Source organism: Accipiter gentilis, chromosome 13 (assembly GCF_929443795.1).
Source record: "Accipiter gentilis chromosome 13, bAccGen1.1, whole genome shotgun sequence".
NCBI lineage: Eukaryota > Metazoa > Chordata > Aves > Accipitriformes > Accipitridae > Astur > Astur gentilis.
The window spans coordinates 31468254-31532182 of NC_064892.1; the positions used below are offsets into that span (position 1 = coordinate 31468254).

Consider the following 63929-nt stretch of genomic DNA (forward strand, 5'->3'; position numbering starts at 1 on the left):
CCTTTTTGCATAAAGAAAAAAAAAATTCAGATCACGCAGGAAAAACGCTGCAGTCAGGCTTGTTATCTGTCAGTTTCTCTCTCTCTCACAGTGGTCCCAACCAGACACCTCAAAGGAAAATTCAAAAGCCATCAGAGAGGGTCTCTAATTTCTCCCGGAGTTAGACACAGGCTGACGTAGCCTTCTCAGCAGGTCTTACAGTCTCCAAGAGGCGAGCAGTTTAAGCCCACACATGACACCCTGCAAGATTCGAACGTGCCCAGGACGGTTCCCAAGCACGGGAACGTGATTGTCCGAGTCCAAACGACTGCGTGACCGAACCTGGCCCTTCCCAACAATTCTGCCTTCCAAATCCCGCCCCCCCCCTGCAATTTGGCACCTGGGTCAGGGGCTTTTCCCGACAGGCAGCCATCCCATTTCGGGAGCTAGGACAGCTTGCTCACATGGAAATACACTGCTGGGTATCAGGCGCTCGTAATGCCCGAGAGCCTTCCCCATTGTGTGTAAATTCATATAATATAAGCTGTTAAAGACGCTGTCTTGGTTTACCTCCCAGGAACAACTGTATATACTCGCAGCATGCTCAGTCCTTTTGGAAATCTTGCTAAGTTTTAGCTTCTGCAATGTCCTACAGCTTGAACTTGAAGGCTAATTAGGCTCTGTGAAGACAACAAGAATTTCTGTTTTATTATTCAATTCTGCCACTCTTTAATTTTACTGAATTACAACTGAGCTCTGTTGTAAGGAACAGAAAGAATCTCCCGTCCTCTTCTTTCTGGACCGCTGTTTCATATATTTTAATTGTATCTACTATTACTCCTTTCCTTTCTAAGGACAAGGTCCCAAGAATTTTAATAACTTTGATACAAGATCTTCCGTGCTTTCCCTGGGTTCTCACCTGTTTTGCAATAACCTTTCTTGCATTAGGAGCCTACTCATAGTGCAGTTTCTACCTTTGCATACATCATCTTTTCTGTGTATTCTTCTATTTTTGCCTTTACACGCATCTCTTTACATCAGATTGAAGTTTTCCATGAACTACAGGTTTCCTTCTGGCACTGAACTTGCTAACGCAGGGCACTATAAGGTATAGACATTGATTAAACTTTCCACTTCAGCGATATGTCAGTGTGGTGGGTTGACCCTGGTTGGATGCCAGGTGCCCCCCCAAAGCCGCTCTGTCACTCTCCTCCTCAGCTGGACAGGGGAGAGAAAATAGAACAAAAAGCTCGTGGGTCGAGATAAGGACAGGGAGAGATCACTCACCAATTACTGTCACGGGCAAAACATACTCGACTTGGGAAAATTAGTTTAATTTATTACCAATCATATGAGAGTAGGATAATGAGAAATAAAACCAAATCTTGAGTCACCTTCCCTCCATCGCTCCATTCTTCCCAGGTTTAACTTTACTCCCAAATTCTCCACCTTCTCCCCCTGGCAGCACAGGGGGACAGGGAATGGGGGTTGGGGTCAGTTCCTCACCCCTTGTCTCTGCCGCTCCTTCCTCCTCAGAGGCAGGACCCCACACTCCATGGGGTCCCTCCCACGGGAGACAGTCCTCCATGAACTTCTCCAACATGGGTCCTTCCCACAGGCTGCAGTTCTTCATGGAAGAACTGCTCCGGTGTGGGTCCCTTCCACGGGCTGCGGTCCTTCAGGCACAGCCTGCTCCAGCGTGGGCTTCCCACGGGGTCACAGCCTCCTTCGGGCATCGCCCCGCTCTGGCGTGGGGTCCTCCCCAGGCTGCAGGTGGAGATCTGCTCCACCGTGGACCATCCTGGGCTGCAGGGGGACAGCCTGCCTCACCGTGGTCTTCATCACCATGTGCTGCCGGGGAATCTCTGCTGAGGCGCCTGGAGCATCTCCTCCCTTCTCCTTCACCGACCTGGGGGTCTGCAGGGCTGTTTCTCTCACATGTTCTCACTCCTCTCTCCAGCTGCCGTTTCTGTGCCCACCGCAACAATTTTTCCCTTCTTAAATACCTTATCCCAGAGGTGCTACCACCGTTGCGGATGGGCTCAGTCTTGGTCGGCGCGGGTCCATCTCGGAGCCGGCTGGCATTGCCTCTGTTGGACATGGGGGAAGCTTCTAGCAGCTTCTCACAGAAGCCACCCCTATAATTCCCCCCCCAAACCTTGCCATGCAAACCCAATACAGTCAGCTTGGACATTTTGATGCTGACTGGCAGAAAGACTTGAAATGAGCTAAATGAATGGGCCACATGGCAGCAAATGCATCTGCTTGGGTTTTTCTCCAGTTTTAACTGTGATTTGCAAATTTTCTCATCTCCCTTCTCAGTCAATTCCTTCCCAAATCACAAATGTACAGGGAGGTCACCCACTGTGAGCTGTTTATGATGAGACGTGATCATTTAATTCTCTGTTTTACCTTCTGTTTCCCTGTTAATTTTTAATTCATGTCATTTCTTTATCCTTCACTTGCTACAGCTTAATTTTTTTCTAGTAACCTTGTGCGAGACGTTTCAAAAGTCCTCTGAAATCTCTTGCTAACACGTTTTCCGTGAGCGTGCAAGACACACACAAAGGAATGATGCCTAAGATAGAGGCAACCGGAGGGTTCGTGCTGACACAAAGCACCTCTGCAAGTTGGAAAGAAAGTAAATCTTACGTGCACCTATTCGGGTCCTTAGGGGGCTTCCAGTATCCATCTTAAAGGTACATATGGGCAGCTTAGGCTCTCCTGTTCTTTTGCTGATCTTCAGGTTTTTTCTCCCTATTTCTCACTTTCCCAGTTTGTCAGGAGACAGCATTCATACTCCAATGCTTCTCCTCATTTCCAGGGCTCCCTGTGTCTGTAGATTGAATCCAAGAATAGGGGAGCAGACCAGGTAAGAATTTGCAGGGACTACGGAGAGTATTAAAACTACTCTCGCTGGTGGAAACACCCGTCTGGAATCGTGTTAGGGCAACACTGCGTGTTTCCAGAGCTCCTCCACCATCGCGTGTTCAGTTTGCACACCTAGATCCTTCTGTCTCCGTCGCTCTGATGAGCCAGTTCCTAGCTAGTAGAAGAAATAGTGAAGTCACGCTCCCAGTCCGACAGCTACAACCTGTGCTACTCCATTCTGTCCCATTAACCGATCATCCCAATGACCTCGGCACCAGTGAGGTCGCACCTCGAGTCCTGTGTTCAGTTTTGGGCCCCTCACTCCAAGACAGACATTGAGGTGTTGGAGCGTGTCCAGAGAAGGGCAACGAAGCTGGTGAAGGATTGAGAGCACAAGTCCTATAAGGAGTAGCTGAGGGAGTTGGAGCATTCCCCCTTCCCCACAAAACTGCGAGCTTTCTTAATATCCCCATCCCATACCTGCTACTTCAATCATCCCTCTTGTTTAAGAACTGCACGCTTGCAGCCAACGCAACCCTTTCACACGTGAACATACACTGAAAAACTGGCAGTGCAATGCTTTTTACCACAGCAGTTTGGTCTGGCACGTCTTCTGATGCTTCAGTCTTTACAGATAATACCTTGACTTCATTACTAAGGAAAAAAAGCAAGCCTGTGGTAGGTGCATCCTTAGCAGTGAAAGCCAGGAAAGAAATTAAACTTTCCCAGAATACACTTACCTTCCCTCTTTCATCTCTTGATCCCTACTGATAGGGCAGAGGCAATGATGCTGGCTGTTCATTACAGAAATAGTCTTCCAAAAGGTTTTGCTATTTGGTTTTTGGATGCTGGTTTAGCACTTGCCTCTCGTGCATGTTGGGACTCCTTTGTTGATTTCGATGGGACAGATTCCCAAATTCTTAGGGCAGTTTGGTTTAAGAAACTCCTCGCATCTTGATGCTTGGTCACATTGCTTTACTTCTGAGCTTAGGGCTTCGTTTAGAGCTTTTTATTATTTTAACAGTACACTTGCCATTCTCAAGCTGTCTCCTGAAGTTACACCCAAAACCAGCTTGGATGCCCACAAAACCTTACCTACCGCACAACGCGTGTACCAAGACCAAGCATTCGGTACCATCTCCTTGGGCTTCCCCTTAGCATTAAGGCAAAAGACCTGTACAGCAGAAACAACTGTTTTGTACAAAGACCCTTTGAAAAGAAGACTTTGCTGCTGCAAAACAAAGGAGGTTCCTGAACTCTTTAAGCTGGTAGCAACTGTTTGAATTGAACACGCAACCCGTGCCCTGCCTCGTACCAGGCTGCTCTCTGCTGAAGGGCATCCCTACGGTGGAAAAGGGAGAACACAACTGCGTCAAGGCAATTCAAACAAAAGCCTTAATTTAGTAAAATTGTCTTAAACTCTGTCTTTTGAGTACACCGTGCAGATGGGCCACCGTCAAAATCTGCATCTCCACTAGCTGAAGCAGCAATAGCCTGAAAGTACTATTTGAGATAATATGACAATATCCCAAGACACAGGTCATAGTCCCATTTGCGTCTCGAGGCTCTAAAAATCTGCTCTGCCTGAATCTGTTACGGCTGCAAGAGCCGGGCATAGCGTTTCACCTGGGTGAGAGCCTGCCTCATCTTACCAGCACACGTGGCAGCTTGTTCTTCCGCAGCTCCACGTTCCAGGCTGCACCTCGGGGACGCTGAAAACTCATTTCTCATCCAACTAGGCACAGCGTGGGCTTAGCAGCAGAAAGGGGCGACATCTCTACTTTGGCACAGGGACCGCTTTCAAGTTGCTGCTGCAGCTGAAAAGGAGAAACCCGGTAGGGAGTAGGTGCTTTTCCACATTTTCAGACTTGGAGCTGGGGTATCTGAGGCACACGTTCAGCCCTGACCGCACACCACTGCCCGAAACACTACAGCCTCCTCTGTACCCTGCTGAAGCCTTGCAAAACAAGAACTGGAGTAAAATTCTTCCATCTACTCTTTTTCCACACAAAATCAAGCTAGGAGAGAAACAGGGGGAAAGGAAGAGCTGGAAGAGGCTAAAAGGGCAGGCAGACCCCATCGGAAAAGTGACGACCAACACACGGAAGGGGATGGAAGGTCCTAAAGCAAGTTCTCCGATTCAGACAAGCTTCAAACCTTTTATCTGAAATTGGGATGTGGGCAAATCGCCTTTTCTTAAAGTTATTGTAAAACTACCTGATGACAGTTTTGTAACTTGCATTCCCTGCAAAGGAAAATGCTACCTTTTGTTAATATAATGGAGACCAAAATACTCACACACAGGAACTTCACACTTGCTGGCCTCCACTTGTGCAGTAACTCCTGCCAGGTGAGAGGGGAATTGCTTGAAAAAAAAATAAATAATCTTAGTGCTTCCCACAGGAACAGGCATGTTTTCTGCCAGTACAGTAATATACTTCTGCACTCATAAGTGCTGCAAATGAAATCAGAACAAAAGTGTGTACGAGGCAATTTCGGCACCTTTTTGTCTAATTCCAACAAATGATGGTAAGGGTCAGCACTGGCTTTGACCTTCAATGGGACACTCGCTTCACAAGATACTCACAGTAGCCCATTAAGCCTACTTTATTTTGCATTTTCTAGGGTAATGTGAAATATTCTTCTGCAAACTAAGTGCATATATACACCTTGACTGCTTTACAGGAAGAGTGTTTAAAGTAAGCACAGTGTAATTAAATGCCACGCAGTGAATCTATTTTGTGCACTGCAGTCTTAGACAAGGCTGTTTCTAGCTATCAAACATTTTTATGTCTGTTAGAGACGGAGATTAAAATAGGCTTTAACATAATTGGAAGCAATGATCTAATACTTTCAGCTTAAAGGCAGCATTATTGTAGCTATAAAATAGGTGAGAATGCATTTAAATGCTGAATAGAACAGGTTTGTTAACTCTTGCTCAGGTTAAAGTATTAGTGTGTTTAAAAGACACACTTTTTTATAGGCATATATAAAATCATCAATGACATTAAAAATAACAGTTACTAAGTCCCTTAAAAATGTTCAACACGTGAAAAACTTAGGAAGATTAAGTTTTGCCTGGATCACATAGTTTAATAAGGATCAAACAGATGGTAGAAATTTCTCACGTCATTTATATTTGATACAAGTACATGTACACTAGCGTGTGGGCACTTAGAAAAATATAAATAAAATCCCCTCAGATTTTCTTTAACAACAATTCTTTAAACGTACTATAAGAACATTTTACTGAATGCTTATGTGCTAGGCTTTATAGGAAAGCATTATATTAAGAAAGCTTTATATTTGAACTGAATTGCTGTTCATATTTAGGCCTTTGCTTGAAGCCGGTACAACTGTCAGTAATCACAAGAGACGCGAGACAGGCCTGCTGTTACAACTGCACAGTCAACATCCCACCTCACTGTGCTGGTTCCAAGCCGAGAAAAAGGGTAAGAAACTAATACAAAGCAACTGTCAAAAAATTTAGTGGTTCATAACTCATTTTCAACCTGAATGAGAACAATGAAAACAAGCTGCTTTGCAGCAAGCCAGTATCAAGGTTAAACTATGGATTTCTTTCCCACCCCCTATAAGCAGAATTCAAAGCAACAGTTCAGGTTTAAACCCAAGAAAAATAGACAGGTGTATCCAGAGACTTAGTCTGAAGTTTTAGAAGTCTCAGTTTCACATGGAGGCCTCCACAGACTACCTAACCATACCTGACTGGTATAAACCAAAGATCCCCCACAAGATACCAACTTCTCAAACTGAAAATAATTCTTACAAAATTGAGTCCAGGCTTGACAAGTCTCTAATCAGGCCCCTAAAATCCGTTAACACCCAGCAAAGCACCATTGCTCACTGCCTTTACTGTTAATATCAGAAAACTCCTGAAACTCATCAAGCATGAAATACCCTCAGGTTGCTGCATGGGGTTGATCTGCCCTGATACTTAACAGAATGTAAAATATATGCACTAGTCCTCCTTTGTAAGAAGCAGGCATTTCCAAAATGCTGTTAGTCTCAAATATAGGCACGTAAAGCTGGTCCTAAATCGCTTTCCGGAAGTTTTTTTATTTCCTTTCATCAAGAAGGGGAGCCCTAAGTGACTAGACTAGATTTTCGTGTCCAGAAATTATCAGAGAAAACCTATGCTAAAGATGGAAAAGAGCTAGAGTTTTGTCCAAATCCAGATCCACACCAGAGGCTGCTGTGATAAGAAAGAGATTTGGAAAGCCGAGGTAGACAGACTCCCAGGACGCAAGCTATTTAAGAAATTCCAGATGTGTATTGAGGGACCAGGGTGGTGGTGGAAAAACCCATTCATAATGAAGAAAAAGACACGCAGTTTTCTTCAGTTTAATATCAGGTGGTGTTACAAACTGCTAAAACCAGACGTCTTCACATTATTACACGTGATGCACCATAAAACAGGTTTATGTTACAGTGTAAGATTCAATATTACAAAACTTGCAGAGAACTTCACACAGAAGTCCTTAATTTTTACCCCTTTTATTCACATCCAAACCCAATAACTCTTATCTGTGTACAAACGGAGTATTTTCTTCCATCTTCTACAGCTGCTTTCCAATCAACCAGTTCTAAACATCAATACCAACACTGGTAGCGCAAAATCAACTAGAAAGTGCCACCAACAGTCATTCACTCAAGACACACACACTTCTTGCTGGATAGCTGGTTGTGGAATTTTACTATCCTCTGTCTTTTCCTGCCCAGGAACTTGGCACACAGTCTTTCGTTTGAATAACCGTAGACTTAACCGTAACAAGTCGCTGTCCATTGCTGCAGAATTTGTATAAGTTTGTTTTGTTGCACCCTGTTGAAATTAAAAATGAAAAATAAAAAAGAACGAACTGAAAACAGTGGCTTTTAACATGCAAGCTGAGAAATTAACCTCAAGTACTCTCAATAATTAGAGGTTTAATCATATGTATTCACTAGAAAAGACTTGGAGAATTAACGATTTTTCTATTAGCATGCCAGATCATAAAACCTACTGTAGCGCAAAAAATGGCTAAAGTATTTTTTCTTTCAATTTTAACTTGGAAGAACAGAATCTTATAATTCTTACAAAAGTGCATGTAATCTCATGCAGGAGAATTATTCAACAATTGCCTTTGAAACTGTATTTTAACCCATTATTTATTATGTATTCTCTAAATATAGAAAATGTATCTCCAGAATTTAAACCCCAAAATGAGAAACAGCACCTACCTCTAGACTCAATCTTAAATTAATCTCTCATACTAAGTAAAAAATAAACACCCTACAATCTCTTTAAATAAAAGTCTGTTCTCCATTTAAAAGACTAGGTCTACTCTAGAATAACGAACACAAAAATTATCTTCCTAGAGAAATGTTTTGCACAGTAGAATTTGTATTTCCACATTTGACCAAGCACTGCAAACAAACCACTTGCCTTTTCATTCTTCATTAGCTGCTTACGAATTGCAGAATCCCTTCGAAAGCACAGCGCTTTACAGCAAGGACCCAGATTACTGAGAAGACCTGCTCTCTCTTCTTTTCGTAGAAGTGCAGCCATGTTCAAGGCCCCCAGTTCATGTTCAAAAAGGTTTTCTGCATCTAGAAAGAATTTATATTTGCAGAGATCAATATATACATGGTATTTCTGAAGACCAATATACAGTAATATGAAATTCCTTAAGGTTTTACTATTTGTATTTCTGCCTTCCAAACAGTATCAAGGTTTGGGAAAAAAGGATATTGCAGTTTATAAAAAACCCCAAATAAATCCCTCATCATTTAAAGGGAAGGACGGGTACCCTTGTACACAGGTTCAGCACTGGAAAGCTGTATTGAGACAGCAATCACTGGGAGGCCTAAAAATCAAGTGCCAGCTCTGGGACAGAAGAGGGGATATCATTTATGGTCAGACATGTGTGACGGAAGATGTTTACTACTAGAATTAATCAGAAAGTGGTCTAAGTTTCAAATCTCTGCAAGACATCAGATAACTGTACCACAGTGTCAACACAGGGTTTGTATGGCTATGCAGAAGTGAAACATCACGATGTAGAATAATTCTTTTATCCATGGTGGATGAACCTAGAGAACAAGTCAACAGATGCTAATGAACTACCCCCTCCTACCAGCTCATCTAAAGCATTTGTTAATGCTACTCAAAGTAGCAGGACTAGTCCTTTAATACACTTATCAGAAGAAACAGTGTGCAGCTAGAACACTTTAACCACTTTAATAAAAGACGGATCCTGAGGTGAGTCTTGTTCTGCGACAAGTCTGTTTTTGAAATGCAGACAAAGACAAAAAGAGTGCACATGGCTGGACCGCAGCTCATTGATTTATATCCCTTTTACAATAAATAGGAAGATTATGATATAATTGAAAAAAAAAAAAAAAGGTAAGTTATGTAGCTAAGTCCAATCCAGCTGCGCCTCTATAGTAAACTATTGGGTGTTTAGCAGAGAATCAAACACCTCACTAGAGACACCAGCAAACCTGGGGAAAACATAGAAGCTAAAAGCAAAGACTGCTACAAAGACTGGTACTTTGGCAGTATGCACACAGAAGAGAACTAAGATGCATTTTTAAACCACTTGGAGAATTTGGATGAAGCTGAGTAGGACTAGTTTTTAAACATGGTGAAAAGAAACAAACAAGTTACATGAGATCGAAGGCAGGTTAAAGAGAACTGAAGTCATCAAGACAACCTCAACAGGCAATCAACAACACAAATAAGCGACAAGACACAAAAAGGCCACTTCAAAGGTAACACTGACAGCTTGCAGTCTGCCTAGGCGCCATACGCTAAGCATATTTGGCAAGTAAGCATGTCTAGACCCTTATAGGAAACAATTGCATATAATAGAGAGAGGGCAAGTCAGCTACAAATCTCAATTCCATCATACACTACAGATTTTTGTTTCCAAAGACAAATAACTAAAAGAAAAAACAACCCTGAAACAAGTTATCATTTCCTTTTTTCTGCATTTCAGTGTATTACCAGAAACTTTTCATCCACAATAAGAACAAAGAAGGGAACACCAAACTCGGGAATAAAACAGGGAAACAAATTATACCACCCTGAAGAAGTCCACAGTGAAAACACTACACGTTCACTGTAACGCACACTGAATATCTAGCTCTAATTCATTCACTTTTCAGGGCACCATATCTGTGCCTTTGTTTAGAATACACGTCCTGTGGCTGTGTAATCACTATACAAGGAACCTTCACCTGGTGGATTCCTACCGGCAGTTCCGCACGTAGCAACTTTGATGCGTGAGAGACTGCACACACCAAAGGGAAATCAACGGAGGCACTGCAATCCCCCTTCCTCTCCAGAGCAAAGTTCTGCTCAACCGGAGTTACACTTAGGACAGCCCAGGGGCAGTGCTGGAGAGCCTCCTATTATCACTATGGACTTTTGGTTTATTTCTAGAGAAGCATGCAAGGGCTGCTGAGGTTATTTCGGGTATCGTTTTAAATAGCCAGGTGGAATGACTCTGCACTGCAGTTCCTGTTGCAAGGAATCCCGGTGAGTATACAGCAAAATTAAAGCTTACAGAGAGCGGGACACAGTTCATACCTTTACTGTATCAGACAGTTTGCGGACTCATGAAGACTCAATATTGTATCAATTACACTGGTTATGTGAATTCTTAAGCATAAGAGCTGAGGCTTTTTTTTTTTTTTTTTTTTAACTAGAAGAAAGCTAATACTGCATAGAAAAAGCTGCAAATATTGCAGCGGGACATTTACAGTACTTACTAATGCTAACTACACACCTCAAATTATACTATTTATGATGCATTAAAAATGTTTGCATTTAATTTGACTTTAAAATAAAGTAGAAGCAGTAGCAACAGCACATGATTAATAGTTATATAATTTAAATGGCTCAAGCAAGCAGTGACATTCATGGAGATTAAGAGGGCTGGGAGAAGCTAGTTGTTTCTTTTTTTTTTTCCTCTCCACTTGTCTGAGACTGCGAGGTTAACAGGACAACCGTATAAAGAATAATGTTGCAAAGAATTAAAAAGTACTGTTTCAAATTAAGAACTAGAATTTACAGAGTTAAAAAACCAACCAACCAAACCAAACAACCCCCAAAATCAGAAAAATCTGCTACTCCCTAAACACAGGGGCTCTGCAGATACTATTATTTATAAGCCAGAATTTTCTCACATTTAGATCCTGGAATAATTTCTGTAGAGATCATACAGAAAGCAAATGTTTCATAGTCCTAAAAAACCCATTCTACCATGCAAATTGTTGCAAGCAGCTCAACTGCTTCCGGGGATGCCAAAGAGAAAAATCAGTATTCTCTCTCATGCAAAAGCCCTGCTTACACTACAGAATTGTAGTAAACTGCATTGGTACAGTTCATGCCCATCCCATCTGTCATGCATGTATGCGCCGCACACTTTGTCCAAATGCCAGACCTGTGTATTATTTAATTTCTCACTTCTAGCAGAGACATAATACAAAAATTTCACTTAGCTCCTTCATTCTGACCCCAAAACTTCTATCTATGCATTCTGGAGAGGATCCTCAGAAGGAAAGTAAGAGGACATGCAGAGGACCTTCAGAGAAAATAAGAAATCTTATTTCTTTCTCACAGTATTACTGCTAATTCACTGCAGAAGATACTTAGCACTCCAAAAAACTGCTGACACACTTTAGGCTAGGAAAGCATGAATGGTCTCACAAAAAGAATATTCCACCGGGATGAAAAAATTTTGTTTAGGCTACTATTCAAGACCTCCTCACCACTGCTGGAATTAAAACACTAATTTGATTGACATGCAGCTGTATTACATTCCTGTAATTTTCAAACAATACTCATTATACACTTTCTATGGTCTTGAAACCTAAAATAATGAACTAATGCACATTTCATAAGGACTTTCACTAAGTACAAAAGAGATTAATCACTGCAGAAACAATTACCTTTAGGTTTTTCTAACACTCTCTGGCAAGTCTCTTTAATTTTGGTGAAGAGTTCTGGTCCTGCCAATCGCTTGGAAATACCAACTCTCAACATAACAGCACCTGGTGTGAATTTTAGGAGTGCAGCCCCAGGCTCACGTGGTTCTTTTGGCTGCTTTGGCATAAGACTGGACCAATCTACATCTATAACATCCACAGGATCTGCAACAACATTGACAGAGAATGAGTTATTGCATCATCATCATCCCTTACGACAGTTGATTGATTCACATGCTGTGTACATCCCTGTCTCCTAAAAGCAATATATATTAGATGAATGTTGTTCTGCAGTTCTCAAGACCAGATCCTTGGACACTTCAGGTAGGAACGTCAAAACTCACTTAGATTGGTGGAAAAAAGGAGCATGCAAATACAAAGCTTCTTGGATGAAAAAACCCACCCCTAGTATTCTGCTTCATTTTTATTGCAACCCCGTTGCGGAAGGCTGCTCAGATCCTGCTTAGCCAGCAGATTTGGACACTTATGCATTCACAAAAGTCATAGTACAACTAAATGTGCTATGACAGATCCAAATTAAATGCTTAAAAAGCTAGTATTTCAACTCTGGGTGCTGAGAGATATACTATTTATTAAATAACCATACAACTGTGTTTGTCTAGTATGTTTATCATAGAAAATACAAATGCTGATCATATAGCCCAGATGACTCAACTGAATTTACAACAAGTAGAAGATTCCATGCTTCCCGGTGCATTTGGGAAGCATTCAAGCATGGATAACATCTGTTCATAAAAATATCCGTTCCAAATAATGATCAAAACCAAATGGGATAAATGAAAACATGTTTATAAAACCAAAAAGCTTACCCTTCTAGCTATATAAAACAAGATAAATACCACTTCACAATACAGCTCCTGGTACTCTTTACTTACCTCTACGCTTCTCAGGCTTACCTGACTATTACAGAACAAATGAGAAATACTGAAGAGCACACAAACCGCATTCCTAATTCAGAAATACTGTCAACATCACAACTGATCTAATCTTTATATTCATATAATCATAAAGGGGTTTTGCTATACTTTTACCAGGCATCTTCTCATCCTCCTGTTGATCCTCCCGCTTTTCAGCATCACCTGCCAGAATTTCATCCAGTTCATCATCACTGATCGGCTCGTATTCTCCAGCACCAGACCCCAGTGACTGTACATCATCAATCTTTGCTTCATCTTCTCCTCCTACAGAGACAGATACATACTGTAGCTTTAAAGCAATCATTCCTGTTTTCTAAACATGCTTTAAGCAGCCTGAAAACAAAGAGGTTCAAGCAAACTAAACTGTTAGTTTTGGGGGACAACTATATTCAATGTGAAAACAGGTATTAACTCATGAAAACAGAGAAGCTATTTCTCCCATACACAATGAGGCAGTTTGAATTTTACATATGTTGCTTTTTTTTTTGGGGGGGGGGGGGGGGGGGTACAGTATTAGTCAAACTGCACATAGGCGGCCATATACAGAAGAAACGTATGTTGATGATCTGATATGTAGTTAACAATACAAGTTAGCGCCACAAAGTCTTTCAGATGCTTTTGCATGTGAATCCAAAGTCAGGATTCATTCCAAAGGTTCTACAAGAGAAAGTAGTAACAGAACCCCGAAATACAAGAAGGTGCAAGATATCCTGAATGAAGCAATTACTCCCAGGGTTTTAGACTCTGTGGAAGTCACAAGAAGAGCTTTTAGAAAGCCATGCCAAACTTCTTCACTTGTTGTTACACTCCTATCCATCCATGTACTATATGCACATACAAATACCTGTGCTGTATGCATAAACCTGTGTCCCTTAAAACCTGTAAACACAAGACACTCAAATGTTGCATTTTGCAGTTCATGAAAGGAACATCTGAAGGTATCCTCTCGTGTCCAGGACCGAAAGATCCGATTCAAGCATTCAGAAACCCTACTGCTCAAAACTCAGGCTTTCTTAGGGTTCTCCACCACAGTACTTGCAATGAGTTGTGCCATACAAACTAGACAGAATTTACAGGGGTCCTCCCCTGTGGATGACTATTCTAATATCTTCCAGCTCCCTTAGCCAGAAGTGAAACTGCCTCTGGTTTAAGTTGCCCCCAATCTTTTTTTTTTTTTTTTTTTTTGCTTGTCTTTGTAAAAGCTACAGAAGGGGGGGGGGGAATCACCTCAAGTAACCTAAAAATCAGCACGGAAAAAGCAAGTAAAAGACATGCTAGCAGAGCATAAATTAACTACACAGACCACCTGGCAGTGCTTTGGAGGAAGCATATAGCATCTTGGGCATTATTTAAGCCCACTTCTAGAGCAAACACATTAAGGTTCAAGACATTACAATAATTTAGTAGTTATACCGTCACATATTTTTTTAGACAATATACTACAGTAATTTGTCCAAGTAAATACCAGATACCTGCTTAACATCATCAAGAAACTGTATTAGTTTTCTAAAAAGTTTTTCCTTTTTAAAAGAAAAATAAGGCTATCCATACTAGATTTCATTTTGTGTCTTACGATTTTAAATATTCACTGCCTGTATGATACATCTTCTGCCTCCACACTGATCTACGAGTTATACCAGCTGACCATAATGACGTGCTTGGACAGCACAGATGAACCATTAAAAAACTACTGTATGAAACAAAAATAATAATACATTGTTCTCAATATATGATTAAAAAAAGATTATTTCCTCAGTTTTGAATTTCAAATCAAAGTTTGATAATTTCTAGATTATAGTCCTATCACTACCTTTACACACTAGTCAGCTAAAAGGAGTAATGTAAACAGGAATAATAAAGTAATGAAAGACAATAAAGTACACTAAACCTTAGAAAATCATACACATGCTATATATAGTATGCTTTAATAAAATAGAATGCCACCTAATATTTTACAAAAGACATTTATTTTTTTTTTAAAAAAAAAAAAGAGATCCTAAATATACCATAACTTCCTGTAGATGATAATTTTCAGAGAATTTAGAACAACCTTGGAAAAATACAGAAAAGAATACACATTAAAACACTTACTAGAAGTCTGCTGAAAGGCTAGACCTAAGAACACATTTAACATCCACAGCCTGTTTAGTTACAGGTGCCCTCTTGGAAACAGATAATGTACCTAGGAATAGCCTTTCACCAACTCTTTTTCTGAAGTTACCACATTCTACTCTCAGATTTATTGCACCATTCCTTCCTCTAGCTTAAAAATCGCTGAATTCTGTCCATTACAGCAAGACAGAACAGACTTTCCCATGCTCATTCCAAATACAATCTCAAAACAAGTGCTTCAACTCCACAGATAATCTCCTTAATTGGAATTTTCTCAATTGTACCAGTCAACCCTAATGACCACTTCGTGAGTAATCAGTTAGGAAATAAAATAAGTAATAAATATTCCTCATCATCCTCTCCAGACGACATCTGATTTAACTGCCTAAATCAACAATGAATGCCACATAAAATTCTCAGTAAGAATGCAAATACGATGAGACAATGTCCTGTTATCTTGTGCAAAACTACAAAAAGCTTAATTCATGTTTCTCTTTCTGCTTCTGAGGACTATGGACTTCAGGCCTTACCATCCCAAACATCCCAAAATTCCAATCCTACAATGCCTTTTTTCCTCTCAACAGATTTTAGAGATGAAAACTCCTGCAATCACCAAAAAACCCCAACTTTCTGAACATAACCATAACATACACCAGTTACTCTGGATTTAGACTCTTCCTTCTTTTACGTTGCTGATATAGGTTAAAAGTACTTCCCAAACACCTTATCCATGCAAAGCTCAAGCTGTGTAATCCATGTGACAAACTCTTAAGAGTTTGTCAGTGTTTGCCCCTTACTTACTTTATTTACTAATCCTAAGCACGTTTTCCCCAGTACCATTAGGGCCAGCAAATTGAAGCCGCATTTAGTAAGATTACCTCAGGAAAGCCATTTTTGGACTGTTATGCCAAGCCATACATATGTTTCACCTACTAATCAGACAATCATTTCCATGATAATTGGGCTCTGCAGAAAAAAACCCCAAAGAACAGTTCCAAGTCAACACTCATTTTTTTTCACTCATTACCTGTCACTTCCATACTAAGAAATAGATCTTATAATGATATAACAAGGCAATCAAATGTTGGTGCTATTCTTTAGCAAACTGCCTATTCAGAAATGTTACACCTTGGTGAAATTATACCTCAGATCATTTATGTTTCTTTGCCTCAAGACTTTAGAAATTAACAAATAACACTAACACAATTAACACTAAGGAAGATGCTCATCAGATTTCTCTCTTACTGTGTCTGCTTCCACAGTAGAGAAGCTGGAGCCAATAAGCCTTTTAGTAGAAAACTATTCTAATATAGCTCCATTCAGCATTATGCTAAAAGGAAAAGAATAAAATATTTGTCAGTCGAGGTTCTTTCCAAGAATATCTCACCTTCTAAACTCTCTACCTTTTCGGCCTCATTTCCATCTTCAAAACCTTGTAAAGGTCCTAAATCTTTGTCTGCTCTTTCCTTCTCTGAAGCCACTGAATCCCGACAAACACCATCAAATTCCTTTTCATGATCTCTGTCCAGTTTCGTTTCACTGTGTTTTGTTGATTCTTTTTGAGAGGTGATGTCAAGAGTTCTCTCTCTCTCTCTTTCAGCAGTATCGGGTAGTTGTCTCTCTCGCTCTCTGTCCAGCTCCCGTCTTTTCTCCCTCTCCCTCTCTCGTTCTCGGAGTCTCTCTCGTTCCCTGCTCCTTGGCCAGTCTTTGTCTACATCTCGGTCCCAGTCTCTCTGTCTTCCCTCTCTCCTGTCTCTCTCTCGCTCCCGATCGTGTTCGTGTCGATCTCGCTCCTGAAGCCTTTCCCTGCTATCAAAGGACCCAGATCTGGAATGGACTTGACGATCTGATTCAGGAGAACTTCTTCTTGAACTGTGGCTTCTTGAATCTTGACGATCTGAATAAAATATTTTAAATATATGGGTGACTACAGCATGTAAATGTATTACCATTTTACTAGATCAAAGCATTTTAAAGAGTCAGGTATGAAAATGTAATTCTCAAAAGCATTGTCCTCAAATCAATAATGCCTTCAGATTGCCTATAGATTTAACCTTACTTAAAAACATAAGGTATTTTTCCCACTCCCAAAAGAGATTTTTAGCAGCTACTTTCTACTATGACAGAAGCCAAACTGAAGGTACATCATTTAAACTCAGAAATTTAGGTGGGGGGGGAATTGTCTCAAAATTTTCAAAACATGTCTTCTAAAAGCTAGGAATGCCTTGGCTAGCAAATGATAAATTCAGAAAAATAATTCAGGCATGTAACCATGAGGAGAACAGAGAGCCAAAGTGCTTTAGGAGGAAGATATTTTCCTACTGATGCTGTTTAAATTCTAAAAACATTTTACCCTTTTTTTTTTTTTACAGGAGCTACACAAATAAAACAAGTCAATTGTCATTATTTTGATTTGCAACAAAGATGATTTCCATGTGCATTAAAAGTATGCCTAACAGGAACCATGACAGATTTACCTCAGTGAAAATAGCTCCTGAGATAATTGATCTCTCTTTCCCAGAGAGAAGAGACATTTTCATTTTGCATAGATTTCAGAGTTTTCATATCAAAAATGAATGTTAATAATGAATTTAAGAACATATTTAGATGATAAAACTACCTCAATGTTTTGTTTGCACAAGCATTTTCTATGAGTTTTTTTTGTCCTACAAATTACTTTATTCCCCAGACAACATGAAATGAATCTGACCAAACGTTTTGCTGTAAACAAAGTGGTAATCCTGCCTGCTGAGGATCAGCTTTTCAAATATGGTAAAACTTGGAGGATTCTTAACTCACTCAAGTTTTACAATGAATGGCAGAGAGCACCTCCCCCTCCCTTCACACTAATTACAAATGAAAAGAGTATACAGCCATATAAGAATGATTTGGTATTTGTACCTTTGCACTTTTATACAGACTGATAGGTCAGTCTCACTAAAATGAGATTATTACCTGAAGATGTGCTGCGACTGGGTTCCCCTCGTTTCAACTGATCAATTCTGGACTTCCGTTCCCCGGTGATTTCTAAGCTTTTCTTCTCCCTGTCCCTGTCCCTGTCCCTATCCCTGTCTCTAGAACTACTGTGCAGGATCCTCTTCCGTCCAGTCTGGTCATCTCCACTGCGATGAGCTGACTCATTGGAAGGGGATCTAAGTCTGCTTGAGGCATGGCTCCGATTGCTACCAAGGCTGCTGCTGCGCTTCTGATCCACAGGTTTACGGTGTGGTCCATCCTCTATAGTAACGTGAGGGGCTTCCACCTTTTCTCCCCTTGTCCTGTGACTTTTTCTATGGGATTCCTCAGTACTTCTTTCTGGAACAACGATATCACCACGTTCAGGAACATCTTCATCTGACCAGTCACTAAATGTTGTATCTTCTCTTTTTTGTGGGACTTCTGCCACAGGTTTCTCAGGTGGTGCTTCAACCAATTCTTCTTTTGTTACAGGGGGTGTTCTTGGCCCTTTCTTCTTTTTATGATGTGGAACAATTTCTTCATCAGAAACTTCAGAATCACCCTTGGATCTCTTCCGCTTTTTCTCTACATTTTTCTTTTTTTGACCTTTCTTGGGTGAAAAGACCTGGCTTTCCTCAGTCATTGATTCATTAGCATACCTTTCCACCCCACTGTCATCATCTTTCTTCTTCTTTGTGGCCTTTTTCTGTACCTTGGACTTCTTCTTGCTGTCATCATGCATTCTATCAGAAGCATCTCTTTCTTCAGAGGGACGGTGTCCAAGACTTTCCTGAACCCTGGACCGGGAGCTTTCTGAAGCATCTGGTTGCTCTCTTTGCTTATCTGCTGAAGAAACCCTCTCTTTAAAATCTGGTTCTTCGTAACGCCGGGAGCTTTCCTTTCTGTCCGATTTTCGCTCTTCTTCTTTCCAGCGACTCTGCCGCTCTTCTGTAACATGAGAGGGGCTCAGTGACCGGGATTCCTGTGGCCGCACAACCTGGCTCAGAAGTCTGTGCTTTTCGTCTACAAAATGGGAAAAAGGATGTACTTGTATTGAAGGAAGGACAACATGTGAGCATTTAGTATCTTGTGCATGCCAAAAAGTGTCAATTAAAACATATAATATGTTATTTCAGTTACATTTCTGAAGTTTTTCTACTGCTGCAGCAGCAACATACTATTTCCATGTTTTATGTTTTGGCAAACACGCATCTTAAACAACAGATGTGGAAGTCACTATCATCTGGCAGACGTAACACAGTGACAAAATGAAGACAAAAGACAAACTTATAGATTAAGAAAATAGTGTTACTTCAGTTACATTTCTGAAGTTTTTCTACTGCTGCAGCAGCAACAGTCTATTTCCATGTTTTATGTTTTGGCAAACATGCATCTTAAACAACAGATGTGGAAGTCACTATCATCTGGCAGACGTAACACAGTGACAAAATGAAGACAAAAGACAAACTTATAGATTAAATAGTGTTGTTCATGAAAATAAGGGGAGGAGGACACTCAAAAAGCTTTCCCCATGTTTTTTCTATTTAAGATTGCAAATTATTTTCCAGAGGCAGAGGATAAGCTGGATCCAGCTGCAGATATAGTCCACTCCTACTTACTTTTATCATCGCCACTGTTGTAAGCATCACTATCAGGAGAGTGCTCACGGCGACGTTTGGGTGACTGACGAGGACTTGGACTGCTTTCATTTCTGTGACGCTTCCTGCAGAAGCAACATGTACAGTCAAATTTCTTCAGGATTCTTTAAAGAAAACATTCATTGAGTTTATCATCAATACAACCCCTGAAGTCTAAGCACCTCACACAGAAGACAACCCATCTAAGGATGCCAGGAAGTTTTGCATTTTTCTAAGTTGTTATTCCAAAACTGCAAGTACGATCAGTTTTTTGACTATACTGTAAGATACCTTAAACTAAAACTCAACCACTTATGACAACTATCCTTTTAGCAAAAAGTTATGAAAGACTATTAAGATCAATTTTTCCCTGTGGCAATAACTCTTGCAGTGAGTTGACCCCAGGTGGCAGCTAAGCCCCCACCTATATGCTTGCTTACTTCTCCCCCAAGTAGGATGGGGGACAGCCTGTAGTAGGTGACTTCTAGGAATCTACAGTTCCCTCATGCAAAAGCTACTAATTATTTCCAAGCAAAGCAGCCATTCAGGGCAACAGTGTTTTGCTTAGTATCGATGGAACAACAACAATTTTATTGTACCAAATGAAAAAAACCAAAAAAGGCGAATCAGTGCTACGCATTCAAAGGAAGCGCCACACGTTTACTCAGGATATCATTCACACCTTCACTGGTAGACTTCTGGTATTGAAAATTCAGTAGTGCAAAGGGTAATGCATGTTCCACAGAAATTTAACAAATAAAGTCATGAACCCTGACCTAGTTAGTGGCTATCTGACTTTCCAGGCTTCAAAAGGTACCACAGCCTGCTACTGTGTATCTGAGAATGCCTGCATTATTAAAGGCAAGGCCACACAAGTATACTTAGAAGGGAAAATGACATCATCTGAGTCAATTGTTAGCTCCTGAGTAGTTCCATGATTCTGCACTAACAAAGCATCAGATTAACTTCACCAGCATAATACTGATTTGGGGGCCACCAGCACGTTCCACACAGACTGGGCCTCCGCATAAACAGGATATCTTCTTCCTTATCTTATGATACTGCCTGCTTACTAAGTTACTGAAATCAACAGTAGAAGACTGCCTTTTTTTCTTTTTTTTTTTTTTCCTTTGACTGAAGTAACATTCGGACCCACTCACTTGGATTTTCTTTCCTCATGGACATCTCTTGAACTTCTTTCTTCTCGGATATCTTCTCTCTTATCCCTGCGGTCCTCCCTTCCTTTTTCTTTGTCGTCCCAGTCTCTCTGGCGGTCTCTTTCTTTATCCCTGTCTCGACCTCTTTCCCTTTCTCGTTCCCGCTCTCGATCTCTTTCTCGCTCTCGCTCCCTTTCTCGCTCCTCCCGCTCTCGTTCTCGCTCCTTCTCCCTCTCCCTCTCCCGTTCCCTTTCCCTGTCATGGTCCCTGTCTCGGTCCCGCTCGCGGTCCCTGTCTTTGTCCCGCTCTCTCTCCCTCTCCCGTTCCCGAGCACGATCTCGTTCCAACTCTCTTTCCTTCTCCCTTTCCCTTTCCCGGTCTCGTTCTCTTTCCCTCTCTCGGTCCCTCTCCCTTTCTCGCTCTCTCTCCCGGGCCCTTTCGTCTCTCCTATCATCAGACCGATCTACCCTTCGCTCTTCTCTTCTTTCATCCCGCTCGAGGTCATCACTTCGTCCTTGATGTCGTACCGGTGAGCTTGCTCTCTGATCTGCAAAGACAAGCAGGCTTGATTACCAGGTGCTAAAGCGACATACACTGCTTCCACTACACTACTAAAAACCCAAGAGCTTTTGTTTTGACGATCTAGATGTTGTTTTGCATTAAATAAAAGCAAGTCCCTGCAGAAACTTGGAAATTCTCTTTGGAGAGGGAAAAAGACAAAAAGCAGTACTAATTTTGACAGATTTTTTTCAATATTTAGGGAGTAGGCTTTCCTTATTTTAACCAGAAGTTAATACAGAAATTTTATTTTCTACCAGTTTTTTCTGAATGGCTTCGAAAGATAATTATACACCTCACAGCCTAGCTATTACTATTGCATTACTCAATGATTCAAGATCTGGTATAAGATTGCATGCTGGGCCCATAACCCAGAGGTTGAGAAGCTCTGAATGACATACTTACGAAATGTTAAGACTTCTGTACAAAATTTTTACTTCCTTAACCTGTTAAGAGTCATGGGCTTTACAAGAACTCACACTATTTATAATGCATAGTAAAACTTACTCCAAAATAAGAAATACTGGCCTGTCTCATCACAGAAGAGATCCTTGCACAGAAATACACAACCAAATCCACGAGAAAGGGAAAGCCAAGGATGAGATACAGGAAGCAAAGCTGTTCTAGAAGTTTTCATATGTATTCACTGCCGAGTCTTACAGTTTTAGAAGCTGAGTTTTTCATTGTTCAGACAGTGGATTAGAGTCAGGGAGAAAACTAAACTTACATAGAAAATGACTGATCCAGAAGGACAGTGAAACCTGATTTTTCTAATGGTATTTACTCTCCACAGACTTAGCTGCATTTTGTTAATTATATTTCAGATTTTTTTGAATTCTTCTATAAATTTTGACCACTCCATAACAATTTCTATGCTGATGTTAGTAGTAATTGAACCACAACAAATCAATAAAACTATTTTTCCATAATATATATTAAAAGCACTATACAAAAAAGCAAAAAATGGCATGAACAGAGGTTGGTATTTTTCGGTCCATTACTCTGAGGCTGACAGTGCACTTTGCTGTAAATTGAGACAATGTCCACCAGGGGCGAGCAGGCAGAGTTTGAACAGGACTAAATCAATAAAACGTGCATTTCCATCAGTTTAATCAATTTTAATCTCCGAGTGAATTAACAATGACTTAATGCTCCCCTGTTACCAGGTAAAATTAAAAGCAAACTTGAGCGACATTTCTGCCATAGCTGTAACGCTTCTTTTTTTAAATAGGTAAATCATCAATCCGTGCAATTGGTTCTGTGAAGAGGTTTCACATTCTTTTAATGGTGCTTGTAACATTATAGTATGATTTACTGTGCATACTAATTATTAGATCTTATACAGAAGTTCTGTAATCCCTATTTGTTATGTCAGTTTTGGTGACAAAACATCCACATGAAAGTCTTACATGAATCAAATATACTGGAAATGTTTTAGACAATTAAATGTCAATAGTCAGCACTTCTTACGTGACTTCATATTTGAAGCGCTGTTCCAGCAGTTGTTTGGAACACCTACATATTTGCCTTAGTTGAATAAAGGCAGCCCAAATTTGCAAGCTTGCTTTTAAAAATCATAGTAAAAAAAGATTCCTTACGTATCACAGAACTAGGTACCAACCAAAATCTATCTCAATTTTTCTCTGAATGACAAGTGTTAAGACTGTAGTCTAATTATGGAAACTATGTCTTGAATTGTAACTCTGAGGAGGACTTACTATTACAAAAAGCGATCTACATTTTTAAGGGAGAAAACAACAAATCTTATCTCCATTCAAGGGCTTTATATTTTTCCCCCCAAAGGGAAGCACAACCCATTCAAAGCAACTTCCCTTCTAGAATTTTATTTTGTTGTGATGACATGGTTTTACTTCTAAGGTTTTTTTTTTTTTATGTTGTGGGTTTTTGTGTTTTGGTTTTTTTTTTAAATTCTTAATAAATTAAGACCTTGGTATGATATGAAGAGCACAAGTTACATTATAATACATCTAGGATTTACTGGGTGTGGGGAGGTGGAAGAGATGAAAGCTAGTTTGCAAAAGCCAACCCCCGGGACACATTCAGACTGCAGGATTTTTCAGCTGACAAGAAAAAGGAAGCCTGGAGATTAGGTTTGTTGAAATCCTGCCTTGAAGATGAGACAGAATCTAAAGCAGAACCTTTCACAAGAACAAGCAACAACAGATACATTTCAATGGGCCAAAAATCACCTCTCAAAGTAGCACACAAAACATCCCTTTGAAAAACTGAAGTTAAACAACAGCTAGAACATATCTGTCACTTCCAAATCAAAACTCAAGATAGAAAAAAACCAACCTGTAATTTTATATTTATTCTTCACAGCTCCTCCTTTCATTTCCATTCTGTTTTCATTTCCCTAACTCCTCCTGTTCTCTTAATTGGTGAGCAATACAAATATTTTCCAGAGTGAAAGATGGTACTAAGTTCATTAGAGACAACAGCACTCTTTCAGGTGCAGAAGCGTGCAATCTTGCATACTGTGTCTAAAAGAACAGTCTTGCATACTCTTTCCATGATCACTGGTATCTGTACCAACACTTACTAGCCAATTATTATTGACCACAACAAAGCATTCATCACTATCAAATTCCCCAGGCAATAAATTTTTTAATTAATCATAAATCTAAACTGTCAATTACTTTAGTAGCAAGTAGTCCATAATTAAGTCAGTCTAGTAGTCAGGCCTTCCCCAAAACATACTCAAGTAATTTACAGCGCAGAAGTACAATTTCTATACAAACAGAACCAGTAATGAAATGCACTCATGACTCTTAAGCTTACACACATATGTACATGAAGTGGAGGAAGAGGCAAAGAAGAGAAAAAAACGTTTTAAATTGAAGTTGTACAATGAAATCTCTTGAAGTTTAGTTTGTTTAAACACTACTTGGATGAATAAAACCAGAAGGTGCCAAAATCTAGCCATAGGTAGGAAGAAAGGCCATAGCATTCATGCAGACACTGCCAATAAGAGATCTTACTAAGGAAGTTAACTTAGATCAAGGATAGGACTAGCGTCAATGTGCAGTGTTAAATAAGTTATTTATGAATTAGTGGTGTGGGGGCAGAAGAAGGAAGAAAAAGGAGGGAGAAAGAAACAGACATTCGTACATACACATTTGACTACATATGTATGTGTCAAAACACACATTAAAATACCTCTCTCTCTGTTGTCACGCCTGTCACGTTCACCATGTCTTCTTTCAAAGGAGGAATCCCTTGCTTGTTCTCGGCTGTCATAGCGATCCCGATCAGGGTAGCTACTCCTTGATTCCCAGCTGTCATGGTAGTTTCCACTACTGCTGTGACCATCAACCTGGGATCCTCTAGTCCCCCGACTTCCTAAAAGATTATCAATAGAAAAAGATGAGTTTCCACACATAAGGAAATCCACTGATATTTTATACCAAGTAAAGTAGTAACTTTTAATAAACTTGAATTAACTGTCCATGAAAATAGAAATTGTAGCATCAAACTCTACTTAACCAACAACTCAAATTTCACATGTTTTAATTGTAAAATTATTATTTTCAAACTGCAAACTCAGGACCTTCTAAATCACCATCCCCTACTCATAGCATGAGGTCTCCTGAGCAGAAATATAAGAGTCCAAAAGCCAGTTCACATTTCTTCTGAGTAGGATGTAAGCTTATAGAGAGTGCAGCATGAATAGAGAAAGTAGAGATAATTTTTCCTGTAAAAACTGTATGGCATTTCCCTAATGAAAATGTCACAATAAGCCTGAGAAAGCCAAAATATATTACTATAGATGATTAAAAGGTGGTAAGTGAAGCTGGTCTACAAAGTGCATGAGACTTTCAAAAATACTGCCAAAGGTTAAAATCCCACCTTTTTTTTTTTTTGGCAATCAAGAAGGGGCGGGGTGGAGAGAGGTGGGATTGTGTGAAAGATGGTTTTCAAGTACCTAAGACATGCAGTTGCTTTTGAGAGAACACACAAAACCTACTGCCCAGTATTTTGAGACACACTGTCCCCTACGAATCTTCCAGTACACATCAGCCTCTTACTTGTGTCTGTAGCCCATGGGGAAACCTAGGCTTGCAGAAACATTAAATAGCTTGGTGTAGGGTTCGTTTTAAAGTGGGATGGCAGAATACCAATGTTACACCACTTTAGTGAACAGAGAACACAGAAGTGCCATAGATTTAAGAAACTGTTCTAATTTAACCACCAAGAATTGAACACAGCTTTAAAAGCATGAACTATTTGGCAGCACTTCCATATCAAATATCAAACAAGATAGTATGAATGTTAATATTCAATCCCCAATGATAGGGACATATTAATTTTTTAAATCACGCAATACCCTTGTCAGATAATTCTGGACCTCTGCCTCGACTTCTGCCAGTTCTATCGCTTCTGCTCTCATTTCTGGAGTCACTTCTGGAGTCATTCCTTGTTTCAGCACGAGAGCTCTCCTCTCTGCCATGGGATCTTCCATAGCTGCGTGAGTCCTCCTGATACTGGTCATCCTTTTTATGGGTATCGCGACTCTCTCTGTCTCTGTAGTCATGGGAATCTCGTGTAGAGCGCGAGTCTCTCTGATCACGACTGTCTTTGGTATCTCTGCTATAATCCCTTGTATCTCTGGAGTCTCGAGTGTCTCTGGATTCCCTTGGCTCCCTCCGATCTCTGTTGTCTCTTGTCTCCCTCCGATCTCTTCCATCACGAGACTCTCTGTCATCTCTATGATCCCTGGAGGTACTCTGCTCCTGGTCATAATCACGATCATCTCTTGTTTCTCTTTCTTTTTCCCTTTTCCCTCTAGTGTCTGTAAAACGTTTAAAAGAATGTTATATAAGTGGCTTAATCAGAGCAAGCAAAAATTTAGCACACAAATAACACTAAAATAATACAGTCAAAATATACTTCTGACATACATACTGATTTTGATTTTCTGTGTGTAAGTAGGAGAAGATCGTGTTGGGTATCTACCTATACATTCAGTAAGGTTTAAAGATCTTTTTGCGAATTTGAATCTGTACTTTACAAATATTTACCTGTTCAAAAGACAGTAAGTATAATAAAAATAAATTTTAAACATATTAGAAAGCAATCAAACTTCAGTAATTTTAAGGTAAGGTCATTTCTCCTCCAATCATAAATTCCTTTGTTTCTCCACACACATGTATTTTCAGGAAATTTGTGCTGTATTTAGACCACTTGCTTTTAAAACCTCGATGTCCTGCTAAAGTCTTTTTTTCTTTGGGTAAATTACATTATTTGTAATGTTACTGCTACAGGAAGGTAAGTTCACAGCCAGTCTAAAAAAAGCTGATGTATGTACTCTTTGTAATCTGTCTCTTGAGAGAAACAGCATGTTTGCCCATTACAAAGCTCAACCAGCTTTACAGATTGCCAGAGGGAATGACTGTTTCTTTGCACACACCTCAATGTCAATTAAAAAGACAACAGACAAAGCAATCAGTGAGGACTGGATTAGCATTTGGGCACCTCATAGAAAAGAATAACAGTTACTTACAAGTATCCTGCCATCACTCAGCTGATCCCTAGCATATACCTAATAACCAAGAGAAGATCACTTACCTACTGACACCACCATTGCTCTACACAAGAAACACCTAGACAGATGCCTACAGGATCTTTACAATCAGCTGAGCCTACATAAGCAGTTCTATCCGGAACACTCAATTGCACAGTCCCTGAAAACAACACCACCAGCACAGGAATGATAATACAGCCAGTATTTTCTTCACCCCTACCCATCGGGATAGGTGTAGACAATGCCACAATTTGAAAATCAAGGTTCAAAATGCAATTTGAAAACTATTAAAAATTATTCTTAAGTGCTATTTTTTATTCATACCATCCCGCCTTTCGTGGCGCCTATCATGAGACTGTGAACTCCGATCACGATCATGTCTTCCCTTTTCTCTTGCAGGAGATCGGTGTCTCGAAGGGCTTCGCTTCCTCTGAGGAGAAGAGTGTTGGGGATAGGGAGAAGATGATCGCCTTGCCGGTGGGGAAGCTGTCCTTTGATAGGATGGAGAAGGAGTTCTTTTGCGGTGTGGGGAAGGAGAATGTCTTTGAACAGAGGAGCCTGACTGCGATGAAGAGGAGTGATGTCTGGAGGATATGGGAGAATGATGCTGACCTGATGGGGAAGCAGACCTGCAAGGAAGAGTCAGAACAGCCACACATGTAATAACTTGATTTGAAAGGTTCTTACTGTACCCTACAAAAAAAAAAAGTGATTAAAGTAATTTCTGCATTCTCTACACTCTGACTGCCGAAAATAAGTGCTCTTTCTATAAAACATCAAACTAGTCTTCCCTAGGGGGTACCAAGGATATGCTTTCAAAGTATGCTTATCTATAAATGGTTATAGTTTATTTAATATCCAAGAACATGTTGTCCAATCAAAATTATATTACACAGCTAGCAGAATGCTTTCCTGGGGGGAGGGAGGAGTCAGAAAAAAACATGATCTTCTCCCCCACCCCCAAACCAAGAACAATTGTTTTCTTCAATATAAAATGCTTTTTTTGTAGTTCATGGTAAAATTAGGCAGATAACTTCTACACAGTGTTACCTAAGGGGAATTTTTCTTCTTTTGTTTCCAACAGCATTCATTTTTTTAGAAAGCAACAGTGTCTCCTTCTTGTGCACTTCTAACTTTTTTAGCATTGTTCTTTAAACAGTTTAGGCCTGGATCCTGAAAACCCATATGCATATCCACTTAAAATTTTAGCAAATATGAATATTCACACAAACACAAAAAATTCATATCTAATAGAATAAGGAAAAGTAAAAAAAGTGTCTCTCATCTTTGAAATACCATCACTTAACTAAAGGTTATTTACACAACAGTAAACCAACTTCCTCATAATATGTTATCCCATGTGCAGTCTAACATGAACAAACACACGCTTAAAACCTTTGAGCTCGGTAGTGTTTTTTTCTCCCTTATCAGCATGAAAACAACTTGCAAGTATCTTTTCTCATGAAATATGCATTGCCCTTAACTGCCAACTCCCTGCCACTTCACTGAATTCCAGAGACTCCAAAGAAAAGAGCAGGAGTCAGAAAAAACACACATGGACAATACATCTTCAAAAACCCCACTTAGTTTTCAGTAATTCAGTTCCTGCTTTTGAATGCCCATATATAGTGTTGGTGACTTCAAATAAACATCCAGACCATACAGATAAATATCTCAGTTTCAGGTGACACACAAATGAGGGACTACTTTACCATAGGCAGTAGTACTTCACGGCAATCTTTTGCAATAACCCAGCAGTTGGTAAGGATATGTACGTAACACAGCTTTTGCTGAATTATCTTGCAAATGTCACAAGAAATTCTTCTGAGATAGCTGATGTCAGCTGGGCTCTGAAGAGAATGAGCTCTGGAATCATTCAGGCTAGTAGGCTTACAGCCTGTCATGACACTGTCCAAGAGCCAAATGGACAGTTCCCTAGCCAATGCTGCTCAGCAGTAAATCTCCTGGCTAAGGCTTCTTAAAGACCCAGACTCTGCAGGTAAAAAGATTCTCCTCATGTCAGGAACACAGACCAATGATTCAGCTTCCAAGGAGCAAAGCTTTAGGAATGGAATGCTAAGTGAAATCTCTGGCAACCGGAGGTAGGAACTGCAATCTGTAAGGAAGTCCTTTTTGGGTCAAAGACAACATGGTGGAAGTCATCTATTAATACCAGCGTTTCATCCTTCCTTCTAGTCAATGGCAGTGACTCGAAAAAAACACCTTCAGAGCCCCATGGAGTAGTATGCTGATTACCATAGGACCAATGTCATAAAGATGGTGGTTTCACAGCCAGATTCTACTAAAATACCAGATATATTCACTAAAGGAAACGACTTGACTGTTGAGGCACTTCAGTCTTGTCAATTGAGAGAAGTCAAACAAAATTTTTGCAGGACAGGCTGAAACAATACTTGAACTGAGCCACTTTATCTCTACCAGAAAATATACCCAGGAAAGTGACAGAAAGAAAGGGGTGAGAGAAAAAAAAACACAAAACCAGCCTCTGGAACATGCTTAACTAGGACACCCTGAAGAACAGGCTGCATCTATTTTTTTTCAATTTTTCAATTTAATTCATACTAATTCATACTGTGTCTGTAAGCTTGTATGCTAGGATATTGCCAGGCCTGGAGACTAGCCCACTGAGATGTGTTTATGATGGTCAATACCAGAGAATATTTGGACACCTCAACAATAGACTAAGATTCTGTACCTCCTTGTCTGAAGACCTAAAAGTGCATGAGATCCAGCTGATGCATTCCTGTTGTGGCTTAGAAATGCCTCTAACTTCTACACACAGTCTGACCTCCAGGATGCTTATGCGTAGCTCCTTTTGTCTGGAAAATTAAAAAGCCTCCAGGTCCCCTTGTGCATGCTACCAGTAAACATTCTTCATGAATGTCAGGAAAGAGGAAACTCAGTTTCTCTGTCTCCACGGATATATACCCATGTTGACCGCAACTTTCTATCACAGGAGGGAAGGTCTGACCAATGACTATTCCTGAGGAAACAAGTAGCCCACTTGCCTCCAAGATGACAATTCATACACATTGTCTCATACAAATGAAACAAATGGCCTGGAATGAGTAGTAAAATTTCCAAAGCACTCAAAGTAAAATTCAGTCAGTGTCAGAAATGACTGACAGAATCTAATATAATTTCATGACTTACCATCTTTAACTAAGACTACATTTACTCTTCACCATTAAACCATTAAAATGAAACACAGGGTTACCAAAATTAGTTTGAATGGAAGGCTATCAATGGTTTGGAGACAAACAAAACGCTTCAAATATCCTTCCCGGCTTCTAGCAGAAGGCCCATTTATTTTCCCTGCTTAACATTCCCTTGCACAACACTTGACGCAGGCAGTGACAAGCAAAATAGCGCAGTAGGTTAGAAAAAGTGGGGAAAAGGGTACTGCAAAGGTATTTTTGAGTCTCCTTACTACGCCTTCCTGCAAGAAGGGGGAAGGTGAGAAAGAGAAAAAAAAATTCCCAAAGGATCACAGACTGACTATGTCTCATATCAGACTTCTGAAGTTCTACCTGAAGCCAAAATATTTGGGAGAAACTGAAAAATGGAAGCCTGCACCATGACTTGTGTTCTTGACATGACAGGTACTCTCAATGTAGTAACTTGGCAAAAAATAAAAAGTCTCAGAGCTCAACTGTTTGAGGCACACACAACAGACACATATGAACAAGTAGTCAAAGCAACAGAGGAAGTTTCTAAGCTATAACTATTCATGGAAATAAAATCCATGCAATTGACCTCCCACCTGCGAGAGGGTGAGAAGTTATGTTTGTGAGTGGTTGACTTGGCTGGAGCTCGGGAGGTTTGTCTTCGCCTTGCAGCAGGTGGTGAGTACTCCCTGGAAGGGGAAGAATTACTGCCAGAATGATCTGCAGGACTGGGAGAACGCTTCTGTCTATGGGAGCTTTCAGAGGGATCCCTGAGAAACATAAACAGCAGCTTGTTTAACGGGTGTAATATGGCATTAATACATTTCTATGAAATGACTGACAACTCCAAGACAAAACCTGTGCTTACAAGATCAAGAACTATCTTACAGAATCATTTGTTCCGTCTATAATTTCATATATGAAATTACCATAAGCTAGCAAGACTCAAAAATGCAAGATATGCACTAAATTTCTTGCTAATCAACTGGACTGTAAAATGCAAAACTACAATATGGTAAAAACAAAAATATATTGTAATTTTACCTAGTATTTCATGTGGCGGTGAAACAGAATTCCTATGAATGGCTAATTATCTTGCTACCCTATTAAAAAAATCTCTGTAATGTCAGAACTTTGTATTTAAGAAGACTCAAGCTCACAGACATTTTCAAATGCTAATCACAGTTTCAAATGAAAGAGATCTGTCAGAACCTTCAACTATGTCACTTACTGTACATCATGAAGATTTGATATTATTTCCCGATTTTTATTATTTAGGAAAAAAAAAAAGACAAAAATCCAACATTGAAATAAAAGGCTGTAGTCACCACAGCAATACCTGATCATAGTACAATGATAAGCCAAGTACTCTCTCGATCCTTTCAGCACTACCTAGAATATTTTCTAGTGCTTGTGACCTCCTTCCAGTAATGAAATGCGCAAGCATGAGGGAAATAATATATTTTGAAGTGAGAACAGTGTCATTTATTTAATCAATTAAAGATACACAATTCACTGGTCTTCCACTCCTTAGCCTTTGCCATGCTAGTTACAAAGTAAACACTTACAAACACATACCCTATTTTCATCAAGGAAATATAGGATTTAAAAATGCAGGTGGTGTATTTTTCAACTTAAATGGACACCTATGCTTCAGAAAATAACGGGAATAGTCATATTAGTCCACTATTTGATGTGTGTATATATATATGTATATATATGTGAAAGTGAAGTAATTCTAAAATTGCAGTACTCCAACTACTTCAGAAATACTTTTAACCTACTGAAGATCAGGGAGATGTTAAACATGTCACTGCCAATTTAGAAAGATATTAGTCCTCTAAGATTTCAGAAGAGCAGGCAAGCGGACAGGTGAACGACTTTGACAAAGATTTTGGCAAATGAATTGCTCCTTTGGTGAAGGTCCAACTTCCTGAAAAGTAATGAATCTTTCAAAAGGGCATTTTACAAACTTATTAAGTTATGTAATTAAAAGCCACCAATCTGTTAGTTATAGTCTATCAATCCATCTATATAACGCACTTAAAATATTTAATGAGTACTGAAAAGGCTGTTGGCAAAGCAGGTATAAATCCTTTATTATTCAATGTTCTATAAAAGATAACTTTAAAAGCAAGGTTACATTAATGTTAAAAGCTAGTAATGCAACATAACTTACCTCTGCTTCTCTTTTTTCTCCTTGTGCCTTTCAAAGTCACGCCCTCTCTCTTTCACCTCCCTTGCCTTTTCTTCTGAACGTTCTTTTGCTTTATGTTTTTCTTTGTGTTTTTTCCCCAGGGGAGTTTCCTCTTGTACTGGAGGAGGAGGACTAGGGGTACGAGGACCTTTCTTTTTACTCTGGTTACTTTTAGAACTCCTAGAGATAAATTAACAAGGGGGGAGAAAAATGAAGGACTGCCAACTATTTCAAATAATGATTTCTCAGATGTTGGCAGGAAAGTTATAACATAAAGGGCCTTGAAGCTTTTAGGATAGGATTCACCACTCCATTAGCAAGCAGTACTCAATAACTGCACTTGACTGAAGGGTGAATGTAGATGGTAAAAATTCACATTGAGCTCTTCCATTTATAACCTTTATTTCTGAAGCAAGCGAACAAAAATACAAATTATTCCCGTTCCGACAGAACCAGTTTTCAAAGTTAAAATGCCCTTGCATGAACTGCACACATCAGAGGACCAGAACTCTATAGAGCATCTTGTGTGTTTAGCCTCCCATTTCTGCAATGCAATACCACTATCACATACACAAAATAACTTGAACTCCTCATGTCTTCAATTTAATGTTAACTACCTGATGCAGGATAAAGCATTGAAATATTTTTGAATATGCATCTCACAATACGAAATAGTATATATTTTTCCATATAAACTACCACTGACATAAACCCTATAAACTAGGTACCACTGCATACTGAATGTCAGTAGCATAGTAGCCTGTGCTGTACATTCTCACAGCAGATACAATATTGTTTTGTCCCTATTTTAAACAGGATTTTTGCTTAGCAAATACAGATGTGTTGGTTTATGTTGCTGCAGTAATTTATTTCATATCTAAAAGCTGCAAACAGTGATTCAAAAGGTCCTGCAGGCAGCAGAAACTTAGAAACAGGTTTTGGAGATTGACTTTTTGTGGCAAGGTGCCCAGTTTGAACTTCCTGTTATTTTCACACACCTTGTCCTTACTTCCCTCCCTGCCCCCATCCGCCACTTCTTTCCCTCTCCTGAATTCTGAGAAATTCCCTGCCTTGAAAGTCAAACATTATTTCCTGAACAGCAATATGCAATACCAACACAATGTGCAGTTGGTCAAATTTTAAACATGTCACTTCAGTCTAGAGGAGCTACTTCACAGGCTGGAGCATCTCAAATAAAACCGCTTCCCACTTTTTAATGGTTTATATTTCCTCATCACCTCCCAGAGACTCAGTACATTCAAAGAGAAAAGACCTGCTTGTAAACCATGAAATTAATCAACTAACAACTACATGCATATAACAATTTTCTGCACAAGATGATTCACAGTGCACATTTAGAGACCTTCCCCTAAAGTTATGTAATCAAAAGCCCTGAAAGCAAAGAAGATGAAAAACCATATTAATTATGAAAACTCCAGTAACAAAAATCAGCATGGTCACGTTCTCACTTTCTCGCAAGATGAACCTACATACTGACCTCTGCTGATCCAAAAGTGGGGAAGATACAGTAGATGCTTTCTTCTCTTTCTTACTAGCCGAAGAAGATGATTTGGGACTGGATCTTCGTTTTGGAGATTTGCTAGACTTTCTTGGTGATGGTGATGGTGATAATTTAGATCTAGCCACCTCTGGAGAAATCTTGAGGAAAAGAATATATTAACCGGTAAGACATTGATGCTCAAAAGCTTACCTGTATGCTGATATACATGTCAGATATGTAAATCCAGTAAAAGTATACATCTGAGATCTTAACCATGTACACATATACCTCAAATACACTAACCACATCATTTTCAAAGATCACCATAAAAGGAAGATGACAGGAAAAGGGTGGGGGAAGAGAAGATGGTGTACTCCGTAATACATTACAAAAACTGTAACTAAAAGTTTGAAATCAGTACATACCCAGTTAGCACTCAAGTTTGTCTGAAAAAGAAAGACCTCCTTTCAGACTTTTTTTTTTTCGTTAATCTTCCCCCAAATTTTACGGTTTCTAACACTTACAGCTTTGCCTCTGTCACTCTACATTACTCTGTTACTACAAGACACGTTCAAAAAGGAGCTTGGCAAATGCCTTGTCTTTTCTTCTACATGTCTTTTGTGTTAAAGTTCTTACTAGTTTTATATCATTAAAATGCATTAAATCCTACTCAGTTAATAGCTGACTTCATAAAACAGAAAACTTGGTTATGGTGCTGGATTGACCAGATACTCACAACTAATATCCAAGTCACATACTAAGCGATACATGTGCCAGTTATTTACTACTACATAACACAATAGTGCATTTGTAGCCCAGGAAGCTCAAGTCTTCCAGGAAACAATTAGAAGCCTATGAAGTAGCTGATGACTTATTTTTTTAATTTCACATTCACATAATACAAACCTCTTTTTTAATGACTATTTCCTCTCGTTTCTCCATGTTTTCCTGTTCCAACTTCATGAGTTCTCTCTGAATCTTTTGGCGCTTCATTTCCAAAGACAGCTCGTGATCATAATCATAATTAACATCTCCATTATCAGAGTCTTTATTTTTAAAAAAATAAATAGATTAGTAAACAACGACATATTAACTAAATAATAATATTTAGCATACTGGATGCCAAGCATAAATATTTCCATGACTTTTAAGCACTGCATGAATGGATCAATGAAGCTAAGCCAAATCTCTTCTCCAATTATATGCATAAACCTGAAATAACTGCAATTAGTTCCATACAACCTGCAGTTAAATTCTTAAACTTCATCAAAAAAACCACCTTAACTTCTTTCAGAGACTTACATCAATTATTAAGCTGAGGTAGCAAGGGAAACCCAGTAAACCATTTATTTTTATTTAAAAAAAAAAAAATAATTAAAAGAATGTGTCTTCACAAAGACCAAAAATATATAGAACACTACTTAATTGGGAAATCTCACATGAAACAGATTTAAATAGTGATGCATGATACTAGAGGATTTTGTATAACAGAATATCCCACAAATCAATTGATACACTTATTTAATTACATCTATAAATTGATTGTAAAATAAAAGAAGAGGTCTGTATGACCTCTTTCACTGGATAAAGGCACACTTCAAGAGCTTATTTCTGGTTTTAAAACTTTGTTACTGTTTGGTTTTCACATCAGAAAAGGTGCTGTTTCTCTTGCTATTTCATTAAGTCATGGCTAGTTAGTATCATATGCTTCAAGCCTTGCAGCTGAAATCTTACTGAAAATTAAAGCAGTTTTACTCACTCTGTTTACATGTCTTATTTTGTTTATGGCTATTTAAGTCTAATGCTCAGAATGCACTTTAGGAAAATAACTGTCAGAGAAAAGATGACTTCATTAAAAAGCCATTAGCTTTAACTCCCCTTCCTACACAGAGGAACTATATAAAAGGTTTTGCAATAACTAAACTCAGTCTACAAATTCCCTTCATGTGTCGTCATGGGAACAGCTTACAGAGAGCTGCAGCTCCTAACAGCATAGGTTCTTTCCCAGTTCACATGTCTGCTTATATAGCACTCACTAGAACTTAACAGATAGTAATTCTACTTCATCCACATAACTGATCAACACTATTTTGAAAAAAGTCATGATTCTCAAGCTGAAAGCCTCAGCGTCTAAGACTTAAGACATTCATACTATACATTTATAGAGAACTTGAGTTTTTTATGTTCCAAACGTTTTTGACTTAGATTCTATTTCCATGCATACATGTTTCCATAGCTCAATGTTTCTTAAATCATGCCAAAACCAAGGTTTAGAAAGGAGTGAAAATATATTATGGCTACTTTTCTATTCAGGTATTGTGCTTAAGACACAGCAAAACAGCATTTGCAACACTACAGCACATACTCTAGAAAAGCTACCTACTTCATGAAATTTACAGAGGTGCTCCATCCCACAAACAACTTGTAGTAGTATACTTTATTGCAAATTCATTCATTATATCTGAATTCGCTCAGAATGGATCAGGATTCCCCATCTTCTCTTGCAACATCGTAACTACTTCTGAAACACTGACACTTACGAAACTACATAAACACCACAGTTCATTAGAACCTGCCATAATTTATCTGTCAGGTGAACTGGGTCTCTAACAAAAGTGAAACTCAGGAGAGAGAGGAGAAAACAAAGACAATCTTTTCCTCAACTGTCTGCATATTAAATGGATGGCTATTATGAACAAGGACAACAAAATCACCTTTTAAACATGAACAAAAAAAACCCCAAACCCCACCACCCAAACAAAAATGACTACACAAGGTAACGCAAGACTCTTACCACTCTTCAAGTGTTTTCAGAATATAAATAGTTCACCAACTGCTACCTTCAGCTGTTGTTATACTCATTCTAATGGAGCCCTTGTTAATGAGACAGTTCACACCATTACAAATTACGCAACAACCTGCTGACTTTTGAATTCAAAAGAGTTTACGCTCTTTCAGATTGACCAGTTTCGAAACTACTTGGGTGTAACTTGAATTCAATTAGTGTTCTAAATGTGAAAGGTTCAGCCACAGAGTTGCCTATAGCCAAGTTCCTTGTTGTCTGAGGAGTCAAAAAAAAAAAACCAAAAGGTAAAAAAAACCCCACACGTTGTGGTTTTACTGTTGTAGAAGTCCAACTCAGATTGCTTCTTTGCTCGTCTCCAAAAATAAACATTAATGGCTACTGCATAAAAGTGTTCTGCTTAGAGACCAAACCTTTAAACACTCTGCTTTACATACAGCCCAGTAATCTTGCAATTCTTTGAGCCGTAGGGGGACATTAACTTAATTACACGTACCTTCTCTATTTGTTTCCCAATCCCCATTTTCCTCTTCACTTTCTGGTGTTCTCTCCTTTGTAATTTTGATATCCTCCTTTTCTCTATGTCTTCCTCGTGAAGACTCTTTCTATAAAGGGAAAAATGCTGCATTAGAGTAAACAACTTTATTTTAAAAGAAGCCTGAAGAAGCAGGTATATTTTACATGGTATTTTGGCTGTTTCTTTTTTATAGTACGAAACGCATTTTCCCCTTTAGCCTGTTGAACAAATACCTTCTTAAATAAGCAGAGACTCCACAGGCAACATGTTCTAATGCAATTTCATACAATCAGTATGCAAATAGCAGATGGGGAAAAGAGCAGAAAGGATTCATAAAATAAGAAGGTTTCAAGGCAGAGCAAGAATTGAGCACGTATCAGAGAATAAAGTTTAAAACATGAACTGAAAGAACAGACCAGGTTCTTAAGACCAGAAGTTTAATGAACACTTAAAGAGTATAATTTTAACAGCTTGAGTAAGAGTTCTCAGCTGTAAATAAGAATATTTATATGCAAGGCAGATGAGCCTCAGAAGCTGAACCATTTAACTCTCCAGAGGATAAAGAAGGGGGAATGGGGCAGGAATAATTAAAAAAAAAGAAAAAAAAAGAAAAAAGACACCCTTGGCTGGCGGAAGGAAGGGGAAAAAAAGTCTAAAGCAACGCACTAGAATCAAGTTTTGTTGATAGCTTTATATTTGCACTTTCACTGGCCCCGAGTTATTAGACAAGTCTAACTATTGCAGTAGCACCCATTTTGCATGTGGCAGTTGGTCGTGGACACCTAAGGAAGCCAGAGACTATTCTTACAGGAAAGAACATAATTTCAAAAGGCAACTGAACCTGTGCTGCTCTTCCCCCCCTGCTGAATTCCAATAGTAAATCTGCATAGTTGCATCATTGCCTCTGCTGAATTGACATTCTCTAAATAATCTACCTGGGCCTCGGTGGAGTACAGGACAAAGTTTTTTCACTATTTGCAAAAAAAAAAAGAACATTCAAGCTTAGAAGTACCTCAGGTTAATTTATTAAGCAGGAAACCAGAAAGAGCAAATAATGAAAGTCTGTCCCATATCCCTTTTATTCTCACCTCCCATAGTGCCTTCTTTTGTCTTTGGGGGATTCTTCCATGTTGATATGTAGGAACCTTTGTTTTTATGCCAAGAAAAGGAGATGTCTGAGAATTTCACTAGCTATTCCTTATTGGGACTTAGATCTTGACTTAATTTAAAGTCTTAACATCACCTTAGAAACACAGTAAGGAAATAACATAACATTGTGGACAGTCACTCCCAAGTGAGTAAAATTCAACTATTCCTTTTTATTTACTAACAATGTTAAAATCTTATCTCTAGTTTAATGACATAAACAATGACAGAACAAGTACTGCATTTATTTTACCTAGTGAACTAAAGCAGATGCTTCAATGCACAGTTATCTTCAAGCCTCTCATCTTGATGCATTCAGTATACCATATTCAAAGCTTTAGAAGGTTTGGAAAAAAAATGACCAGTCGCTACATAACATGAAGGAACTTCACATTAAAGAACTATTTTGCGTCATGTTTAATTTAAAGCAGCTTGTAGAATAAGGGAAGAAAAAAAAGTTATTTTTTCTCCATTTCATAACAGGATCTCTAAAATGATGTACAAGATCCTAACCTATCAAGTCGTGTTGGTTGCTGACATCAACTGCAGACAAGTCTACATCAACTAAGCCATCATCACAACATGTACTAAAGGCATTTTGGTCTAAGAGCAAGAACTGTACTATGCTCCAAAGCAAGTTACTTTAAAAGGAAATTACTCTGATGAGATCTGAAAATCTGTGACTTTATCAACAAGCCTCTCCTGCAACAATTCTTTTTTTTCTTAGACTATCTTAAATTTTCTAGACTGCCTTCCTTGAAGGCTGCATCTGTTCTATTAAACTGTGTACTTCTGCTACATACTGCAACTAATTCCTACAATATAAACAAACAATAAACATAATTTCTTAAATACAAATACTAGTTTCTATTAATTCAACACTATTTGTTACTAGCAAACTGAAATACGCATGTTAGGACATCCTCTATATACTGATTTCAAAAAAATTCTTAAAGCCAATTCCCCAAATAACTTGTCAGCAGAGAATGTGCAGATAAGTCAGAATGCTTCAAGACCAATTTAATAACCCATGTAAAAAATACTACACAACCTGTATGTATCTTGCCTACATCTCCAAACTTACAAACACAAGCATCTTGAAATAGCCTGTATTGTCTCCTTTCAGTGGAGAGATTCAGTAGTGGCACAGTCATACTTCTACAGAAGAACTGAGAACAAAAACATCTATGAAAGAATTTTATTGAATTACTGAATATAGAGGAAGAAAATAGACAATTTTTATGCAAGCATGCTATTCTACAAGTCAGGACAACTTGATCTGAGCCTGTTCATTCACTAAATGACTTCAGATAGTTGTCAGGAAAAAAGATTCTGGTAACACTGCATCTAAATCTCAGTTTAGAAATTGAGTATTTTTTCCTGGGGCACGCAAATCAAGAATTTAAGTTAAGACGGTTTAGAACACATATTTGAATTTTCTCATCAAAAAGTCTTCAACATATTCCTTTTATTGTACTTGTTCCACTTACAACCCATATAATTCCCTCATACTATGGGGAGTAAATATTTCCTTTCTATCCTTATAGACCTTCTTGTACTTCACACAGGTTTTTCTCATCTCTCCCTTAAACCAGGAATAAAATAAGTCAAGCTCCTAAAGGCCAATAGCATGTCTTTCACTTGTACTTGAAGATGCTGTATCCACTTCAGCCACACTTGTAAACTATTTCTCTGCAGACTATGAAAAAATGCCATTTACTAGATGAGAAACAATAAACTTTCATAATAATACAATTATTTACTAAAAAAAAACAACAAAAACAAACAACTGTAGATTGTCCTATGAGTAAACAACAACTTAGCAGAATTTGTCTACACTATTTTCAGGTATGTGCTCACAGTTAAACTATTTACATGTGTTGGACAGATGATTACAGTTTAACGTTGACGTTCAAGAGAACTGCTACTTAAGAAAGGAAAAAAAAAATACGACATTATGGCTGAACTGTGTGAGATTTTATTTATTTAGTATCTACTTAAGTTGAAGTTCCACACCCCATAAGATATAATCAGCACTCTACAGCACAAGACTTGATGTCTACTTGAATGAAATTCCCACTACAGCCAGAAGACTTTGGCCAAGCACAAAAGAACTCATCCAGTCTGCAAAACATGCTTCTAGCCAAGAAGTGTTATTTTGCCAACTCTGATGGAGAGAGTATTTATAGGACTCTTACAACCTACAATTCTTACAAGGCAGAAGCTTCAGTTTCAGCCTTATCAGCACATGTACATGGAGAAGCAATACAAACTAATTCAAAAGCACAGATTTATTTAAATCTAGAATAAGCTATCACGTATTACAACTAGAATCTTTTGGGCAAAAACAGTACTATTGTGCTCTAGGTATGATACTTTTATAGCGTAAACTACTACCACGCTACACAAACATACAAGAAAATGACTCTGAAGTTTCCCTGAAATGAACAGGTATTGTTTCCATTTCAGAGATGGAAGACAATGCTGACTTTTTTCTAGTGGAAATATTCAAAAGCCACAGTGACAAAAAGCACAAATATGAGACAAGCGATACACATTCCTTACAAAAACCTTTCCTAAACGTACATTAAGTTCTTCCCACTGTTTCTCCCAAATCACACACAACTCCCAGGTAATACTTTAGGTAATACTTCATATACTCCAGCGTAACTGTCTTCTCATAATACAGAGAAAAATTCAACATAAAAAATTCCAACTAAATACAATAACAGCAGGAACCTTATCTAATTATTTGTATAATAACTGATACACTAATATACAGTGCTGAAGTAATTCCAAACACAAATCTGAGAAACACAGAAACAACGGAGTTCAATGTAGTTGTCCACGTAACGCAGCATATTTTCTCTGAAAATAATAGTACAAGACATGAAGAAATAATAAGGGATAGATTCTATAAGCTGTCCATATAGAAAGTTTCTTCCTAAATACATAGAGATTGTACTAGTTATCTTATGTCTCCACAGAACAAGAACTCTCTTCTAAAAAAATTTTATACTAGTTTTACTATCTCAACTTTTTGTGGAACCTATTCAGGTTTTTGACTGTATCTTCTGGCAACCAGGTAGAATTGTCATATATAACGTAATAGCATTTCCCTTCTCATTTTCAAATTTGCCACTCTTTCTACTGGGATAAAGTATGAATATGACGCATCTAATTTACATTCTCTCAACCATACATTATATACATTCACCACATCTTCTTTCTTCTCTCCAGTCTCTTTCTCACCTCCTTGCCCACTTAAAAAAGACCTTTGACTGTTGCATACAGGCAATCACAACCAAACAGCATTTCAAATAAAACTGGACCATGAATTTCTACAGCATAATATTGATAATTTTCTATTCCATCTTTATATACCTGAGTGTTTGCTTCTGCAACTGTGACTGCACTTTGAACAGATGGTTTCATTGAGCTGTCCACAATAACTTCTTTTTCTACTGGATGGTGTCAGTTACTTTTAAAGTACTCATTCATGATTTTTTGTTTTAAATACTTTCTTCATTGTGCATTACACCTTGCACTTGCCAACATCAAGTTTCATCTGCCATTGTACTGCCAAAAACTCTCTTTCCCCAACCCCTACAGCATTCCTCAGACTTTAGTAATCTCAACTACTGTTTTCTTATCTTCTGCAAAGTTTGACATTTGGGATGTCCAACATTTTTTCAACATTCTTCAAAAGTTATAGCTCTTTAGATGAAGCACCATAGCATCCTCTGTAATTTCATCATTTGAAATTAATCTAAAATTTTCCCCTTAGCTGGCTTCTAACCTGACAATATTATACCTGCTATTCTTTGACTATGTGCCTCAAAAGCCTTGTGTCAAAAGAAGCTATTTAAGGTTTCACCTGCATCAGTTATCTCTTAGCCACTACTCCCCATAAAAGTTTCAGACTAGTAGACTGGTGAAGCACAAATTTTGTCTGCAGGAACAGTGCTGCTCTTTTTTTTTTTTTTTTTTTTTTTAAAAAAAAACCAACACAATTATGAAACTTTTTGTGGAACAATCTACTTTTCATTTTTTCAAAACAAAGATTTCTTATCTAGCTCCTCTGTTATCCCAAAAGCTTTAATAAGAGATGGAAACGTTACATATTAGATTGCCACCACAACAGTAGCTCTAATGATGGAGCAAGATTTTTGTTAGCAGTTCAGTCACTTCAATCTTCTGTTCTTTCAGATATCCTGGTTCTTTGCAATGCAACTCTTGACGACTGTCCCTTTTCATCTATTTGTTCCAGAATATTTTCTTTGGATATCCCATATTTTGAGAGTTGCCCTCATGCAACTAATACAAAAGCTCAGTGGTTTCCCAGCCTTCTGTTTTATGAGACTGAAGCAGAGTATTTTTTTTCTCTACAGTGTGCTTGTCCTGTAAATAATTCTTTAGTACTTTAACAGACCCACTAATTCTCCGATTCCTTTTGATTCCTGCTTCCAGTTCACCTTTACTTGGGGTTTAGTTGTTTAGAGTATTTTATTATTACATTAACAGAACACTGTAAAAAGCAGGGTTAACTAACCAAAAGCAAGAATTACATCAAAATTAGAGTTGTACCAGGAAAGAAGAAATTACAGTAAATTTTTAATAATGGTTGGAAAAACCACTTTTCCCACCAACCATGTACTTAACTCAACAGTTTATTCAAACTATTAGAAAAATAAAAGAAACACATTTAAGTAAAAGAGTAAAAAGATTGAAAGTTTACACAAATTAACAGCAACTGAGAACGTGATTGGAAGGTAAGCCATTTTGTTAATTTAATGATAGCAGCTGCTGTTGATTTCTTTACACCTGACATAAAAACTCATTTCACACAGCAAGTAGGAACAGACCGAGAGAAAAAAAAAATAATACTGTTAATACCTGCAGAAGCAAAACTGATTTTTCACAAATAAAAACTTTTAATCATTATTCATATGAAGATGGTCTTAAAAAACATGACACAGAAATACACTGGTGCTATTGTTGTACAGGTGCAGGGTCACACTACAAACTCTGCCCCTATTTGTTTGTAACATCAGGAGCAGACAGCACAAAAATAAGTAATTTCTGACATTTGAAGGGTATAGGGTTGCAGAAAGATGATAAGAAAATGAGAATGATATGAATGAATTTTTTGCAAAATTCAATGAGCAGTTGGGATGGCTGATAAATATGTGAGGAGGAAGGCAAAATGAACCAGCACAACAGTAACTGCATGGTCTCATCAAAAGCAAATTTGGGATGAACAACTGGAGTCGGGATACATGTAAACAATGGATATGAATAAGTGTCAGAGGAAAAATGGTGGATGATTGGAACAACGGTTAATACACTTTCTTGGTAATAAAGAGTCTGTACTGTTATTAAATACCCGTTTATCAGTATTTATAACATATTTTAGTCTGCGGGATTTATAAAATCTTTGCGAACCAAAAGACCAAAGTGCTATAAAATTGCGAAATAATACAATTGTTAAGACACTTCATAATAAAATACGCCACAAGCTATGTACAAAATGATAGGTTCGTTAAAACGTTTTAAATATTACAAGTCACCACAATCAGGTTTCTAGGACACACTGCCCAATTTCTACTGAGGGATTCTGGAGTTCTGCAAACTCCATTCTTACCCTAACAGGAGAGGACGACTCCTCTGTACTTCGTTTCTGTGGCTCTGCCTCAACGTCTTGACGTTTGTTCTTCATTCTTTCACGAAGATCTCCAGTGGGTCTTTCCGGTGACCTGTATAATACAGAAATATAATATAACCAGTTCTATGGGACTATTTTTAAAGGAATACAATCTGTCTTTTAATTTTTTTTATTAGTATATACAGAAAGATCTAAACCTCCCACCCAGAAGCACAGTGGCTGAATAAAAAAATACTCCATTCTAATGGGCTTAAGCATTCTAAAAAAGGAACTCTTTCAGAACATCAAGGAAGACTTGACTCTTAGAAGAAAAATTACTTGTATGTATATATGGCATGAGTCAGTTACTACTCTAGATCAGCTGCAGGTGATCCTATCCAGAACAAATCTGCTTTTTCTGACCATCATGCAAATGTGTTTCACAGTCACTCTCCTACCAAGTCTTTCAAGGTATCTTTAGCCTTCTTCATATTCTAAGCTGCATTGATTTTAATATATATACATATATTTTTATATGTGTATATATATATAAAAATACAATTAATGCAGAGTCAAACTACTGTAGACTAGAAACAATAGTCACACAGAAGCACAACTCTGAATACAGATGAAATCTGCAAGTGGAGATAATGTGACCTAGGTGCCATCCTCCCATGATCTTGGTGAGACTGCCACACAAAAAAACACTGTTGCAAGACCATGCACCAGAAATTCACTCTTGGAGGCCTCCTCCATTTTCCATCTTGTAGTAACAATATTACAAAATATTGGATGAACTCTACTAGTCATGCAACTTTAAGGTATATTTTCTGTAAAAGGTATTACTGTGATGTGGGAAGGGAGGGGGAACATCCTACACTACCACAAGACATGTGTATAATTTTTTTACCTCTTAGTATGGATTCACAAGTTCATTTATCCCTTATGGGTTAAAGGAGAACAACCCTTGCAATCAAACAAGTTCATAAGCAAAGGGGATGTAGGAGCTGCTTCAAATGATCTTTCAGGTCAAGAAAACAAGTTTTCTCTTCACATAAATCTGGCCTGATATTGAGTTTGGTACTTCTGTGATGGCTGTTAGCCATAATAACAGATACTTCTTTGAAACGCTTGTATGAAAGCACTGGATCTGTACTTATCAGCTTACACTAAAGAATCATAGAGAGATACTGATGCTGCCTTAGTTGATTAGAAGAGTTATATGTAATATTTGAATAATGAAATTTGCATTTGTTTTGTTTTTTCAGACTGAATTAGGGTTTCCATTTACAAAGTATTATTTCTCCCACCCTTCCTCTATCACATAATACACAAAGTGTAAACTGTCTTTCACAGTTTATGCATGTAAAATCTAAATTAATACAATTTTGTTTTCAACCTGTGCATATTCAAAAACCTGTAATTGGTTTCCATTTCCTCTTTTGCAATGCTGTCTATATTTAATTCTTTAAACTGTGTCATAAGGTGTCATCTAAGAAGAAAAAGACCAGTGACTGCTGTCATTTTTAAATGCATTTAATTCTTCATGAAAATGTAAATACAGGTCAATCTAGATCAGAGGAAAGGTACAAAACAGTAGCGTGTTGCTTCTTGCAGCACTAAGAAAGATCAAATAATATCCAGCATACAAATATAAACAAGTTATCTTCTTTGCATGCACGATTACATAATCTTTAAAGTGTTTGGCTTTAGCAAAAGTTATGATTCAAGGTGGGGGTTTTTTCCTCTCCTCCCATCTTAGAAAGGTAATTTCTTTGCATTACTGAAACTCTCTGAAGCATTCCAACCATCAGCTATCTCAGCAAATAAACTTGCAATATAAAAGTGGCAATTCATTGCCTTAATTTTTAATAATATTTCAGCTACGGCACAAAGGATTTGTATTTGTGAAACTGAAAATTAATTTAAAAGGCAAAATGATTATAGATAATGTACTAGTAACATTGATCCTCAAAAGGAGCAATTTCAGGAAAAAAAACAGTAGCTGAAGGAGGAAGCAAGAGAACTTACACTGAATGCAGCTCATGTACTTTCTAGAGAGACATCTGATACTTTAATACTTTTTAATACTTTTTTTTTTTTTTTAAAGTTATATGCTGGAGTGAAGAAACATCCAAACCATTTCACCTTCAATTAATACCTTTTTCAGTATGGGAGGGAAGAAATAACTTATTTTGTTAAAACATTATTCAAATCTACTTAAGGATTACAAAAGTTATCAGGAAATAACAGAAATGAAAAAAGCTATAGCTTTAGGGTTGAGGTTTGTTGGTGGTTTTTTGTTTGGTTTTGTTGTTTTGGGGGTTGGGGTTTGTTTTCAGCTTTAGGAGAACACTAGAGCGAAGTCATAGTAACCATCCTACCCCTCCTTCCCAAAAAACATCATGACCCCCCAAGAAGTCTAATAAAATAAGATTGAAAATTTGTCAAATTTTAAGAAATAATTACTCAGGAAGCTGTGACTGTTTTCAGATACTTTGGCTTAATGCACAGAAAACCAAGCTGGTCTACTAGCTGATTTTTCTTTCAGGTATACCACAATTTTACTTTTTACACAATGGCTTCTTTACTACATAACTTTCCCCCTGCTCCCCCTCCAAAAGGGATCTTTGGTTATGCCAGGTAATGCACACTGATGAATTTCAACAGATAACTACAATTTTACCTCTACAGTTTAAGATGATGTGGCTAGACTGCAACCAGTAGAACCTTTCATACAAAAGGCTCCACAGCATTATCCTTGTACACTGAAAGAAGAAAACTACTCAACAAAAATTTTCTCTTTAATGACTTAATATTTTGTGCTGGGCCCATCTTTTAAATAAGGCCTAAAATGCATAATTTCATCAATTTAAATTTTAAGCAGTGCAGTTAAGTGATTTTAAACAGCATTACTTCCTGCAGCAGTTCAGTTCTCCATATTCAGCAGCTTGGTTAGGGAATGCATGTTCCTAACAGTGCCTCCCTTTGCTTCTGTACCTCTTACAGTGTCGGGAACAACCACCTAGCAACAGGCACACATTACAACACAGCCGCCTGAGAATATCTGTGTGTATGTGACACGAGTGTATAGGCAGATGACAAATATTGGTGTGTAATGTATGTATTATAACTGAATGCTCATGAAACATTGTCTCATTTTTCAGTTTCCCATACAACAATATTTGAACCTTGCAAAATCCATACGTTCTTACCCAATATTACTGCTGGTTTGGTTTTTAAACACTGCGTAATGATCCAGAATGAAGAGGATCAGGCTAAGAGAGGGACACTACAATGGCATGGATCCTGACAATAGTACAAGGGAACCAGCAGGAAGCTGTCAAGCAACAAACAATTTACGAGTGGAGCAAGAGAGCAAGATTCCTTCTGTGATAGCATGTTTACACACAGCTCTTTCCTCGTTAGCGTCTCCTTACTTCAGATGCCTGGAAGACTGGCAGGTCTATTACTGAATTCTTAATACCTTAATCAGGAAAGCTTTATATGTAAAAACATGCTAGGTTTTATTTTTGTAACAGCAAGATTAACATTCATGCTGTGAGAGGCAGCATTAATGCTGAAACAGAGTTACAATGAAACTAGATTTAAGAACTTTTTTTCTCATTTTAGAGTCGTTTTCCTACTGTCTGGTGATGTTCTGAACTATAGGAGGCATTATGGTCAGATAAAACCATTAACAATGAGATTTATTTTGGACAGGTATGAAATTGAATGGGCAAGACAGAAAGGCAGCAAGAAGTGCTTTGTCCTACCAAACTGCTTGCAAAGCAGACAAAAGACTTCACCAGCAGGCCTGGCTGAACACGTGTAGACACACCGCCATTACGTTGTCCCAGACACATTAACACGAGTACTGCTTGAACTGAACTGATGTGGAAGCAGCATTAGCTTGGCTTGCAAGAAGCCAATAAAACTGCATTCAAAATACCTGGATAACATTTGTAAAAATCTCTGTAATGTTAAATGGCCTGAAAATGCCAACAGTTTATGTACATAAACCAGCTTTTTCTGTGCCTGGCCAAGAGCCATCAGTAGAAACTTCTGAAGACAAGCATGCTTTTTTCATTTGTCTGTTTTGGTGTGCGTGGGAGGGTGCGTAGGTAGGGGCTTCCTCCCCCTTTTTAAGAACACCTCTATTAAATGTTGAATGTATCAGGCAAATAAGCAGCAAGATTTGTCCTTTGACTTTTGCATACAGACCTAGTAAAAAAAAGTTAGCAATAAAAAGAAGTAAATCAACATTATTCTTAAATGTCAGTGGTGACAGTGAAGCAGAAACACAGCTTTAATCATTAAAAGAAATGTCATTTTTCTTCAAATGACCAAGCAGAACCACGCACTGAGCGTTCCAAACACTGAAAGCAAGGAGAGACTGACACTCTAACAGTTTTAAAATTTAATCTCTACCAGTAAATCACTCCTTTTTCCCCATTTGGAACATTCAGTACAGAACAGAGTAAAATGTTTTACACACCAAAAGAAACATTAAACTCAGTTATATATTTTGTATCCCAGCTGCTACCACCTTAGAAGCAATGGAAGATCAAACAAGCAAAGTCAAGATCATCCCGAGTATGCCACAGGAATAGGAAAAAGAACCAGAAACAGAATCCTAACCCCATGCCAACCTTCCTGTTGTTGCTTTACACTTTGATGCTTCAGTGTGCCCATCTATAATCTAGAGGTTACACTGGCATTACTGTAGCATTATGAAGCACAGTTATTTGTAAAATGTGAAGCCTTCATAAAAAGAGGTACTATGCCACAACTATACTATCTTTTTGTCCTTTATAGCAAGAATATTACAAACTTACTGCCACATTTAGCGTCAGTTGAGGAAGGTGTTACGCCACACAAAGGACAGTCAAAAACCCCAACATTTTTAAATTATAGTAACACATGAAGAGGCAGATAATAAAAAATACTCTCTTCTGAAAAAATGAAGTAACTTTTTGGATCTCCTCCTATGATACAGGGTATTTGTTCTATATCTGACAGATAAAGTCACAAAACTATGTTTTGAAGAGAAGTGTTTTCTCACAACAGGAGAGAAAGGACAGACACCTTATTCATCAAACAATATAGCAAAGGCAGAAGGGCAGCAAGTATGTGAGTACTGCTGTAAGTAGTTGCAGAGCAGCATTTTAGTACAGGACAGAAAGGCATATCAGAAGCTGCAGTGACACTATGCAAAAAAAATTTAAAAATGTATTAAGGTACTTGAACTTCCCATTTCAAGTAATAGAAGAAGGTAATCTGCATCCAGCGGACTCCATTCATTTTTTAAAGCTACATACACACAAAAATCCTGGGAAAACCCACTGCAAGTTGTCAAATTAATTGTTTTGAGCAGCTTCACAATGCAATTGGTTATTGATAAAACATACCATTAGGCACACCACAGCATTTCACTTAAAAAAAAAAAAAAAAAAAAGAAAACAGAAGACATAGTTGCAAAAGCTATTTTCCTACAGCATGTGAAGAATTCAAAGTGAGTTCTTGATTTACCTTCTATAACTGCTGCTATAGCCTTTACCTCGTGGTGAAGGGCCATGTACGAATCTACATGTGTTCCCATAGAGGCAGTTGCCAGTCTTCAGCCAGTTACGGCACTGTGTCTAAGAGACAGACATTACTGGGTGAATTTCACACTCATTTCGGGAAATACCATTGGTGTGAGTGTGGCAGAACAAACAAATGACTCCACATTAACTCCCATTTATCTGTAATTTCTGTCCACCAGTAATATAACTAATTAAAAAAAAATAATCAACAATGAGCATCAGGTCTGGCAGAGAAAAATTCAGGTTGGTGGAAATACTATTAATATGTACAGTACTACTGCTCCTCTCCAGAAGCTGGGGCAACACACATTATTTGAAAATTCTAGTATTAGTATGTTGAACATCCATGCGTTAAGGAGTTCTTTTCACCTTACTAACATCAGTGACATCTGAGTATTTGGTACTTGTGAGCTACTCTTTCCCACCACCTAAATCCTGGAAAAGAAGATGCTGGGGTGGGGAGGAAAAGAAGAACACTTTTACAACTCACCTCTGCAGTACTTCCAGTGCTGGGTCCAAGCCTTTCAAACACACTGGGTCTTCGGGATGTGCTATCGGATATGGTCTTGGTATTTTCCACTGTGACCTTCCTTCTAATTTTTGACATTTTGTACTACTTCAACCAAAAAAAAAAGCAAAACTGTAAAATCCTTCAGTTTGGGGCTATTGACACTGAACTCACATGAATAAAATAGTATGATATATGTTGTAAGAGTTGCTGCAGAGGTGATGAAGAAAGAAAAAAGTCATAAATGAGTGAAATGTATCTTGTAACAAGGAATGCCTCTGATTTGAACTAGTCAGATGAACACCAGTAATGATAATTTTTCTTTTTATTTTATGACCTGCTTTGGATTCTTCAGCTTCCCTTTGGGAAAGATCATATGACATGTTATTCATTTAGGTAGCGAACACCACACAGAACAGATGCTTTCCTTCGTCATGTATTTTTTGTGCGCAAAATCAAGTGACTTCAAGTGAAAAGAATCTTTAATGTTACTTCACCAACCTCTCAGAAACAGGTTCTGACCACTAAAGTTGGCTCTCATTTTCAGACAGAAATCTCCAAAAACGAGAGCTCCATTATTCCCCCCCACTTTGTTGTGTGTGACAACCTACTGAAAACCACCTTGATATCATCCACAGTCTGTGTTTGTTATTGGTTTGTATCCTACAACTACTTGGAACCACCCGAGTTTAAAAAAAAAAACAAAAAAAAACAACAACAAAACAAAAAAACCCAGAACAGTGATACACTTCTTAAGCTTCTCAAGAAGTAACTCCTTTTCATTAAGAAAAACAGATTTTAAAGCAAATACAGCATAAGTTTGATAAATAAGAAGTCACAATTTATCTTACCTGAGAAAGGAAGGAATTATTGAATATAGAAAGAAAACCATATATATAAAAAAGAAAAAAGGAAGATACATATTTAGCACTAGAGACAGGTTGTAGAAAAAGGGCAAAATGGGCTCCAGAAACTACTGTCCATTCTTTAAATGCTACTTGATCTACACAGAAATAAAAATCAATTCGGGAAAATCTGCCAGTTGCTGGATGATTCATATATAGCTCGAAAACCTGCCTCTATTGTATTGCAAAGTGCCATCATGCTAGAGCTCATTAATCAGTATAACATGATTAACCAAACACTAATCTCCTACCCTTCTGCTGTCTCTTCTGCTCCTATGCACGTGTCACTGCGTTTAGAACACACACACTTAGGCTAATTTCTCATACGCAAACAGGTTACAAATGACAAAAAGCTCATCCATACAGTCAGAATAATACAAATTTAAACTAACACCCACCAGATTGGATTAACACAAATTTTCACTGATCTGATCAGCAATATGTTCCCATAGCATTCAGATTGTAAGGTTCCATTCTACAGCAAAAAAAATCATAATGTATAAATGTGGACATACGTACATAGAACGTAATACTGCTGTAACTTATTTTACTCTTGATACTTCGGTAATACCTGGTTTTTTTTCCCTTGTACCTTGGTAAACTTCATATCTGAATCCTGTCATTACTTCAATGACAAGACCTCCCTAGTCTGACATCTGTGCACTTTCTACAAACAAAACTCTGTGCTGAAGCTCTCGCTAAGCACTTCAGCTCCTTTATAAACAACAGAAGAAAGCAAGCCTACACTACATACTTGAGAGATTGCTCAACTCAGCTCTAAGGACTACTCCTCCAAGCCTTTGATTATCTGAAGAATTTTATCTCATAAGTAAGGTTCAGATAACCAAGACATTAACCAAGATGCTCAGAGAGGGTAGAAGTTAACCATGTGGTGTATACCAGACATTAAAAACAATGGTTAACATCAATTAGTGGAAGCAGACAGTGAAACAGTAGAATTTGCCAGTAGTAAGAAATTATTTGGGTTAGTAAAAACTGTGGAGAATAGAGATTTCCAGAAAGACCTAACTGAGTTAGAAAATTGAGTAATACAATAGCAGATGAAATGTAAATAAATATAATGTAATGCACACAAGGAGAAATGATTTTATCTAAATACTCAATGAGTTCAAATTAGTCCAGTCTTCCAAGAAGAATAATTAGGAGTCATTGTGGACAGCTCAATGTGCAGCAGTAGTTATAAAGTCTGACAGGATAAACCATTAAAGTTAGAAAGCAAAACAATACCACATCTCACCTAACTGAGCACCCTTCCATTTTGGGATTTTTTCCCCACTGTATTTCAGAAAAAAACCCCACTGAATTGGTAAGGTTTCATGCAGCTACACCCTTTAATAGAGGATACAAAAATCGACTGACATATGCAATAGCATTTTTAGTAAGACGATCACATACCAAATACTGATTTTTGTTTAAATATTTACAGTAAAAAGAGCCATATCTGAAATAAAAAGGGTTAGAAGAACGGCACTGGCAATGGCGTAGGGAGAGGGTTCAACACATGAAGGACAGATGAGTGCATCTAATACATAAGTACAGTACACACTGACATGATAGCAGTATACAAATACAAAAAATCTACATTCATTTTGCCTCCTAATTTGAATGTCCTTTTATCTTCCAAGAAACAGAGGCAAAACATCTATTTTTAAAATGTTGCTTTTTACCCAGCAAATAGTACCTTTTCGGTATTAACTTCTATAGGAAGTTATGATGATGACTAGGCTTAAAAGGATAGTTATAAACACAGAGAGGATGAAGCGGGTAACATCATCATAACTGAACAGATCATTTCATTCCATACCTACTTCCCCATATTTTGGCTGATAATTTCCTATAAGGAAATGAAAAGAACACCACCCAACCTTGAATCTTCTGAGGTTTGTGAAAACCCCTATTTTACAGAAAATAAAAACTTGGAATGTGAAATGAAAAACTGTACTATTTCAGGTAGCATTCTGTCAATTCTATCCTTACATTCTGGCCCATATCCACCGGTTTGCAATTAAGAACAGATACTTTATTAACAGAAGAGGTTTTTCATGAGAAATTATTCCAAGCAAACAAAACCAGCATGCTGTGACTGCCCAGCATATTACTTTCTGTATGCACATACTGTCACGAGGGTCTCACTCCTGCAAACGGAACTGCATGAGATTTCACTGTTAAGTGAATATAGCTGTAACACAGGCTGCAGGATTAGAGTCCAGACACATTATTCAGTGGCAAACTGAGGAATTTTCACTATGTCAAACGCTACATTTGAGAGACCATATCTGAAAATGCAGTCAGTCCCATTTTCATTCTTCAAAGACCAAGTTGCAAAAATAAAGAGACTATTAAAACAATATTGCAGTTGAAATCTCAGATGCATAACAGCAGTTTTATATTACTGACAAGCTTCCCTGCATATAAACAAGTACTGTGAATGGAAAAAATTTAAGTGTTTCATTTCCAAATTTTTCAGACTGCAAATTAATGGATAATCAAGAACAATTTAAATGGAACATCCCATAAAAATTCACATAACTTGCTCAATTCTCCCACATTTTCATCTTGTGTTGCTTTACCCTTGATGATCACAGTCCTGCTATCAATCCCACACTGATGGCCAGTGCAATGATTTTCCCTTCCATCAAACACCTGTGTCTCTGAAGCACCATCTTCTTATCAAACACTCACGTAGACTAGACAGCACTGAGTATCAGTGTGGACTGAGCCTTGAGCATTCATATTTCAACATTACTACCATGATTTTTTATTTTTAAAAAGTTTCTAAGTAGAAAATTATGTACTTCTCTATTTCAGGTACATGGCATTGCATTGCTAAATCTACTTAGGGGAACTGAAGTGCCTGCAACTTCTGAAACAGCTTACTGCCACTAAGTACAATTAACTTTATAGTCCTAAAATAACATCTATAGCTAAGGTTTTAACTGTAAAGTATCACTTTTCCACACATAAATAAGATCCATGGGAACCTTTAATAATAAATTAGAAATATTTTAACACTATGATAACTAACTCACAGATGCATCTATGTTATTCTTTAAATGTAGTAGCTTTTCCAGGGTAAGAGAGAATCTGTAAATGACACTAATTACACTACCATTTGAAGTGAAATATATCTCAGAGCATTACTTCATGAATAAATCTGAAATGTGGACAGACTTTAGAGAAGTGAGTATACCTAGTGGGCACCAACCAAGTAAATCAATGAAGCATGATATGATTGACACAATATTCAGTGAAATTCTGTATTTTTATTATCAGTACTCCTACATTTTGGTGTCAAGCACGCTTAATATTTTTCTTCAATAGAAGTATGATATTACATAAGCCACGATCAAGAGAAATACATCTGAAACACCCACTTTTCTGTTAGAAAAACCTAATCCAGCCCTCTGCAAAAATAAATCCTGCTTGTACAGGAAAACTAGAAACTGAGATAGAACAAAAGCAAAGTTCACAAAAAACTATGAGGAGATGAAGCCTCTTTAAGAAGTCCAAGACATCACTAGTAAGCATGCCAATGTCTGTGCGTGCACACGTGCACACCACGCACAGGCTAATCATGATGTCACTTGAGAAAATCCTACCTGTGAAGTGATAAATAATACGCCATTTAAAATAACAAGCAAAATTTTAATTCTAAAATCCTACAGAAGTTCAGCTACAAACTGATTATAATGCTCTAAGATAAACTAAATACCTGTTGACAACTGAACAACAGCTTAGAAAGAGGAAAATGTCAGTGCCTCCCTTCACTTTTCCAAATGAAGAGCTTTTACCTGAAAAGGTTTTGTTCCAGATTACAACGTTAATGCTTCCATGTCAGAATACTAATAAAATAGTGATATTTGAAGGAGGTCCACAGGTTTACTACCTGAAAATAATGCTAAAAATAGTAAAACGTGTTGTTAACCAACTTTCAAAAAAAGTAGTCAAATACTGGTTGCAAAGTCACGCGATGTCAGTCTAGCACTCTTCAACTCACACAAAAAAGCCTGTTTGACAGAAAACTAGAAATTACTCTAAGTTTATTTTAACAACCCCATGCTGTTAACCCATCACCATATTAACTTGAACCTATCCCTCTAACTTAACATACGGTATTTCTCTGTTAGTAGTGGTAAGCAACTGCTACTCATGTTTCCACAAGTATGAAATCACAGTTGACGTTCTACATGTAAACAAATAAATTAAAACATCAGGCCCTAGTATCACAAAAGAAAGCGTACAGCGTTCCATATCTTGCCTAACGAAGTCCTCAAACTCAAAGATGTTTCACCAGACTAAGGGACAGTCTGTGCAGACTGGTGCGGACAGATCCGAGCTCGCCGAGCCTTCCTTTCAAGTTTGTTGGATAAACGTTATCTCCAACCTCAGGCACAACCACGCTCCTATATATAGTTTTCGGACAGACGCAGTTCATGGGCTGAGCCTGTCCATTCCCGTCTGCACAGAGGCACCGTAGGTGTTTCACCACCAGAGCAAGATCCCTTAAGGTCCTGGTTCCTAACTCGCTATCTGTCACAATCTGTTCTTCAAAGAGCCTTGCAGAAGGTCGACAAGAAATCAACGGTGGAGCGAGAATCCAGCAGAGAAGTCAAAGGCGAGGACCCAAGCAGACCATCCACAACGCTAACCCAACGTGCCTACAAGTCTACAAGTTCTGGAAGGGAGGGGAGTTAGCCGTAGCCGCTATCTACAGAAATGGTGATGAGTGAATTTATACGAGCGAAATTAGCAGCTCCCCTAAGCGCAGAAACTATTTTACTGCCAGAAAGTGGGAGAAGAGCCCCACCGAAATGGAAAAAAAACAAACAAACAACAAAAAAAAAAACCAACCCAAAGACCAACGGGGACAACCCAAATATCTGCAGGCGGGCTCCAGCACGCCCACCCCCTGACAGAACTCCACCCGGAGCAAACGGCCGGATGACCGGCACCGTCAGGCACGAACCCGCGGCCTCGGGGAGTCGCGTCCGTCCGTCCGTCCCCTCCCCGGCCTCAGCCTCGCACCGGGGCGGGGCCAACGGGGCGGGGCCACCGGGACGTGAGGCCCCGCCTCCCCTTCTCCTCACCTCACGGCCCTCCCTTCCCCCCACCAACCCTCCTCCGCCACCCCCTCCCCCCCGGCCGTTCCTCCGCACTCACCTGCTCCTTCCGCTGCCGCGCCGCTCCCCGCCGCCTCCTCCGCCGCCGCCCGGGGCGGAGAGGGTGGGAGGGGGCGAGGGGGGAGTCCGTCCTCCCGGGCCTGAGAGCGGAGCGACGCGGAGAGGAAGACGAGGAGCGGCGACCGCTCCCGCAGACCAACGGCGCCCGCCGCCGCCGCTCCCGCCCTGCCCCCGCGCGCCAGGGCCGCTGGGTAACCGCCGCCGCCACCGCCGCCGCGCGCGCGCGCGCGCAACAACAACCCTCTCCCTCCCCTCCCCCCACCCCCCCCTCGGCCACCCGCTCGCCCGCCCGCCCTTCCCGGCGGCCCTCACGCCGCCCCGCCGCCGGCGATGACGTCGGAGGCGGGAGGGGTGGAGAAACGATGGCGGGCCGGGCGGAAGCGGCGCCGCCGCCATTTTGAGGGAGGGCGGGGAAGGCGGGGTCTTGTCTGTGAGGGAGGGAATCCGCCCGACCGCTCCGCCTCGCCTGACGGGGATCGGGGCTGGGTGGCCCGGGAGGCAGTCTGGCGTTTGAGCGGGCTTCTCCGTGGGTTACTCGGTCTGGGCCGGTCGGGGTTGGGAGAGCGATAAACGGTGCGGCTGAGGTGCAGAAAAGAATCACGGAATGGTTTGGGTCCAAAGGGACCTTTAAAAATCATCTCGTTCCAACCCCCCTGCCACGGGCAGGGACACCTTCCACTAGCCCAGGTCGCTCCAAGCCCCATCCAACCTGGCCCTGAACTCCGCCAGGGATGGGGCAGCCACAGCCTCTCTGGGCAACCTGTGCCAGTGCCTCATGACCCTCATTGTAAAACATTTCTTCCTTATGTCCAATCTAAACCTGCCCTCTTTCGGTTTAAAGCTGTTGCCCCTTCTCCTGTCGTTACAGGCCCTGGTATAAAGTCTTCAGCCCCACGCTGTGCTGTCCAAACCCTTGGCCACAGGATGAACAAACTTGGCTAACTGTAGTGGAGGAGCCTGTGGGCAGCTCCCGCTTGGTGTCGGTGATTTGGCCACCTGCGTGTCCTTGCCTTTACCTAAACGTGCAGCGAGAAGTTCTCATGGGAACATCCTTTCCGTGTGACAGCGGAAACGATGAATAGGGTTGTTTTCTTGTAAGGAAATCCTATAATGGCTCGAATGACCAAAATGGGGGAATCTCTTCTGTGGATGGGGTCTGCCCAGCATGCTGCATGTGAATCAGGGGCCTGTTCAATGCTGCATCACCTGGAGTTCCCACCACCTAGAGGGACATAAGATTATCTATGCTATTTTCCCCTTATAGCGTGCACCGCATATATATATATATCTGTAGTGCACTGAACTACCGTGCACCGCATATATATATATATATATCTGTAGTGCACTGAACTACCGTTGTGGGTATAGGTATGTAAGTATGGTTGAAAAAACCTGATGTATTCTAAAATGAGGTATAAGGGGTGCAGTCATTCTTTTTCTTGCCTATATATAAATAATTCTAATAAAGCAGCAAGCTTTTTTTTTATTATTATTTGAGCTAACAAAGTACAGTCATGCTGGAATAAATTATATTCAACATCACAAATTTTGAAGAACGTGTTGAGCTATCTCTTTGACAGCAGAAAGTGCTTCTAAGCAAGTTGGTTTAATTTCTCGAGGAGGAAGCAAAAATCCGTAAGTTCCTGTGTCCCGAAGCTCAATGGTAAAAGAATATTTAATGCCAAGATCATAAGCCCAGTCGTCTGAACCTCCAGGAGCTAAATCTATGTGAGGAAGGGAAAATAGATACGTTAACTGAAACCAGAACTTCAGTTTTCTGTTCCAAAGCTGTCTTCTGATGCCAGCAAGGATATGCTGTCATGCCTATCGTTGTAGTAAAGTCATACTTACAAATTGTTTGTGCACCTGCACCAGGTTTGTAGGTTTTCTTCGTTGTCCTCTTTATAGCTGTAGCTGCTTTCTTTGCCAGACTTTCCTGAAATTAAACAAAAAATTATTATTATAGCTTTGTGATAATAGTAAATATGTATACAGTTAGGATTTACTTACACTGTGCTCTGGATCTCACATTAGTTAAATACTCTTAAAAAAGGCTCTAGAAAACCCACAGAATGTGGTTAAAATTTTCAGCATATGCCCGTGCCACAGATTGCATTTCTGCTCTAGCTAGATAAAAAATACAGATGAGACCTTACCACCACTTTGGGCAGCAAACTGTTGTCAAACCATTTGTTCCCACTTGTCTCCTATCTTTCCTTTTCTGTCACAGTATTTAAGTCACTGTTGATTTATGTAGTATTGACAAAAACAGCAGAAAAAGATTTTCATTGAGGGAATTCTACTCTTAACCATGGAGACTTAAATGCCCAGAATTAGTGCATCACTTTCTGCTTTACAGGGAAGGAGTCACAAAGGTATTATTACTGTTCACTCACAACTGCTTTTTTTTTTTTATTGCAGTATATAAAACAGTTTGTTTGAGGAAAATAAAGAGTAACCAAGACAGCATAAGAATATATGTTGTCTGGAGTTAGTTCGTTCTATATTTACATTCCTGGATCTTTTTAATTTCTTCTGAACACACTGGCACTAATTACCAATGGAAATGCTGTATTGGACTGTCTGGGGTTTTGTCTAACGAAGTAGGATGCTACCAAGGCATTAATTGTGTGCTTTTTGCAGTATCTCTTATCTATACAACTTTTTTTTCATAAAATGTTTTTTTTAAATATGGCTTTTAAAAATATAACATGTTAACTGACATGGGGGATACATGAGGTTGAAAAGCAGTAAAAATGACAGCAGTGCATGCAAATGTCAGTCCTATAACTTTATAAACTCTCTTACTGTCAGTCCTTATGTCATACAGCGTATGAAATGACCTGTCCACCTCAGACGTGCACTGTCTTCCCATATGGCAAATCCCAAAGCCTGCAAACCTGCTTTCTGGTTGCCTTTACGTGATTTCTGCTCCTTTCTTACTGCTAGGCAGGAGCCCTTGCTGCAAATAAAAGAATTCGTTGCCTCAGCACTTGGAGCTTAGGAAACACCAAAAGTGGGGTAGGAAGTGCAGGAGAGGGAATTCCTTGCTCTTGGGAATTTTATGTCTTTACGTAAGAAGAACATGACGAAGGTGTCCACCTGGTCTTGTGGCTTGATTGCTCTGTGTTAGCAAATCCCATTTTAGCCCGGATATCCTTTCCAGATCCAGACAAACCCAGAGTTTCATGGTAAGTGGGAAAAAGCAGCAGCTAGTTTTTTCTGGTTTGAACTCTGTCGGTCTTCTAGGAGAGGTTTTACTGTGCGATGCAGTGGCTCAAGAATGTAAAGTTCTACATAGGCAGGATATGTTTTCCATACTACCATTAGGACCATTTTAAATAAGCGTCCCCAGCAAAAACCTTAATAAAAGCAGCAAATGTCCACCAGAATACCTCACTGCTTAGATATGTGGATGGTATTTTTCAGAGTTACACACCCAAGTAATTTCAGAGTTTGTGTAAACCATACAACATAAAATCAGGAATTTGCCCAAATATCTTTTCAAGGTGTCCAAAAAACTGAGACTCTGCTGTTTTAGCAGCAGCTTCAACATACCAGGGGTTGTTGATGTGTTATCAAACTGGACTAAGTATTTTCATTTTTCTGTAGTCTTCAGAAGAAGCTTGCTGTCTTGGACACTGCTAGGCCAGCCCAAACTTCTTTAAGTTCTTAAGAACATCAAGAGAAAACTCTTTTCCTAATTCTTGATCCTCCAAGCACTGTGACTCCCTCATTACAAACCTCACCAAGCAGGGTAAGAAATTCTGAAATAAATGTGAAATTTCAGGAGATGGGAAGACTTACCAGCTCATCGTGGTCTTTGCTTCTGTCCATTGTGTAAGAATATGGAAACAATACCAACTGGGAGTAAGAGTGCATGGTTATGTAGGCTTTAATGATGTCTTTGTGATCTCTGACAAAGCGAGCCACGGCTTTCACTTCAGGTTCAGACTCTGGGTAGGGTCCGCAGTATGTCTCCTTACATTCGTAGGGAGAAGCTCCTTCCCCTGTAACAAAAAGGTGCAGTGTTACTTCTTCCCTTCTTCCCTTCTGTATTTCTGTTTGTCTTATGAAAGAGCAGAGTATGATGCTAATACACAAAAAATCCTGGACTCTGCCATGCTATGGAAAGAACTCCCATGCTTGTAGAAATCAGTGCGAGCCTGCTAGAATTTCTCACCTACTAGACTCTCGAAAAAAAATGGAGAAGGTGAAGAAAAAAAATTATTCAAAGACTGGATAAAAAGTCTTAGAGGAGAGGATGAAGATGCTCCATTTAATTAATCAAGAACAAGATTGTGAGATCCCTTCTTAAAATCTAGGAGTGCTACAGGAAAGAGGCAGTTCTAAGTGATTATTTAATCTTGGGGAAAAGCAAACTGCCAATTGGAAGTTGAAGAAACATAAAGTGAAGGTTTTTAAGAATAAGTAAAAGTAGGCACTGGCACAAGTTACCAAGATGACAACTATGATTCGCCATTTTTGCTATCTTCAGCATAAGACCAAATAACTTTCTGGAAGCAGCCAGGATCTTTAGTGTTAAATGTCAGCTCTTCGGGTTTTGATAAATTTTGTAAATTTTCCCGTTTGCTACTATCTGTAGTTTAAATGCACATTTTATCCTTAAATCTTATGCAGGAATAAATCTCACTGGGTATTTTAACACCCACAAGACTTTCTTCATCCCTGGGCTTTGGGACACTTTAACAGATGTCCATCTTCCAGAAATCAGTAATGCCAGTTACATCTGCAGCATAGCAGCCCTGTAGAAGCAACGCAAGCTATTATCATATGATGCAGGAGAGAAGGAAACATCTTCTGGTGCCATTGATATCTAGGGTAGATCTATAGCGTGCCACAAAGTAGTGGGGAGCATATCTGGACACCCAAAACCCTTAAAAAAATTGATATAGGTATGTTTTAATTAATTAAATGTTGCAAGGCTCCGTACAGGTGTATTTGGGTAAAATGTAGTTGTGATAGAAAGACTAGGTGGTATGGTGGTACCTGGCTGTTAGTGTTAAGAATAAACCTGTATTTTCATGCATTCAACTGTTCCACAGATCCTGCAAGCCCCTTTATAGTATCAATGGCTGAAAAGAAATCCTCAGAGGACCTACTTCCTTGTGTGGCACAGCAGAAGAAGCAGAAATAATACAGAAAAGAGAGCAGGCTGTGGGAGTGAACTGGCAACAGAGACACTGAGTCTGGGAGATGGAGGCTCGGAGGTCAGAAGCAAAGGTACTGGGGCGGGGAGGGCTGTGGTACATTTATGTTCTGGGATATACGTATAAGCCTTAACGTTTCTGAATCGAGAGGGATTTCACAGGCAGTCCATGAAAATTCATGCACATGCAAATACAAACAATTCCTGGCATCTATGCAAAACCATGCAAAAGTGGCAGAATGAGAATGTTAAATTTTACACTGTGCCATTTTGTGCAGAAGGGAGTATTGTCTGAGGAAAAAGGCAATGCAGAACCTGTTGGCTGGCAATCTTGGATGAATATTCTATCTGCTTTCCTAAATTCTTGATCATACTGAGAACAGCCAGCTAAGGAAATGATATGGAAAATGTGGAGAAAAATTTAAGTCCTGGTTCCAGCCAAATTTAGTTCCATAGAGCAAAGTCCAAGTTAGTGCCTTGCATTTAGAGGCATAATTTTGGTTTTTATTGGTATAAAAGAAAAGCGTTAACGTATCAGTGCATTTAGTATATTTTGCTTTTCCTAAAAACCATGAGGGCTTTGTTCATAAAGTTCATAAAGTTGTTATCTGAGCAGCTGAAGAGGAAAAATGGATAAACGTGGCGGTACATTTCTAATTAAATGCATAGATCTAAACCCAGGAATTTTGCAGTGGCACAAAGCGTGTTCACAAGCAAATCTGAAGCCAGTGGAAGTCTGAACATTTGGGACCCCTGGCAAGAACTTTTCTCTGTTTAAAAGTATGTGAGTAAAGATGAAATTGTAGGTTCCCATGCATTTGTAGTAATTTCCCGTGAACACAATTGTGTTATTGCGTTCAACTGGCACAGCTAATAATAATTACAACAGTGTTATAAGGTGATAAAACTCCAGCTTGGTTCTTCTGAGGATCCTGTTGTACTCCTGGTGTTTCACACAGCTACATCAACAATGGAGATTCTACAGTTAATATATTCTGGATCAAATCTGTTCAGCCATTGCTATCTGTTGCTAATGTATCTGAATCAGTGTAAACAATATTTTCATGCTAATTAAGAAAAACAGGATTTTGTTTTTCAGCGGTTTACTGACTGTATAACTAAAAGAAATAGAAACCTAGGAGATCCTATCTGACCCTATCCTATCTGCAATCATCTGTTTAAGTTATTGCAAGCACCTGACTTCAGTGCTTAGGTTTATCTGTACAGTTTTTTCTCTCTAACGACCCTGCAAGGTGCTGAGGCTTCTTCTATGTTTTCAACCATGTCTAAGGGAGCAGCATAGCATGGCTGAAAACAGTATGAATACTTCCCTAGTTACTCAATTAAGATGTTCTGCTTTTGCCCTGTAAGAAGGGGTACATTTTGTCCAAAGACTTATTTAGAGAGGAAGCACTTTCTAATCTACCTGTATTCTTCTGCTCTTTGTAAAGTAGAATCATTTCTCCACTTCAGAAGTTGTTCATCACCAAAAGTGCTTGACAAGTTGAATGCTCGACATTACATAACCTTTCCCAGAAACTAGTATCTGTATCACATAGTTTTTTGCTTTTATTCCTCAGACTTCTCTAAGTTCTGTCTTCATGATGTATTTATTCTGAATATCGCTTTAAAATCTATGTATTTGGTCCCCATCGTCATAATTTTGAGCCTGAAAAAAAATGTATGTTTTTCACCATATAATAGCCATGGATGGTAAACAAACATTTTTATTCCCAGTTTAGCAATGGACTAAAATGACTGAAAGTCATACAGGACATTAGTATCAGTACTGAGTGAAGCCAGATCTGATCTATAGGATAACATTTTAAGATAGCTGTTCTACAGGCTATTGAAAACCTGTCAAGTACTAAAGTGCCTGCGGGTAAGTAAATGTGATACAGCCTTGACAACAAACACTGAGAGCCAAAAAGTCTTGGTCAGCTAGGCATTACTGGGATGAGTGAGGTGTTCGGTTCGTACAACATGGTGGAGCTTCTACTCAACTGGATGGCCGTGGGTGACATGGCAAGGGCCACCTCTTCCCTCTCTCCTCCTTCCCACCAATAGCCTGTACCAGGTGTGTCATGGTGTGATGCATGAGACAGGATCCAGGGTCCTGGTCCCCTCTCTCTTGTCATCATGCCGGGAAGAGGTTAGTCCCTGGTGTGGCATCTGGGGCGGAAAAATCCTGAGTCCCAACAAAAAGTGTCTCAAGTTGGGGAAGTGTTCACCGGTTCACAACAGATATTCAGCTGCATTTGTCTTTATATCAAATACCATATACCATTTGTGAAATGGTAAATGAAAATGTTTTCAAAATAAAGAATTTTAAAGGCTAAAAGCGAGGCAGGGGTACAATGGGAAGGAGATGATGTCATACCACACCAGCGCGCATCAAAATTCCTGTTCATGTCAGTACCGATGCACTTGCTGTTACCGTGCGATGAGCGGCTCTTTCTCCACAGCCGGTTCTATGGAAAGAGACACACAAGCCACCTTCAGGGAAAAAGCTGAGAAAAGTGATGCACCATCTCACTGGTTAGTTAAATGTGACTTCCCACTTGTGCCTCTACAGGTCATGGGCCGATGAAGAGGCAAAAGACCAAGGAGGATCATAAAACCATAATCTCATTGCCAGCAAGGGTGGATGATAAAAGGAAATGTTGGGTAGAATGAGAAGTGGTCGCATCTGATCTGATTTCAATGGATTTGGACTGTGGAAGGAGGGGAGAAGACATACAGTTTGGCCAGGTATGTGAGTTCAGGAGTCCAAGTCCAACCTTTCTGTAGGCATTGCTGACAGCATGCGGAAAGT

The 63929-nt window shown here is 39.0% G+C and overlaps 2 protein-coding genes across 4 annotated transcripts in view; both read right to left on the reverse strand.

The window, feature by feature from the left end:
- Positions 1 to 7198: 7198 nt before the first annotated feature.
- On the reverse strand, positions 7199 to 49952 carry ZC3H13 (zinc finger CCCH-type containing 13). 3 transcript variants are annotated; one of them, XM_049815710.1, is made up of 20 exons: positions 49821 to 49952; positions 49275 to 49384; positions 43743 to 43854; positions 38041 to 38097; positions 36932 to 37040; positions 34539 to 34678; positions 33630 to 33790; positions 32114 to 32311; positions 30531 to 30704; positions 27071 to 27375; positions 25550 to 26014; positions 24382 to 24564; positions 20647 to 21190; positions 19469 to 19572; positions 17847 to 18872; positions 16279 to 16788; positions 12888 to 13043; positions 11806 to 12006; positions 8294 to 8457; positions 7199 to 7690 (listed from the first exon to the last, which is right to left on the reverse strand). In XM_049815710.1, the coding sequence occupies exons 1-20, from the start codon at positions 49935 to 49937 to the stop codon at positions 7520 to 7522; spliced, it is 5007 nt and encodes a 1668-aa protein (XP_049671667.1). In that variant the 5' UTR covers positions 49938 to 49952; the 3' UTR covers positions 7199 to 7519. The 3 variants fall into 3 exon arrangements, with proteins under 3 accessions (XP_049671667.1, XP_049671669.1, XP_049671668.1); XM_049815712.1 differs by lacking the exon at positions 38041 to 38097 and having other exon boundaries at positions 12894 to 13043; XM_049815711.1 differs by lacking the exon at positions 38041 to 38097.
- Positions 49953 to 57374: 7422 nt separating this feature from the next.
- CPB2 (carboxypeptidase B2) overlaps positions 57375 to 63929 on the reverse strand; it is an 18335-nt gene continuing 11780 nt past the window's right edge. Inside the window, exons 8-11 of the mRNA XM_049815744.1 lie at positions 63495 to 63585; positions 59752 to 59954; positions 57796 to 57880; positions 57375 to 57668 (exon numbers count right to left, since the gene is read on the reverse strand). Coding sequence (XP_049671701.1) covers positions 57484 to 57668; positions 57796 to 57880; positions 59752 to 59954; positions 63495 to 63585 — 564 coding nt within the window. The 3' untranslated portion in view covers positions 57375 to 57483. The remainder of the gene's footprint in view (positions 57669 to 57795; positions 57881 to 59751; positions 59955 to 63494; positions 63586 to 63929) is intronic.

What these genes read in the sequence shown, in the direction of transcription:
- ZC3H13 (XM_049815710.1), bottom strand. Translation starts at nt 49,937, where the DNA reads ATGTCAAAAATTAGAAGGAAGGTCACAGTGGAAAATACCAAGACCATA. An exon ending in TTGGGAAACAAATAGAGAAG is followed by an intron (nt 34,679 to 36,931) that starts GTACGTGTAATT and finishes TTAAAAATAAAG; the next exon opens with ACTCTGATAATGGAGATGTT. An exon ending in AAAGGTAGAGAGTTTAGAAG is followed by an intron (nt 13,044 to 16,278) that starts GTGAGATATTCT and finishes CTGTCTCTGTAG; the next exon opens with GAGGAGAAGATGAAGCAAAG.